This window comes from Myodes glareolus, chromosome 17 (genome assembly GCF_982192425.1).
Source record: "Myodes glareolus chromosome 17, mMyoGla1.1, whole genome shotgun sequence".
Classification (NCBI taxonomy): domain Eukaryota; kingdom Metazoa; phylum Chordata; class Mammalia; order Rodentia; family Cricetidae; genus Myodes; species Myodes glareolus.
Window position 1 is genome coordinate 51135397 of NC_142042.1, and position 72089 is coordinate 51207485.

Consider the following 72089-nt stretch of genomic DNA (forward strand, 5'->3'; position numbering starts at 1 on the left):
ATTAATTCTTTTTAAATTTTCACATTAAGTTCTTTTTTGTGTGCTGGTATATTGGGCTTCATGATAAAATGAGATATGTATTTATAGATCCTTTTATGAAGTAATGATTGCTAGTGTGATACTTTATTGTTAAGTGAATTCTATTTTAGTTACCGAAAATGTTTTGGAAAATCATTAACAACTTTTAGAGCAATGCTCTGTTTAGAGCACATAGGAAGAAGACTGAATGAATATTCAAATGTCTCAGATTCTGACCCAAAGTCTACTTTAAGTTTTTTTCATGAACTTAATAACTTACTGTTATCAATTTTTTCATGTCCTACTAGGAGATCTCAAGTTATTACATGAATAAAGAAAAAGGATCTGGGTGTAGGGCCCAGTCTACCCATGCACCTTGGAGTGCATCTCGAGGGCAGTTCTGGTCAGCCAACTAAAGCATCCTGTTTGTTCCTGTGCTCCCTCTGCCTTAGCCTGGTGATTAGCTGAAGGGCATTGTTTCATCTTTGGTATAGTAATTTCACTCCTGCCTGGGAGGAAATCCCTATGCAGTAGTCAGATTCCCTCCTGCCTGGGAGGTAATTCATTTGCAGCAGCCTAAGTATATTAGTTTTGCAAAAAGCTGAATAAAGCAGCATTCGGCTGATCTCCTTTTGAATGACCCCACTATCTTCTGTGTTTCTTTTAATCCCCAGGCCTTTGCCTAGACTCGCGATCGGTACAGAGGCGCGCGATCTGTACCGAGATGGTAACACAGATTCTGGTGTTACATCTGGGAATGGAGTAGAACTAATACTACTGCCTGATGGCTATTTACCAACCCCAAAAACACCCTTTCCAGAGGCTCTTAAGGAAGCCCCAACACAGCAAGCCACTCCAGACTCTTCTGCCTATGTCCTCCAGGATTTCCTGAATGAGATGCATCACCTCTTGTGGGAGTAGGAGATATTTTAGCCAGACTGCATGTTGGATATGTGAGAGAGTACTGAGGTAACAAGGAAAGTTCTTAGGAAATTTGTCTTTTCTGATGTATCTCTGATCAACAGAGACCTTTCTATGTAATGTTTACTCAACCTCTTTTGAATCAGAGGCTCTGATAAGGAATGGGTAATACATGTTGGACCCAGAGCTTTCAAACTTTGAATCTAACTAGGTGTTGTCTCTGAGATTCAGAACATGATAACAGCCAAATAATGTAATTCTCTGACTCCCTTCCTGGCATCATGGAACAGCAAAGGAAGTGATAGAAGCATTAAAGTCTAAAGTATTTTAATACTCAAAAATTGTTAGAACAAGTCCTTTCTAATTAGACTTCTGGCAGATACAAAGGATACAATGACCTTTACATCTTTCTTATTCCTGACATTAGGATAGTATTAGTCTTTAAGATACTGACATTCCCAGGGGATGTTACTCAATGAAATTCCAGTTCAGAAGTCAGGAAAAGTTTAGAGAGACAGAAATACATGTGAAATAACTTGAACTCATTCGTCTACCTGCATGACACACAGAGCTGTCATTCATGAACTATTCTTTTCAAGAAGTTTCTTTAGTCCACAGAACAGACTTAGAAGGCACTGAAGCATACTGATATGGACACGAAGGCAAAAACTAACAACAATGAAGAAATAATAAGATGGCAGTTAATACAGGCAGAGGTTTATCTTTAGTCAATATTCCTGTTAAATCCCTGCTTTTGACAGTGTATATGTAGATATGAGAAAGCTCATTAATGTGTTATAAACACATTTACTCAGTTTAAGTATCAGGACTACAATCATGGTATGACCTATGGACTTTATGGTTCTTGTAAAGATTACATTAAATAAAAGAGTATTCGATAAAAATTTCCAATGGCTTCACAGGGGAATTAAAATTATTAAGGGAGAAGAAGTAGTAATACACAGGTGGTGGGAATTTTTTTTAAAAGCCATAATACAGCCTTATACACTTTCATTATTAAAACTGTAACTATTTTAAATGTCTCTTAAGCATAAATAATTTAGTTTTTTCTGTTGCTATAAAGCAACACTCTAACCAAGGCAACCTATAAACAAATGATTGGGAATGGTTCAAGAACACAAGTCCCAAATATGTGGGTGTGAAGCATAGGAGCAGACAGGCAGTCATGGTGCTGGAATAGTAGCTGAGATCTTGCATCCTGATAAAAAAAAAGTATGAATAGAAAAAGAAGAAAGAGACAGTAATATATATTTGCAGGTGTGTGTGTGTGTGTGTGTGTGTGTGTTGTGAAATAATTTAATCAGGCTTTGAATAATAGGTAGTAGTCCTCCCCAGATCACTTAAGAAGCAGGATGTGATTTGCCCCGCTGAAAAAGTTATTGAGCCACGTGACTAACATAGGTAAGAGTAATGGGTTTATATAAGCTACAAGAGATAATAAGAATCCAGAGGTAATGGTCCAATTAGTTCACATCTAATGAGAGCCTCTGTGCGATTTTCTCTGGGACTGAATGGCAGGAACTGGGCAGGACTAAAACCCAGCAAGCAGGATCTCCTGTTACACAACACTAATGAAATGATGAGATGGCAAACAATACAGGCTGAGATTTATCTTCTTTCTATTTTCCTGTTAAATTCATGCCTCTGAAAGTGTATATGTAGATATAAGAAATGGTCATAAAAGTGTAATAAACTTATTTACTCAGCTCAGGTACCATGACTACATCCATGGCATGTTCTATGGCCTTTACGGTTCCTGGGAAAATTACAATAAATAAAACAGTTCTCTATAAAAATATTAAATGTTTTGGGAGTGGAATGAAAAGTATTAAAGGAAAAGAAGTAGTCACACAAAGTTCGTGGGAATTTCAAAAAGCTATATTAAAGCCTTATACTTCTTCATTTTTACAATTGTAATCATTTTAAAGGTCTTGTAAATATAAGCAACTCAATGTTTTGTTGCTTTTTGGTCACAGATTCAGCACTATCCCTTGGGCGTTTAGTAAAAGAAGTTACATACAGCATATCAATCTATATTTCAAATCTATCCCTAACATGTAGGGTAAATTAGTCAGTACAGTTGCACACCAGAAGTGAATGGGATAATAATAGGTGTCAATTATGTGGACTGGAGTAATGATCAGTCATATAAAACAAGGATCACATGTACTCTGCAGGCAACTAAATGAAACTGCATATTATCATGTTCAGAAAAATAAATCCAATCTTAAATACAAGGTTGGCACTGATGTTTCAAATATTAAAGAGGAAAATATAACAAGGGTAGGTTGATGCACTTATGTAACTATTACATCAGATGAAGGGGACAAGTGGGGGGAAAAACATGGTATACGGGGATATTTGTGCTAAGTGACACATACATATCTGAGCATAGCATAGTCTTCTTAAAAGAGCACATGCTACCCGATAGTGTATCATTGTGCATAATGAAACTCTGTCTCTCAAGCAAACAAACACAAAGCCATCTTAGTTATGACCCAAAATACAGTCTAAATCTGCTTACAACAGGATGACCTGGGCATCAAAAAATAAAAACAATGTAACAGGAGCATATCAGGAAGATCATAGAGTCAGTTATAGAAGAAAAAAAAGAACTCATGAGTACTAACAGCCATATTGTACTTTATTCAGGAAATGAAGTCATGGAGACAATAACACTAACAAGGAAACTCATGGTTTTGGAAACATCCTCTGAGTGCACAGGGTGGAAGCTGCTGCTCATCACTGAGCATCTGGGACACTGAGGTGGTGTGGAAAGAACAAACTGAGCCACCTCTTAACAGCAGAAGGAGAAGAATCTCAGGAGAATCCCAACCCTCTAAGGGGTCATCACAGACACATGGAGGTGAAGGGGGGACAAAATTCTTCTGCAGCCATGACAAAGTTTTAAGAAATATGGACGTGTTTCTGTGGAAGTGGGGGAAGATAGATTTCCTCCTCTTCTCATGGTCCTTGTGACTGCTGCAGCACTCACATGTTCTTCTGTGGTTACTTCTGCTGGCAAGGTAGAGGAGGTTACACAGGAAGACACGCCTACTGTCATGACTGAGGAGGGCATGGTTGTGGACACTTTGGAGGATACAAGGCTGTGTTCACATTCGACGACTACAAGGATATGGCCACGTTGGAAGAGGATAAGGAGGAGGACATATTGGAGTAGAAATCTGAGTGCACACTGGAGGAGGAGGACACGTCTGTGGGCACATTGGAGGAAAATAAATCTGAGGGCACATTGGAGGAGGACATGCTTGTGGGCACTTCAGTGGATGAGAAGGCTCAGGAGACTTTGTGGGTGGGAACACAGGAGGAGTCTGGCTCAGCTGCTGCCACTGCTGCTCTGGAGAAGACATTGTGCTAAAGTCTCAGGATCTGAAAGACATTACATGACAGTGTTAGGGGTGATCCACACTGAAAGGAAAGATGGAGACAAGGAACCTCACATCCACTTCTCTGTCCACACATGTATATACTCCCCAACCTATGTTTTAGGACAGACTGGCTTTTCCCTTTTCTGTCAGCAATTTGTGGCACTAGCCTTGGGAAGTAACTTTTGTTTCATGCATTATTCCAGGAAATAAACACATTATTTCAGTGAAAATTTTTCCTTGCACACAGAAATGCATTTGAGACAGACAGCTTCAAGTTCTGGATCCCTGAGGAATTTGATAACACATCCCTGTCTTCCTTGTCCCTTGTGACATCCCAGCAGGTCCTCTGAGGTGGCAGAATAAGGGACAGGTCATACAAGTCCAAGTGTCTGATCTCTGCTAATGTCTAGGGTTCTGAAAGGGACACCAAAAGATGCATGTGAAAAGGAAAAATACTCTGGTCAACATCCTACCAAATACAAGGAAAAGCTACATTTCACTGTGAACAACTGTATCCATTGCTATATTTCTGATTGCTAAGTTGTTGCTATTCATCCCATGAAGACATCTGGACCCATCACACTTAGTCACTCCAAACTGACAGGAGAACATAAGCAGATCATAAAGAGAGACCAACTCAGGAAACACTCACCAGGTTCTCCAGAGGAGTCAAGGGTTTGAGCACCAGGTGTCTATAGTCACACAGTCAAGGTCCTCTTTATATGACTGGTTGCCCTGCCCACTGTGCATAAAGCTGTTTTTGTAGGCAGGTCCAGGCATTTCTCAACCAAAATGAAAATCCACATATAAGTGTCTTGATAGGGACCTTACAAAATAGTTAATATCCTGTTCCTGGACACCACTGCTGTAGAGCGCACTACAGTGTGACTCAGTGGGCAATCCTACCTTTCAGTTTCAACAAGACTCCCTGGTTATCTAAGCTGTGTTTTTTTGATGGAATACAATATTTTCTTCACAGTACCCTGGTTTTTCATGTCGGCTTTGCTTAAGCTGACTGATATACTTTGTTGCACTGGCACATTTATATTCTTGTTTTCTAGGTATAATTTGCCTGTGTTCTGAAAGGAGGACAGTATTACAGGGGACTCCAGGTGTGCTCTCAGCTGCATCTTTGAGAAATCTGTCCCTGGTGACAAATCAGAATCCATGCCTAGGTTTAATTTTTTTCTGTTACCATAGAAAGGCAAATATATTGCTCATAGCGGAGGCTGCTAAGCTTGAGGCATAATCAGAATCTATTCATGACTGTAATCTCCAATGACATATTAGTAGTATATATGTAGTCTTTTCTCTAATGACAATAGAAGAACTAAAATCACACCCGTCCTAAGGAAGCAAGCTCTTGCTAGAATAGTTAGTATGAAAACTCACAATCTCTCACACTTCTCTCATAAAAAGCATTGTTGAGCCCACCGTGGCTGTGATACATACCAACTTGAGTTTCTCCTAGAATTCAAAAAACAAATAATATACTGAATCCTTAATATACAGCATGTGTCCACAGACAGACACTCATGTGTGCACTCACACATAGTATCAGTCTGTCATTTTTATAAGCCACATGACTACATATATCACGTCTTGATTTTCTTTTAATTATTTATTTTTTTGGTATTTATTATTATTATTATTAATTTATTAAAATTTCCACTTTCTCCCCTCCTCCCAATACCCTCCCACTCTTCCCATTCCCTCTCCTCCTCCCTCTTCAGCCCTAAGAGCAGTCAGATTTTCCTGCCCTGTGGGAAGTTCAAGTTCCTCCCCCCTCCCTCCAGGTCTAGGAAGGTGAGCATTTAAACAGACTAGGATCCCAAAAAGCCAGTACATGCAGAGGAAACAAGTCCCAGTGCCATTATTAATGGCTTCACAGACAGTCCCCATGCCAGCCACATTCAGAGAATCCGGAATGATCACATGCTCATTCAGTTCCATATCAGTTGGCCTTGGTGAGCTCTCATTAGATCAGTACCCTTGTATCAGTGGGTGAACATACCCCTCGCGATCCTGCCTTCCTTGATCATGTTCTCCCTCCTTCTGCTCCTCATTTGGAACTTGGGGGCTCAGTCCAGTGTTCCAATATGGGTCTCTGTCTCAATCTCCATCCATTGTCTGATGAAGGTTCCCTCTTATACAGACTTCCTAGCTCATGTTCTCCCTCCTACTGCTTCTCATTTGGACCAAAGGAGTTAAGTCCAGTGTTCCAATGTGGGTCTCTGACTCTATCTCCATCCATCGCCAGATGAAGGTTCTATGGTGATATACAAAATATTCATCAGTATCATTATGGGCCAAGGCTAGTTCAGGCACCCTCTCCTCTGCTGTCTAGGGAACAATCTGGGGATCTCTCCTTGGACCTGGGAACCCCTCCAGGATCAAGTCTCTTATAAACCCTAAAATGGATCCCTTAGTTGAGATATATACTTCCCTGCTCCCATATCCATCCTTCCTCCCTCCCCTCATTCCAATCCCCCAAGCTTTCCCCAATCCTCCCCTACTCCATTCTCTCTAACCCTCTCCCCTTCAATCTTCCCGCTCCCCCCCCCCCCCCCGTGCACCCAATGTTGCCTGGCACTCTTGTCTACTTCCAATATCCAGGAGGATAACTATACGATTTCCTTCAGGTTCACCTTCTTATTTAGCTTCTCTAGGTTCACGATTTATAGGCTCAAAGACCTTTAACTATGGCTAGAATCCACTTACGACTGAGTGCAAACCATATTCCTATTTTTGTGTCTGGGTTACGTCACTCAGTAAAGTGTCTTCCATTTCCATCCATTTGCATGCAAAATTCAAGATGTCATTGTTTTTTGCCGCTGAGAAAAACTCTAATGTATATATGTTCCACACCTTCTTTAACCATTCTTCTATTGAGGGCCACCTAGGTTTTTTCCAGGTTCTAGCTATTACAAATAGTGCTGCTATGAACATAGTTGACCAAATGCTTTTGTAGGATGATAGGGCATCTCTTGGGTATATTCCCAAGAGTGGAATTGCTGGGTCCTGAGGGAGGTTGACTCCCAGTTTCCTGAGAAACCGCCACACTGATTTGCACAGAAGCTGCACAAGTTTGCATTCCCACTAACAATGGATGAGTGTCCCCCTCACTCCACATCCTCTGCAGCGTAGGCTATCATTGGTGTTTTTGAGTTTAGCTATTCTGACAGGTGTAAGATGATATCTCAAAGTTGTTTTCATTTTCATTTCCCTGATTTCTAAGGAGGTTGAGCAAGACCTTAAATGTCTTTTGGCCATTTGAAGATCTTCTGTTGAGAAATCTCTGTTCAGTTCAGTACCCCATTTTTAAATTGGGTTAATTAGAGTTTTGGTGTCTAGTTTCTTGAGTTCTTTGTATATTTTGGAGATCAGACCTTTGTCTGATGAGGGGTTGGTGAAGATCTTCTCCCAGTCTGAAGGTAGCCTTTTTGTCTTACTGACAGTGTCCTTTGCTTTACAGAAGCTTCTCATTTTCAGGAGGTCCCATTTATTCATTGATTCTCTTATTGTCTGTGCTACTGGGGTTCTATTAGGAAGTGGTCTCCTGTGCCTATATCTTGCAGACTACTTCCCACTTTCTCTTTGTTAATGATGCTTTCCTTCTTCCATTGTATACCTTTAGTTCCCTTGTCGAAAATCAAGTGTTTATAGGTTTGTGGGTTAATATCCGGGTCTTCTATTTGATTCCATAGGTCGACTTCTCTGTTCTTATGCCAATACCAAGCTGTTTTCAACACTGTAGCTCTGTTATAGAGTTTGAAGTCAGGGATGGTAATGCCTCCAGAAGTTTCTTTGCTGTATAAGATTGTTTTGGCTATCCTGGGTTTTTTTTGTTTTTCCATATAAAGTTGATTATTGTTCTCTCAAGGTCTGTGAAGAATTTTCATGGGATTTTGATGGGGTTTGCATTGAATCTATAGATTGTTCAAGAAACTAGACTTTAAAATGCTAATTAATCCAATTAAATAATTTTGTACTGAACTGAACAGTGAATTCTCAACTGAAGAAGTTCAAATGGACAAAAGACGCTTAAGTTCATGCTCAACCTCATTATTGATCAGGGAAATGCAAATCAAAACAACTTTGAGATATCATCTTACACCTGTCAGAATGGCTAAATTCAAAAACACCAATGCTAGCCTTTGCTGGAGAGGATGTGGAGCAAGGGGAACACTCATCCATTGTTGGTGGGAATGCAAACTTGTGCAACCACTTTGGAAATCAGTGTGACAGTTTCTCAGGAAATTTGGGATCAACCTACCCCAGGATTTAGCAATGCCACTTTTGGGAATATACCCAAGGGATACCTTATCATACTACAAAAGCATTTGTTCAGCTATGTTCACAGTAGCATTATTTGTAAGAGGCAGAACCTGAAAACAACCTAGATGCCCCTCAATGGAAGAATGAATGAAGGCAGTGTGGAATACATATGCATTAGGGTACTACTCAGCGTTTAAAAAAATGACATCTTGAATTTTGCATGCAAATGGATCGAAATAGAAAACACTCTCCTGAGTGAGATAACCCAGGCCCAAAATGATGAATATGCTATGTACTCACTCATTATTGGACTCTAGTCATAAACAAAAGTCATTAAACCTATTGTTCACAAGCCTAGAGTAGCCAAAATAACAAGGTGATCTTAATAAAAACATATGTAGATCCTCCTGGAAATAGGAAGCAGTCAAGATCACTGTGCAAAAGTAAGGAGTATGAGGGTGAAAGGTGGTGTTGGGGGAAGAGGGGAGGGGGAGGGAGAAGGGAGAAGGGCAGGATTGGGGAGAGCTTGAAGGAGAGGGAGGTTGGAGATGAAGGAAGGGCAGATATAGGAGCAGGGTAGAAGAGGGTAGAAGATATCTACATTAAGGGAGCCATTTGGGGTTGGCAAGAGACTTGGCTCTAGAGGGTATCCCAGGTGTCAATGGGGATGTCCCCAGCTAGGTCCTTGGGCAGCAGAGGAGAGGGTGCCTGAAATGGCCTTGCCCCACTATTACACTGATGATTATCTCAAATATAATCATAGAACCTTCGTCTGGTGATGGATGGAGATAGAGACAGAGACCTTCATCAGAGCAATGGACTGAGCTCCAAGGTCCAGTTGAAGAGCAGAAGGAGGGAGAAGAAGAGCAAGGAAGTCAGGACTGCTAGTGGTTTGTCCACCCACTGAGACTATTTGCCTGTTCTAATGGGAGCTCACCAAATCCAGCTGGACTGGGACTGAATGAGCATGTGGTCAAACTGGACCCTTTGAATGTGGCTGACAATGGGGGCTGACTGAGAAGTCCTTGACAAAGACACTGAGACTTGTGTCTACTGCATGTACAGACTTTTTGGGACCCTAGTCTATTTAGATGCACAGCTTTTTTGGCCTGGGTGTAGGGGGGAGGGTTTTGAACTTCCTACAGGTCAGGATTCCCTGCGCTCTCTTAAGGAGGGAGGAGGGTCAGTGGGGGAGTGGGTGGGGAATGGGAGGAGGGGAGGAAATATACATTTTTGAATGGAAAAAGAAAAAAGATGTGATAAATTGCCAGTTACTCTTAAGGATGTCTGAGCTGTTGGTGGATGCACTCCAACATTTTGTGGGAACTGGAACATGCTTCTGACCTAGTTTTCATGAAGCAAGGGCCATCACTCACTATTCTTCTTAGATATATGTTCGTTTGACAAATTGTTTCTTTGTTTATAACAAGGATATAAACCTGTGGCCTTAGCCTCCATGACCTATGGAGTACTCTGCTTTCCTTGCAGACTTCCCTTTTTTAAGTGTCCACGTCAACCACATTAAAACATTTTGGTTTTTTTATATGTGTGTGTGTGTGCGTGTGTTTTGTTGTGTTTCTAATGAACCTCTGTGGAAATCATTCCTAAAGGGGATTGTGCCTGCACAATCCTTAAAAAGTTTGCTCAAAATGGAGTTCTTTAAATAAGGACTTCAGCATTGGTGAAAAGAGCCACTGGTATAGCTAACTAGAGTAATAATTAGCAGTCAATTAGTAAATCTTGTATTCCAGGGTCCATGAAAAACAGCAAAAGTTATTCTGACCAAGCAGAGATCAAAAACCATAACCAATTGTAAAATAAACTGCAGCATCCAATTATAAATTTAGCTCAATTTGAATGGTCATGGCATTTGCAACCTGCCCTGAAGGTACCCACAGCGCTCAGCAGAAGCAACTGATAGGATAAGGAAAAATCCAGTAGCATAGCAATGCACAGCAATGACATCATAGCAATGACTGGCAGATCAAGGGGAGGCAGCTTGGAGAGGATGAATCCAGGCACTGGATCACTTCTCAGAAATCTGCCAGCTCCGCAGCAGACAAGTCAGACAGCATTGTAGCACAGGTCCCATCCTCAGGCCTCTGGACAGATGAATCCACAGCCATGTACAGCATAGCACACAGTAGTACCCAAATGGATGTCAGCATTCCTAGTAAAGACACAGACAAACGACCTCAAAAATGTTTAAGGATTATTAGTAAAAAACTGATGATTGTCAATCAGGCTCCTTGCAATATTATATACTACAATTTCTCTTATTCCTTTTTTCTTGAGGACTCATTGTTAAGACAAGAGGTATCAATTATCTTTGGAGAGCTTCATTCAAAAATAACCCATGAGTATACAAAGACCTGATATAAACACAGAGTCATGTATAATCATTAATACCTCCTTTCTTTAAAAAGAAGAGATAGCAGTCTTGCATTCAGCATTAACATTCTCTTATGCCATCTGCCCAACAATAAATATCCCTCCATCAAACACCAGCTAACTGAACACCTATAAAATGTAGGAAACAAATCTTGATTACTTCCCTTTCATTTTTCTTAAATTTAAAAACAATTTTCTCAATTTACATACTGTCACATTTCCCAAACCCTCCCCTCCTCCCACTTCCCCTAATTTCCCCCCATCCCACACCTTTTCCACTCTTCAGAAAAGGCAAAGGTTTTCATGGGGACTCAACAAAGTATGTCATATCAAGTTGGGGCAGGACAAAGGCCCCCTATATCTAGGCTGAGTAAGATATCCCTCCAAAGAGAATGGTCTTCAAAATGCCAGTTCAAGCACTAGGAATAATAAGTTCTGGCCCCACTGCCAGTGGCCCCACACACTGCCCTAGTCACACAACTGTTCCCATGTTCCTAGGGCCTAGTTCAATCCAATGCAAGTTCCCCCACTGCAGATCCTGAGTCAGTGAGCTCCAAATAGTTCAGGTCATGCATTTCTATGGTGTTCCCATTATGGTCTTGACCTTTTCGCTCAATTTATTGCTCCTTACTCTCTTGGACTGGTCTCTAGAAGCTCAGCCCAATGATTAGCTGTGGATCTCTACATTTGCTTCCATCAGTTGCTAGATGACTCTTCTATGATGACAATTAATGTAATCATCAATCTATTACATGGGAAGACGAACTCAGGTACTCTCTTCACTATTGCTTAGAATCTTAGCTGGGATCATCTTTGTGGATTCCTGGAAATCTTCCTGGTGCCATGTTTCTTGCTAGTCCCATAATGACTCACTCAATCAAGATATCTATTTCCTTGCTTTCCTCTCTGTTATTCCTCCAAACCCAGATCCTGAAAGACCAACATGGTGTGTATTGCACTCATAAGTGAATATTAGATATAAAGCAAAGAATAACCAGCCTATAGTTCTTTCTTCCCAGAATTCTCCTGTTCTCATTGCCCTGCCTCTACTTCCTGTCTGGTTGTCCTGCTTATACTTCTTGCCTGGCTACTGGCCAATCAGCATTTAGTTAAAGCATAATTGACAGAATATAGAATTGTCCCACACCAAGTTTGAGGTAGGTTTGTGCCTCCAGGGGTTCATGATGCCACTGGAAATGGTAGTGGAGTGCCCTCTTTCTCCAATCTGCCCAAGTGGGGGCTGTGCATCTGGGGCCCTCTGATGCACCTGGGGCTTGCATTTCAGCAGGCTAGCCACAGGGGGCTTGCTTGACTGACCAGCCATTGAGGCTATGTTAGGTTTGGTAAGGGCGAAGGAAGTGCCCCTGGACCTAGGGTCTAGAGAGAGAGTACAGGGCTGTCCAACTGGGAGAGCAGCCGCTCACCTATTTTTCCTGTCAGGGCAGGTGAAGCCTGTGTTTCCAGGACCCACAGATGCAGCTGAGATTGTGGTGGAGTGGTCAGGCCACAGGAAACTTGCTTGCTGCTTGGTTGCAGGGACTGTGATCCAGTTATTTTTTTAACTAAAAATTTGAATCCCATCTGAGGTAATAGGTGTTGGAGAAGTCAATATACAGGTGACTCTGGTTGTTGCTCTATGGGGATTCGGTCAAGGGATCAGCCTCTATCTAGTTTAAGTGTGAGGTATATTGTCCTTGAGGTCCATGAACTCATTTTTTCCTGGACAAATGATTCTAAAAACTGAGAACCAAGAGATTAGCATCAGTGAGGATGATGGGAAAGACTGGGTAGCATCCTAACCAGTGTGTTTGGGGTTATTTTGGTAAGCTGACTAGTCTTTGGTTGATCAGGAGAGACGGTGAGTTGGGGGTAGGTTTTGGTTGGACGAGAAGTGTATTTTATGGGTATGAAAAGAGCTGATATGTACAGTAGCCCAGGAACCTATCTGTAAGGTTTGAAACTTTGTTCCAACAATTTTAGTTGTTGACTCTAAAATGATGAAATTAATGATGACTCTTATCTGGGGTTAAGAAAACAAGTAGTTGGTGAGGAATTACCGGATAAATGAAAAAGGAAGGAAAATAATAGAACTGATCAAAGAAGATCTATGTCTAGAACACAAGGTGAATTTCTCAACATTTATCCTATTTCTTTGAAATAATAGTTAAATTAGTGGAGTAGAAATAGATGTCTGCTATTATCCAATATTAGAATCTCTTGTCATAACTCAGGAAAATTCACTTTCTAATTGAATATAACCTTCATATTTGTAAAACACTTAAGTTGCTAATTCTATTAACTCATTACTCACATATTATATATTACTTACATATTTATATTATTTGTCCAAATGTAATACCATGAGTACATTATGTGTTACATTAAATATGGAGGAGCAAGAGAATGCTGAAGCAATTCTCTTAAATACAGTTGCTTAAGTCTGATATTTATTTCCAGCTGCAAATATAACTAGATTTCTTGTCCAACATTATTAGTTCTGGGAATAGAATCATTTCAAGGAACAGCAGTCTGTCAGAAACTCAGAAGATTGAAGATGCTATGCCAGCTAATTGTGCATAGTAAATCTGGAAACCAATACTGTTACAGTCGTCATTAGATTTTTCTCTTGTGTGAAATCAAAGCTCTGTCACATTCTGAGTATAATTATGCATCCTGGGGTAGTACAAATTAAATCATCAACTATTACATGATCTTGTAAATTGAAAGTTGTTTGTGAGATGTCTCACCTAAGGGCTGAACTCAGATCTGAAAAAAATGCCATGGACAATTGTGGGAAGAATTAATATTTTCCTGAAAGTCAAAAGGAACAGTCTGAAACCAAGAAGAGACACTTCTTAATATCTTATATTTGTACCATTTACACAGGAAAATTATTATTCAAGTAGTACCAGTTTCTTAACTCAATTAACTCAGACAATACAGGTCCCATAATTAATCTTCTTGGGATTGTGAATACAGGCCCCATAATTAATCTTCTTGGGATTGTGAACCACTGTTAAGAATTGAATATAATTCAATATTAAACATAATTCAAGAAAATTAATTGACTTCTTTTCTGGTCTTATGTTTCTATACTTCTAGACTATTACAATGAATTGTATCAAGATTCTGTCAATATTATCTGTCAGCGAAGTCTTAGGTTCTAAAGCATAGCAAGGAGTGATGTGGACAGAAATTGCATGTTTGTTTCCCAGCTGTCCAGACCTGAATAATCACCAGAAATTATATTAATTACAACAGTTTTTGGTCAATGACTTAGGTGTATTTCTGACTTGCTCTGACATTTTAAATTAACCTATTTCTATTAATCTGTGTATAACCATGAGACTGTGGCCTACTGGTAAGGTTCCAGCATCCTTTTTCTTTGGCAAATACATAGCTTCTTTCTGACTCTGCCTACTTTCTCTATATAACTCATTTTGGATCTCCCATCTGACTTTATTCTGCCCCACCATTGACCAAAGCCACTTCTTTATTAACCAATGGTACAGAGGAGAATCCCACATCATGTCCCCTTTTCTGTGTAAATCAAAAGGAAGGTTTTAACTTTAACATAGTAAAATTACATATAACAAAACAAGTATCAAGCAAAAATTACAGTTACAATATTTTTTGTGAGTCTAAAGCTTTAGATCTAATTTATCTTTTATCATAACTGAGGAAAACAATAATTATAAATATATAGTCTTCAACTCCATCAAAGTCCACAGAGGATATAATATTAAATAAGTAAATAGGAAGTTCATTGTAAGCAACTTCCAAAACTATAAAATTGACAGAGACATCTTGCTTCCTGGACAGTCATCAATGTTCTTCTGTAATATTGTGGCATTCATATTCAGCCTTTAGGCCTATAAAGTCCGACAAACTTTTCCATGACGCAGGAAATTTTAAAGACTGTTTCACCTATATTGGCAGTCTGTCAGTCACTTTCTGAATGGCAGAAAGACACAATCACTTTCTTCTGTGTCATTTAGAATGTCTGGTATTTTCTTCTGTGAAGCAAGAACCATGAAGGACTATCCTATCTTTTGGAAATTTCAGCAGTCACTTTTAGTGGGTCCTGCATGTTCAGTTTATACAGCATGCCACCAAACAGTCAGGAAAAGAGCAATTTCTTGCTCAAATGACTAGCCTTGTCACATTGAAGGCAAATTTCATAATGAGTTTCTTTAATGCCCATCATCCCCTCTGAAGTAATTGGTGCTTCCAGAAACAGACATGTCTCATTGTTATGAAAAGTCTAAGTTTTGAAGATATTTTAAATGCCTTATTCTGTAGGTCTTTGAAGTGTCGATGATTATCTATTTAACAAAATATACCTCTGTATATCTAGAAAACCTAACATGACTACAAGTTTGAAAACTATAAATGAGTATCTATTAATATGTAATTCTTAATTATATATTACAATTTAAATGAGCTGCACAAACATAATACCTTGAATAAGAGCATAAATATATATATATACATATTGTAACAAATTGACCTTAATTTATATTAATATATCAAGATACATACCAATGCAAAATATTCATCTCTATATCATATCCCCTTTAAATTAAAGCAAACATTTATAAACAATTATTTTGGGAATTTGAGTGTAGTTTTCTCTAAACTGGTTCCTGCTGTTTGTTGGATGAAGTACATTTAGGATTTACAGAAACCTTTCAGGGGTCTTGTTCTATCAGGTTCTTATCTTCTGTGGAAACAAAAGGAGAACCTCTTTTACAAAGCAACATATACTTAGACCCAAATTTTGAAGTGAAGATACCTTTATGTTGGTTTAACTTAGCAGTCCCCAGAAACAAATGTCTCTCTGAAGTCAAAAAATTCAAGGAAAACACAATATACATAATCCAGCCTCTCTGTAATATCCCATCTTTATGTGAATTATTTTCTTTACTCTTTCAATCTATGACTGTCTATACTCTTTTATATTACTTTTACTGTCTCTTTAAAGACTTTGTTTTATTTTTTTAACTATTTATTTCTTTTCATAACTGACTATACTCTTTTTATTCTCTCTCCCAAACCTTTGTTCATTTTTGAAAACACACTATGACCCATTCAGAGGTTTGTTTCTGTCTGAATCTGTCTTTATTGCATATCTATAATCTCTTTCTGACCAGAGTGCTTTTAAAATAAGAAGGAGCTTGGTCTCAGTGTCTCTGGGTACTTGCTTTGCCCCTCTCAGCCCTTCAAAATGGTAGAGGTGCATTTACATCCAACTTTGCTAGTCATGTTCACCGTTCTAGCTCCAGGGGCATAGCGTGTCTATGTTGTCATTAAGCAACATGTAGCACTTTGCTCACAAACACTAAGAACTCTGTAGAAAGACCTCCAGAAAGAACCAGAGACATCGATATTGCCAGTATGAACAAGAAGACCATTTGTTAAAGGAGCCGTGATTCTGTTTGTAGCCTGCAAACAACACCTATCTGAAAAAAAAATGTGACTACTTGGCTACAGTTTTGTGTGTCTAGAAGCTCTCTTTTATTTCTTCAGCCTTTTTTAGGTCTTATATGGATCCATGTGCCTAAGGGTGGGTGCCATTTTATAATGGTACAGAAGGTAATCCCACATCAGAACTAAGGAGCAATTTTCTTACTTCCTGGTCACACAGGCTCTAGACCTGTTGGAGCAGACACTGAACAAATGTTGAACTTGATTTTGCCCTTTGTATAGTAGTTGCCAGTGATGGTCCTGAGTATTTTCTTATAGTGTTTATGCATCAAAGGGAAAGGGAAAGCATTTGAAAACCAACTTATCCTAGGAACTCAGGACATTTTCTTGTGGAATTTACTTATAACATTTAGACAATCAGTATCTTTTTTGTGCAACTGTTACAGTACATTCTTTTTTGTTACAGTACATTCTTATCATCATTTTATTTACATGGAATTGGTTGCAAAGAATATACTTAATTTTTATTCAAGCAATTCTTTCTCCTCACACTCTCTTTCTTTGTATATCTGCCTCATGATTCATCTATGTTTTTAATATTTTCAAAGAAATAATTTCTGATCTCTTTTTTTCTGCCTGGCTTTTTTTTGCTTCCTTAAACTTTCACCTCAACTTTCTAATTTTTGAAATTCTTCTTCCTAGGAGTTTATAAATATGACATTAGATAGATGAAGTGATACTTCTCAGCATGACTATTCTACCAATATGAGGACTTTAGAAGTTGTTATTGTTCCTTCATTTTTTTAGGACAGCCATCTTGTTTTGGAGCAAAGAAGCAGCAGAGAGTATGATGATACTTTGTGAGTGATCACAACTATTCCTTTTCAGTTGTTCATTCAGCATTCATATGCTCTTTTCTTCATGTGAAGCATTTAGAAATAATTATAAGCCAGATATGTACTTATATAGAAATATTATCAGTCAATAATATTTGACATTATGGGAATATCTCTCTCTCTCTCTCTCTCTCTCTCTCTCTCTCTCTTTCTCTCTCTCTTTTTCTCTCTCTCTGTGTCTCTCTCTCTCACATCTCTCTTCCCTTCCTCCCTTCCTTTCTTCCTTCTTTGTTTTGGAGACAAGATAGTACTATAGTTCAAGCTACCCTGGAACTCACTATGTAGTCCATGCTTGGCTCAAACTCATAGAAATTTTCCTAAGCCTCCCATTGCAGGGATTATAGGTGTGAGTCATCACCTAGTTGATTACCTCATTCTTCAAAAAACTTCTGTCATAAATCACTTCATCTTTTTCTATTTTTGTATGTTCATCAGTTCCTTGTCTGATTTCTCATCTTTCTGGTATTTAAACATGGGAGGGCTCCTGAGCTCAGTCTAAACAATTATGTTTTCATCCTGGCTTAACTAAACATTCTTAAATATACATTTTATTCTGATGATTCCTAAATTTCTATTTCTGACTAATGCTTTCAGCCTGAGTTGTTCCTTCTACCTCTTGGCACTTCATATCTACTTTCCCTATACATGTAGCTTTCATTCTTTGGAATCCATAATCCCCCAAATCATGACCACCCTGAAAACACAAATGTGAAAGAAATATTGAGAAAGTGGCCCCTCAATAGGGAAAAGGAAGGTTTTTAAGCACTGATCATATAAATTACATGTGAATAATTTCAGGAACAACCAACCATTATTCAAGCAAAGCTAATAACTTCCAAAGGTTTTTATTGTTTACCTGCCAATAGAAACATACTTTCATGCCAGGTATAAAAGTTCTGTGAAATAAACCCTGATGGCAGTATCTTAACAGATGTTTACCAGCCTTGGGATGTGGGGGAAAGGTTATTGAAATGAGAGTGTTTTGTGTTACTGTGTACTCTACCTCCTGCTAGGAGGCATGGCATTAAAAGCGGAATCATGAGTAGGGACCTGTTGATTTACCAATTAGCCACACATATAGTCTAGTAAACATTTTCTTTGAAAATCTTTGTGATTACTAGGGACAAAAATATTATATAAAACTAATCAAGACTGTGCTGGGTCAATACTGACGGCAACCATGTTCAAGCTCATTCTCATCATTAGTGAGTATATAATCAGATTTAGAGACTTCTTCTTACTTGATTTCTTTATAATTATTTTTGTAATGATATTGATATGTATATGATGTTTGAGATGACTGCTTGCTATTGGATTACCAATTTCAGGACTTGCTTTGGGGAAGACTACTTTTCTTACTCTCAACATTTGCTACTTGGCCATAGTTCTTTGTGTAGGGTTGAGGACAAGTGAAATTACCCTCTTTTATGTTAATATTGATATTGGTGCTCCTTTCTGGTCACAGTGCAGATGAGATTTCACAGGTATAGTTTATCTCACATCTCTACGAGGGAAAATCTCATAGAAATATTCCTGTTCCTGTAGCTCTTCTGATTTTTCTACCATATCTTCTACTATTATACTTGAGACTTTGATACAGGAGTTATAATATTGATGCATCAGCTAGGGCTGGACACCACATAGTCAATTGTTCTCTGAATTTTGATCAGTTACCAGTTGTGCTTTTCTGTAATGGTCTCAATCTGCTACAAGGAGATGTTTGTTTAATGAGAGGTAAGAACAATATTTACCTATGGGTAGAAGGTTAAATATGTTTATGTATGTAGGAAATATGCTGATTTAGTAAGGTGGAAGTTGGACATTCTTTTCCAAGGTCCAAGGCTCCCCTAGCCCTAGGTTGTTAGCTGTGTTTCTTGTCATGATTTCCCTCTGTTGAGTGAACTAAGTTTCTTTCTAGGTATTATTTTTATTTACTTGGCTATGTCCATAGAATACATTTGTCTAAGATGAAGACCAGTGGTACTGTCACCAAACTATGTAAGAAGTTAGGTAGAATTATTCCTTAGCCACCATGTAGAGTCTTTTAAATCAGTAATAACATAAAGTGTAACCCTTAGAAATTAGTTCATTCATACAGCATGATTTTATAGATATTTTAGGTAATTACAAAACTTATTAGCTGCAATAAATCTGTAATTCCAAATTTTGTTGAACTTCAGAAATTTTTAAGATGGAAACATCAACCAAATCTATAAAATAGAGCAATAGTGATCTGTTTAGCTTGATGGTGGTTCAAGCCTATAATTTCAAGACTCAAGTTACTGAGACAGGGGAAACTCTATGACATAACTAGCCTTAGTTCCATAGTAAGACATTGCCATAGGAAATTGTACTGTGTTTAATCTGAGTAGAGGCATCTTGAATCTTAAGTCATTGTTACTCTGGCATCACTTCGTAGGGTTTTTCAAGAAGCATCAAGGCTTCATATGAAAAATTTAATTCTCTGCTTTAGGTGATGCTTTGTATGTCATGAGGCTAAGTACATTCAATCTTTGAAATGAGAGGCAGATTTGAACATGTGATCCCTGAATAGAGTGAATTTGTATTTTTTTCTTTTAAAAAAATAATTTTAATGTTTATTAAAACCCAGTTAATGGCTTCTAAAGAAGAAACATTGTTACATTTATACTTAAGTAGTGCATTGATCTAAAACATCATGGAGAGAGAAGAAGACATTGAATACCAATTTAGCACTAGGCTCAGTAAGAAGTTTCGTAAAATGTTCTCAGACTGGTCTTATAAAAATAATGATAATTTTCGGGTAGAAGACTCAAGATTGGTTAGGGAATTTTTAAAGAGTTATGGGCTCTTTAGTTAGCATTTTTATTGATGTGAAAATACACTATGACCATAGCAACTCTTAAAAATTAAAACATTTTATTGGGGTAACTTGCTTACAGTTTCAGAGGTTCAGTCCATTATCATCATGGCAGGGAGCATCACACCATGAAGGCAGGTGCTGGAACTAAGAGTTATATACCTTGTAGGCAAAAGGAAGTCAATGAGACACTGGGTGGTATCCTGAGCATAGAATACCTCAAAGCTGCCTACACAATGACACACTTCCTCCAACAAGGACATATCCACTCCAACAAAGCCACACCTCTGAATATCGCTACTCCCTATGAGATCATGGGGGACAATTACATTTAAACTAGCACTTGGATGAAATTCTGAAAGAATTCTTGCGGGGCCCCAAAGAAATCTTTAAATGTACTGAGTAAAGTATGCAGCTATGTCAGATTTAGCAAATAATAATGCAGAACAGAGGCAAGAGAGAAGCAGTCACATGTAGCTTTGGTGTTTGTTATTCTGAAGACCAAAAATATGCTTCTCTGTGTAAGCATTGAAATGGTTTCTTTTCTTGAAACTGTCATTTTGCTTTCTGGCTAATACCCACTAGCTGTTGTATAAAGATATCTGATATTTCATTTCTTACAGTATTTTCAGCATCTTCTATAGGCTTTATATTCAATAAAAGTATAACATGGAAGGTAGAAGAGAGGCTCATGGCTAGTTCTGAGTACTGAAAAAACAGGCTGGGTGGTGTATTTGCTAAAATGCTCACTACTTGGCAGAGATGAAAAGTAGTACTGAGGACGTGACAATCTATAATAATCAGGAAGGTCTACACACTTCTGAATTAGATCTCAGTGAATAGCAGGTAAATGTGTGTTTTCTGCTTCTAGGTCTCAACCTCCTACTGAATGCCCATCTGGGTAAGTCATTGGCTCTATGTTTTATTATTAACAGAGCCTCAGGTCTCCCTAAATTACTTATAATCCAATATTCTTAATATAGGTGATTATTAATTATATTATAATATTTATTTTTGAAAAAACATGACCAAGAGGTAATATACAGTAGGAAATGGGTTAACTTTGTGGAGAGTCCACTGTTTGTTCTGTTATCTCTGTTATCACATATGGCATGATCACTAGAGAGCTATAAACTGATATCTACCTAGCTCCACATGCAATTGGATCCCTATTATTACAAGTCTAAGGAATTCAAACTCCCCCAATGAATTTTTCCAAATTGAATATGACCTACTTTAAATCACTTGCTGTTCTTATGTTTGAACTATGTGTCAGTCTGTGAGAGTTCTCACAACAATCACTTCTAACCAGAAATCAGGCTTCTGAGGTATAGGAAAGAAAGGAAGCAGGGACAGACTATGAACACAGGTTATCAGATTCTATAAAAGCCTGTTATTCTTATTCCTCAGTTCTCACAGACTCTTCCTACCAGCTGATGTGTTACTTCAACAACTGGGCTCAGTATCAGTCAGATGTGGAAGGTATTAAGCCTGATGACATTGATCCTTGCCTATGTACTCACTTAATCTATTCCTTTGCTGGAATTTGGAAAAACAATATCACCATGACCAAAAAGAAAGCCTTAGATGACTACAAAAGCTTTAATAACTTAAAGAAAAGGTAAGGGAAAGAGATGATGTGTAACTTGGTGTCTATGAGGTCAAAAGCTGCCACATGTCAATGCTTCTTAATAGTACAGAGTTGATGGATTTGAGGTAGAGACTCGGTTACTCAGTTGATGCCTTCTATTTCCACAAAATGACATACTTTATCACTAAAACAATAATAGTTGGAAACATTTATGTATTACAAAATTTTCTTGTGTTTATTAATGTTTGTGTTGCCTTGAACGCATGTATAAAATGTATTACATTTATTTATTGCATCTGTAGATGAGAATGAACGTTCACAAGCATGTCACAGCACACATGTGGAAGTCAGAGGACAGTTTGCAGCATCAGCTCTCTCATTACATTTGCGGGCACTGGGAATAGAACTAAAGTTATCAGATTCGAGGGCAAGTACGTGTAACCACTGAGACATCTTGCCTGCCCTTGAACAGTCTGCTTTTAATAGTCAAATCTACTATTGAAAGCTTCTAAAATGCTGCTTATTATTTATTAACTATAAAAAACACGTTGAATAAATGTGATATCTTGAAATAGCATTTTCTATATCAATTAGATTTTGTACATCGTGTATGTATTGCTAACCTAATCCTCTTTTCTCTGACCAGGCTGTGATAAGTACCAGTCCTCTTTCATCTGAGTTTAAATATTCAAAAGTTCACTCACACACTTCTTGTTTTTCTGTATGTCACCTATTTTGTTTATCAGTGTCTCCCCTATGTTCATGCACACTGTTATATATAACAAATTTCTCATTTTTTCTATGATTGAACTTCAGTGCTTACATACAGTGTATCTTTTCTGCCTACTTATTCACCTGAGGACACAATAAGTGATTTTATATCTTACATTTTTGTGAAATTTATAGTATCAGTACTATCCCTTCAACACATTGATTTCACATATGTTGGAAAGAAATCAACTTGTCAATTTTCTGGATTTAAAGACAATTCTATTTGTAACATTTAAAGGATTATTTAGATTGTTTTCTCTATTGGCAACATTAAATTATACCTGTATCAATAACATCTAAATATTTTCTTTATAAATTTCTTTGACAACATTGTCATGTTTTATTATTTTTATTATAGTCATTCTAGTCAGTGAAAGTGATATTTCAGTATTATTTAATCAAATTATTTTTGGTTTGTATGAACTTAAGGTACTTTCCTCATATATTTACCAGTGCTTTGCTTTGTTTTTAAAAATTTACAATCATGATTTTAGCCCATTTTTCACTCAGGTTGTTTATTCTCAGAGGTTTTGGTTTATGATATATATTGCATAATAGCCCTTTACCAGATAAATGGTCTTCAAATATTTCCTCTTGTTCTCCAGCTTTGTCTTTTTAGTCTGCTGATTGTGTTTGCTTTGTTGTGAGAAGATGTGTTAAGATGCAACCCCAGTGAAATCTTTCTTTCTGTTTCCGTTGTTCTGGATATCTTTCTTAAAAAAAATGACTGTTCAGGCCAAATTTGTGCAGACTTACTCATGCTCCTTTCAGGGGGTATTATAGTTTCACAACTTACATTTGTGTCATTAATCTACATTAGTTTGGTTTTTACATTTGATATGAGGTAGTGGTGCAATTTCACAATTCTACCTTCAGATAAATATATACATAACATATATCACCTAGTCCATTTAGTATTTAAATATTAGCTATTTTTCCTTTCTTAGTGTTTATAATCACTCAGAACCACCATGATAACAATTAATTGTGTCAGAAAGGGAGAGGTCGAACATCCTATGAATTAGACATGAAATAGCCCAACAACCAGAAGATTGTAACTAGAGATTTCTTTCCTGTCTACCAGTCCCCAAATATCCACTCTGAGGCTTCATATTATTTAAGAACTGTTTGGCTAATGACACAGGCTTCTTACTAACTAGGTTTAACATCTTAAATTAACCCATTTCTAGTAGTTTATATTTACCATGAGGCTCATGGCTTGTTACTTACATCTTGCTTGTCCAGTGGCTGTTGGTGACTCGCAGGCTCTGACTTCTTTCTCCCTGTCTCACTATTTGGATTTCCCACCAGGCTGTATTCTGCCTGGCTATTGACCAAATCACCAGTGGTAATAAGACATATTCACAGCATACAGAAGGGGATTCCACATCAGAAGAGTTTTCTGCATTCTAATAGAATAATCTTTTGTGGAAAATGAAACAATTCCTGGTAACTTGTAATTTACAGATCTATTAAATATATTAACGTGTAAGACAAGGAAGACAGGCAACTTCTACCATAATTAATGATACTATCATGCATACAGCTGTAAGAATATAAGTTATTATTTATAGTGGCAAAAACCTCTTAGATTTCTCGCATCACAGATAACCTGATAATATGTGAATACCTATTCCAGCATAATCTTCCTCCTTAGGATTCTGAGGAGGAGGAATCAATGCACTTAAAAGTTTAGTGTTGTCTTCTTATGAACCTTGCACTTTGGAAGTTGATATTTTGAACTGCTATTCCCAAGAATGTGTATATTTCCAACCCACTGAATTTATATTAAGTGTCAGCAATGCTGAAAACATAATATCTCAACTAAGGTGTACCATTTTATTTCATTAGACAGGATTTGAGATAATTGTGTTATTAAGTTGTGAGCACTAAAAATATCAAATAGTACATTATTTGCAAGTATTTTGGAAGAGGAGCTCGGGAGGAGTTGGAGTGCAGAAAGCAAAGGATGGGAGAGATGTAGATATAGTGCTCGTGTATAAAATTCTTTTATATATATTATATGCACACAAACATACACATATGTGCATATATTAACAATTAGTGAAAAAGAGGACATAAATTTAAAGGAGAGTGTGGAACTGTATATGGGAGGATTTGGAAAGAGGAAAGACAAGGGGGAAATGTCATTATTTTATAATTACTTTTGTTTTCTTTTGTTTTTCGAGACAGGATTTCTCATTGTATCTCTGTTCTGGAATTTACTCTGTAGATCAGATTGGCCTCAAATTCACAAATATGTGCCTGCCTCTGCCTCCATGACTTCTGGGATTAAAGGCATGTGCCACCTCTGCCTGGCTATATTATTATCTCAAAAAATAAAAATATGAATATATAATAATCTGTACCTTATGTAAGATTTGTACAAGTGGCATTGATGTTCTTTAGGATAATGGCATTGCAAAAAAATTCATAATAAAAGTTTCAGTAGAGGAGAAAATTTTTCACAGGTTTATTTTATCATATCATGCAAACAATGAATCAGATGAAAAGGCTCAATACTACAAACAGTGCCATTTAACTAGAAGGACCGTTGGGATTTGAGTTTTCTTTTTCCTGTTGCTCTAAAGGAACAACCAGCTGAAAACCCTCCTGTCCCTTGGATGCTGGAACTTTGGAGCTGCTCCGTAAGTACTCTGCAGAGAGATTCTCATTCATTCACTACTAAAGACAAACAGCATGATCTCCGTTACCTTACACTATACTATGTTACATAAATTACTAAGGGTTACCACTAAGTAAATATGTTAACTAAAGAACTGTTTTAGCTGGGAGGTGGTGGCTCACACCTTTAATCTCAGGACTCAGAAGGCAGAGGCAGGCAGATCTCTGTGAGTTCGAGGCCAGCCTGGTCTACAAGGGCTATTTCCAGGACAAGCTCCAAAGCTACAGAGAAACCCTGTCTCAAAAAAAAGAAAGAAAGAAAGAAAGAAAGAAAGAAAGGAAGGAAGGAAGGAAGGAAGGAAGGAAGGAAGGAAGAAAGAAAGAAAGAAAGAAAGAAAGAAAGAAAGGAATGTTTATACTGGAATCTCAAAACTAACTAAAAGACTAGTGTGTACTTCGTGTTTAAATTAGGATAGATATTGGATAGATTAGGATAGATAAATGAAATGTCTTCCAAGAGCAGGCATTATAGCAGGATGTCCAGAGAAACCCACAGAATTGATTGACTCTGTAGAAAGGGCTCAGAGGCAGATATTAATCAATAAAACATTTGTATTCTAATGTGTTCAGATTCTTGAAGTATTACTATGATTTACTTTAATTATTCCTTAGTTTTGTTACCATGGTCTCTACTTCTGAGAGTCGGCAGTCTTTCATTACTTCAGTTATCAAATTCCTGCGCAAGTATGGCTTTGATGGATTGAACTTATTTTGGCAGTATCCTGGCTGTCATGGAAGCCCTCCTAGGGACAAGCATCTCTTTACTGTCCTGATACAGGTAAAGAAAGAAGGAATCTTTTTTTGTTGTTATTGGAAAATTCGAAGGTTTCTCTTTTCAAAGATTCCACCCCTGACAATGTCACTGAAGCCAAAAACCTGAGTAAATAAATCATATCCCCGACGGGACATCAGACTACAATCATTTCACTAAGTGAACACAGTTACAAAGTGACTCCTAATGACAAATTGCTACAGCCATCGAGTAGTGCATCACTTAACCCTCATAAAAGAAGCTTCTATTTGTAGTAGATGATAATTAACCAAGAAACCCAAAATTGAAGAAGGCATATTCATTTTATTGCCATACGTTGTGGATAATTTTGAGGAAATAGTCTTTCCAAGTTTTTTCCAACAAAATTAGACATTACTTGGATTTATAGTCTTTGTGTTGAAGAGATTCTTAAATATTATTACTACATTCAAAAAACACATTTTTGTCATTTTCACCACATATTTTTTTTTAAACACAAGAAATTTACATAGGATTTTGTCTTAATGTATTTCTGTACACTAAGAGGGCAATGGATCCCATTGACTGCAGTTATAGACAGCTGAGAGTCAACATGTAGTTGCTGCGAATTGAATTCATGACCTCTGGAACAGCAACCATTGCTCCTAACTGTTGAGGCATTCCTTCAGCTCCTGACCTCATACATCTTAAGACCTGCAATTCATTTTATCTCAATATTTTCTTTGTTCTTTGATGTAGATACCACAAGTACTAGAAACACACACTCAGCACCCCCCCACATATATGAAGTGGAGTTACTTTATAATGGAAGTGTACAATACAATATCTCCTCTATGATCATAAGCTACCAAATACAACCTTTCCAAATCAGAAATGAGAAACAACTTCTTGAGTTGTTGGCCAATGATTCCCATAAACTTCCCAAACATTGTAAGCTATTGCCAATGCTATTGGTTATCCTTCACAACTTTATGGCAAAACCCTATTGGTGAAGGTATCACATACCTGAGTCATACAATGTAGAGACATCTAGATGGTAGTCAGATGAGAAATTCATTCCTGCTAGCTAGTATTCATAGTCCTTGAGGGTGCTATGAAAACCATCAGAGGAGAAAATTAGTCATTAATATCACCCAGGTATGAATTATCAGTAGAGATATCTTGAAGACAGATTGTTGTTGTGGCTTGCTTATCTCCACTGATGCAATAGTGACATGAATGCTATAAGAGTAACCAAACACTTCTTGATTTAATTTAAGATCTGTTTCATAAGGAAGAACCCATACCTGACAATATTAAAAAGGCCAAGAACCTAAGTAAATAGTTCATGGCCCCTATAGGACAACAGGCAATAATTATTTCACCAAGTGAACAATTTTAGTAACCAAGTTACTAAAATTATGCTCCTAATGATACATTGGTATAGTCATAGAGCAGTGTATCGCTTAATTAAGCTTCATAAGGGAAGCTTCTGTGTGGAGTAGGCAGTAGTTAACAAAGAAATCCAAAATTGAAGGAGGCATATTTATTTTAAAAAGCCATAGATGGTGAATTGTTTTGAGAAAATAGAGTTTTCTAGACACATGAATGATAAATATATAAGCACTTTCAGGGCCTGTGCCAGCATGCCAAGACCTGCGAAGGCTCAACCCAGACAAAATTCCAACAGAGAAGGAGTGAAATGGGTGTAAAATCTCATCCTAAGCCAAAGAGCTATATGCAATTCACGGGTACTAGAAGAGAGAAAATTATTTTCCTTTAATGATGTGATACTGGGTATATCAACTACATTCCAGAGCAGGCTCCATGGTAAGAGTAGGTTGCCTATAACCTGGAGTCTATGCTTTCTTTTGTTTAAAGTGAAAGAGAATAAGAATATGGATTAACAGGAAGGTGCAGGAGGATCTTGGAGAAGTTGGGGGAGTGAAATGAATGTTTAAAATGTGTGAAATTTTCAAGGAGTAAATAAAATCATTAGAACATAATAATTAAGGAATATTTTGATAAATGGCATGACAAATTAACATAAGGCACAAAAATAACAGTATGGCTACATAAATGTTCAAAGAAAGATTAAAAAGGGCTTCCATGTTTATTATTTGTTTGTTGTTGCTGTGATAAAATACCATGACCAAAGCAACTAAAAGGCTTTTATTTCCCTTACAGATCCAGAAAGTTAGAGTCCATAAAGGTGTGGACAGCATGGTAGTAGGCAACAGGAGTGGTGGTTGGGGCAGTATTCTGAGAGCTCACATAGCTCTTCTTGAACCATAGCATGAAGCAGGGAGAGAAAACTTGAAGTAGACGTAGATTTTAATCTCAGATTCACCCCAATGACTTTAATATTCTAGCAAGTTTGTACCACCTTAACATCTCCAAACAAATTGCTGTCTAGGAACCTACTCAAATGCCCATGACTATGGGTAATATTTCTTATTCAAACCACTATACTAAATAAAATATTTTTCATCTCAGTGATGAAGAATTGTCTGGTGTTATTCAATTAATGATAGATAGGTACTGCATGTATGTAGATGGATGAATATGTGAACACATATAAGTGAAACTCAAGCTTGTGAGACTCAGGAGGTGAGAAGAATAAAATTATGTGGAACCTAGGTTATTAGGTTAAGGTCCTTGAAATTTATCCTCAAGACAATGAAAGAATTTTAGTACTTGGTATATACGTATGATGAAAATGTTCTGTTTGAACGAATGGTTTAATATTCACCATAGAACAAAATTAGAACTGAAGAAGTAAGTAAATTAAAGAAAGATCTTGAATTAAGTCAAGTAGAAGGTGGTGAAGGCCCCAAAAATGGCTCTAACACCGAAGGGAGAATATGAACAAAAATAAAAAGAGAATAAAAATAATCAAGAATAATAAATGATTTTGAAATCTAAAGTATAGAGGAGTCTCAGGTTTCTCACATTGAAGAATAGATTGGATGATGCTAAGTAAAATGACAAATGAATAAGGAATAGAAGAATGTAAACAGGACCTATAACTGAACATGTGTATAGTATATCTGGACTAGCTAAATGCATAGGATGAATACAACCTGGAGTTCATGACAAAGTATTTAACTAGACACATTGTACTGAAGTCATCAGCTAAGTTAGGTTATCACCAAGGAAAAAAAATAAATGGAATAGTAAAAGTCAAGGAAGCCGTGTATTTTGTGACTATTCTTTCAAGATAGATTCATGTTTTTAAAGACTTTTACTTATTAATTATGTATACAATGTTCTGCTTGTATGTATGTTTACATGCAAGAGAAGGGCACCAGATCTTGTTATAGATAACTGTGAGCCATGATGTGGTTGCTGGGGATGGAACTCAAGACCTATAGAAGAGCAGCCAGTGCTCTTAATCTCCAAGTGGTCTCTCCAGCCCAAGATTCGTGTTTTTATAACAGGTCAAACACCACATCATCAGTCAACTTCTGAATATGTTTAATGGTAATCAGTCATTATGGGAAAAGCCAGATTACTCTTTTCCCCCATTGGCTCTTCTCTTTTATTAGTTCCTTGTGAATTTCATATAATGTGCTTTGATCATATTTGCCATCCCACCAACTCCCCTAAGACCCACCTTCCATTCCTATTCAACAAACTTTCTGTCCTAACTTTTTAAAATCTCATTCATTCCAACTTGTTCTGCCTATGTATCTTGGGGATGTGACCCTTTTTGGAGCATGAGCAATCTACTATGACCTATACCTTTAGAGAAAACTGACTGTCCTCATCCCAGCACTTATCACTAGCCAACAGATCTTTAGCTAGGAATTTGACTTTGGGTCTAGCTCCCCTCTGTACCCTGGGATTTTGTCTGGTTTGGCATTCTTTAGACCTTATGCATAGTCTGTAATCTCTATGAATTAATATGTATATCTGCCCTTATTGTGCAGAAAGCAGTGTTTCCTTGTGGTCATCTACCATTTTGAGTTAATATAATCTTCCTGGCCCTACTTCTGGAAAGACCTATGAACTGTTGGGTAGAGGCTGTGATGACCCACTTAGGGTTGGACATTACATAGTTTCTTCTTTGCACTTTGGTCTAGCGTGGGTCTTTGTGTTAATCCATCTACTATAAATATAAGCTTCTCTGATGAGGTCTGGAAGATATTTTAATCTCTGGGTATAATTATAGATAATTTAGAATTGGTTTAATACTATGTCAATTTATCTGAATAAGGATATATTCTTCCCTAGAATATACTGTCTAGATACAAATTCTTTGTTTTTATAATGATGCTGAGTATGTGCTTTATCGTGTAGAATGTGCCCTAATCCAATTAGGAAGTATACCACTGGGCCTGTCAGTCATGTTTTGTCAATTCTGTCATTACTATAAGTCTCAGAGTTTACAGTTGTGTAGGATTGATAATTATCTTTCACTTCAGTAGTATTTATAGCATTTTCCAGCACCACAAAAGCTAGTCAGAAAGAATAAGGCTTATTGGAGAGTACCAGCTTGATTTCTCCATGTTCTTGATTTCTCTGTATGACTTATTTACATAATATGTTCAGAAATAGGGTCTTACCAATAATCTTGGGAAAGCAACTATTCTATTCAAGTTCAGTAGCCAACAATCCCCAAAAAGACAACTCTTTTCTGTCATATTTCTTTTAATTTGTTATCTGGTGGTATCTAGTAGGGGAATTGTTGCCCCTTAATGAATAACTACATTTTAACTATTTTTATTCATGTGCATGTGTGTGTATATTTTATGAAGTTCCCACAGTAGCAATTCACTTTTGTTGAACAGCTTTAATGATCAAAACCAGTGTCTGGACTCTTGGCTAAAAGATGACTCCAATCATATTAATAATTTCCAGACATAGGTTATATCCCTCATTGACACAATGGAAAATAAAATCACACATCTGAAAATATATAGGTTCAATATTTGGAGACACTGAAACACCTTGCTTCTTCAAACTAAATGTTCTACTCTCTTTAACTACTATCTATGAGGCAATTATCTGAGGAATTCTATTACAATACCTCTGGTACTCCAAACTAAAGTTGTAATAATAGTAAAATCTAATATCCTAAATAATATTCGACTAATAGAACATATCAACAGAGTATTATCTGGTACTGAAAGTGATCTCCAGCTATTTATCCTTCTCCATTACATTGAAATAGATATCAGTTTCATGAAATAGGTCACCTGTTGAATAGATTAAAACAGCTTTATTCACAAAGGAAAGTTGGGTCCAGACTATAAAAGAAAGTGTAGTTCCAGAGCATGATGATGCTGGGGCACATTGATTGATATTTAAGACTTTTATCTTAGTTTTTAAATGGCTACTAGCTTTCTGTGTGACTTTGTGAAAAATCTCTATTACCTGTGAATATTAGGCATCTGTAAAGTTTATTAACACCATTTACCCTCATGACTTTATTTATATGCTGACATACTAAATTAAGATAAAATATGTAAAAGCACTTTAACATGTATTTTCTAAGGAGTTAAATTAGTTTCAATGATATCATCCTATACCTTATTACTCTGTAGGAAATACGTACAGCTTTTGAGAGGGAGGTGAGTAAGAATAAAAAGCCCAGACTGTTGGTCACCGCCGCAGTTGATGGTGCCATTTCCACAATCAAATCTGGCCATGAGGTCCCACAACTGTCACAGTGAGTGATGCACATTATCCTGTACTATATTGTGTGAACAGAGTTTTATCTTCCTTAGCATGTCTTGCTGCCCAAAGTCTTTGCTCAGAGGTGCTTTGCAGTGATAGGTATGGAGAATAGTCATATGATATGATTTTAAGAATTTTCCTCTTACCTAGGTCTTTGGACTATATTCAAGTCATGACATATGACCTCCATGGAGCTTGGGAAGGCTACACTGGAGAAAACAGTCCATTATACAAATCTCCAACTGAAACTGGCATCAAGGCCTTCTACAACATAGTAAGATAACACACAGATAAGTGAAGAGACAAATCATATCGAGATTTAGGTTAAAAAAGAAACATCAACACAAATAATGCAAATGTTATCTTCCTAAGTCACAAATAATGTCTCATTGACTATAAATTCATATTTTTTAGAAGAAACTACCTAATCACTTTTAAGTTAACATGGAGAAATTTGAACTGATAGAAGGAAGATCTAACATAACTAATTATAGGTGTTTAGTGGCTTGGATCCTACAGCTAACTTTTGCCACTGCAGAAATACATCATGGACAACTGGAAGAACAAAGGGGCAGCACCTGAGAAGCTCATTGTTGGATTCCCAGCATATGGACACACCTTCATTCTGAGTGACTCTTCTAAAACTGGAATTGGTGCACCTAGCAACCGTGGTGGCCATCCAGGGCCCTACACAAAGAAAACTGGACTCTGGGCCTACTATGAGGTCAGTAGGTGGTTTAATGTGCCCTGAGAATTTCTTGTACATAACCTGAAAAATATTCTGACTCTTTCATTTTATCTCCTACTTGCACTAAGCAGAATGTTATTTCAAAGACTTAAATTTTGATACCATAGTCTCTAAGTGACCAAAAATGATAAGAAGTTAGTAACACACTGTCCTTCCAATTTACACACCATATTCTTAAGAACATTTGTATATTTCCATAAATAAATAAATATATAAACAATCAAAAGTCTCAGATTACTATGAATTCCAGAACTAAAAATTAACAAAATTAAAATTTTGATCATCTGTGAACATATAAAAAGTATCTTAAGATAGAGATATATCTCAGTTGTTCATCTCTTTCCTAGGACATATATAGTACTAGATTCAGTCTCCAGTATCAGAGAAATAAAAATGGACTTATATTACACAGTGATATATTATTCATATATTTGGCAGGTATGATGCCTCACACTCATTTTCTCTGTATTTGATAAAGAGAGGCAGAAGTAGCACCATTTTGAAGTGAGTCTAAGCTATACAGATTGAGATCCTCTCTCAAACAAAAAAAATGAGGATGAAGATCAATGGTAAAGCACTTACTACTGGCAAGACCTTGGATGTGATATCCAGTACACAAAAGAAAGCATATCTGAATCTTCTTAACTACAAATGTAATCAATTAGAGAATTGGGAAAAGTCTTGTGGAGATAAGACAAGGAAAGATAACAACTATGTATACACACTTTTTCTTACATGGAATTAATATTTAAAGGATCTGAAATTCTTAACTTTTTTAAGATTTGCACTTTCCTGAACAACGGTGCCACTCAGGTCTGGAATGTTGCTCAACAAGTGCCGTATGCCTACCATGGTAACGAGTGGGTTGGCTATGACAATATTAAGAGCTTTCATATCAAGGTAAGGCCAGTGGTGCTGATGTGGTGGGCCCTGACTCTGAGTCCCTGGAAACAATGTGACTCCTGCTGTTCTTTCTCCTTAACCAGGCTCAGTGGCTTAAGAATAACAGTTTTGGAGGTGCCATGATCTGGGCTATTGATATGGATGACTTCACTGGCTCTTTCTGTGGTCAGGGCAAATTCCCCCTGACCTCCACCTTGAAGAAAGCCCTCAAAGTGTACAGTGCAAGTAAGTGGCAGTGAAACCATGATGAGGGTAGCTAAGTGTTCCTTCATCAACTCAAAGGAAGCCTTGGCATGCCTATGCTCTCTCCCAGTGCTATTCTTATCATTTCCCCCAACTACTAATCACTATGCCAGTCATTTTATATTCTACAAGAAGTCAGGACTACTTAGGATTTGTTTGTTTCTAGGTTAGCTACCATCTTATAATGAATAGGAAGCCTTAACCAGTGCTTTAACAAATCTAAACTATCACTTATGGAAATTACTGATGTCTATATTAACGTCAGAATTTTTTTTTCTTAAAGTGCATTTCTTTATTACACATAGCCACATCCCCCAGGAAGGTTTTGTATACACTGGATAGTTCAGTGGGTAGTTCTTATATGACTTATATGGGAAATGTCTTAGTTAAGGTTGACTCAAAACAACTTAAGAAGGAAAGGATTTATTTGGCTTTAGACTTCTACATCATTGTTCATTACGGAAGTTAGGGCAGGGAATCATGAAGGGCTGGAATCTGGAAGCAGGAACTGATGCAGATGCCATGGAGGAACACTTCTAATTGACTTTCTCCCCATGGCTTTCTCTGCATATTTTCTTATAGAATACAAAACCACCAGCCCAGGAAAGGCACCACCCACAATGGACTGGGTCATCCCCCATAAATTACTAATTAAAATGCTTGCTTACAGCCACATCTTATGGAATCAATTTCTTAAATGAGGTTCTATCCTCTCAGATGACTTTAGCTTGTGTGAGGTTGACATAAAACTATACAGCAAAGGGAGATGATTTTTGAAATCGTAATCTAGAAAGGCTTGATATAATTACTGTTTGCAATTTGTGATCTCACCCTAGGGACTCTTTTGTTAATTGTAACCATAATCCCTCCCTCCCCATTCCAGTTCTCTTCTAGTCTCACAGCAGTCAGATTATGCTTTCATTTCTTCTTATATTATATGTTTTAGGTTGCAAAGTAACTTCTACTCCAACCAATGTGATTGGAAGAAGGAATAGCAGCTCTGAGATCTTGGAGCCTGTGTTGCTACTCAGTAGCAAATAACAGAAATACCATATGCTTCTTCCTGAATGAAATCATAGTCCAGAACTGCCAGACAGAATACCTCATCAAGACCAGTCAACACTTCTGAGTTAAACATGAACACTATCTGCTACCCTTTCCCAGAGCCCCTTTCTAAGATCATCTTAATTGTACCCAATATACTAAAATAAAATCAACAGTCAGAACATGAGTGTCTTTAGTTATTTGATAATTCAACAAAAACTCATATTTATTTATTCTTTTTAAAATAGTATTTTTATTTTTATTTGATAATTACATAGATCTATACAATTCATTTTTATCTTATCCATGCCACATTACTTGTCCCCCACTCTCTTCGGGTCCCATCAATCTTTCTCACTACTGATCCCATGTCTTCTTTTCTTATGGTTGCTATTATTTTAATTCTTTCTGACTGTAATTAGTTCTGATTCTATGCAATGTATTATTCACCATAAGATGAGCAACCTCTTGGCTGCCATAATCCTTATGAAAGTGATTCATTATCAGTCAGCAGTCATAAAATACTGATAGCTCTTCCATGAAATGTGGGGCCTACAGATACCTTTTCACATCGACATGAAATCTTGATTACTTTGATCTTCTGCAGGTTTGGTACAGGCAACCATAGCTGATGTTAATAGATGTGCACAATGCAATATCTAAAAGTCATTGTGCCATAGCTATGACCCTAGCCCTCCAGATTTTAATTCTTTATACCTACTCTTCCACAAAGTTCTCGGTCTTGTATAGAAGTATGTTGAGACAGATATCCCCTCTACATCTAAACACTCACAGCAATACTTTTCTTCAGCACTTTAGCCAGTTAATTCATCTCTGCTTTTCTCTGATGAAGACTGAAAGGAATACAATTATCCGTTATCAGCATAAACATTAAGAAGGCAGTTTGACAATATGACTAAAGAAACAACACCAGTAGGATCACCCTTGTGTCTATGCTTGACCCAATAATGGGCTTCTGATAAGATTGACAATAGCAGACAAAAAATTTATCCTGTGTATAGGCCTCAAATACAACCAAACAATCATTTGTTACACCAGAACATTTATGCTTATAATTGCTTCAGTGGGTACCCCTTGCCTGGTAGGTTGGTATTGTCGAATGTGTGGGCCATTACTGGGGAGAACCACTGGTATCTTTCTTTATAGCAGCATAATTGGCACATTCAAGTGCTGTGACAGCTAGCTATCAAGGAGAGTGTTTTTTGATCAGTTTTAAATTGATACCCACAAAGCAGGTATCTTTGGCGATAGAATCTTAGCATTCCACTCAGTTATGGTGAGTAACCAAGAGCAGTTATAATAGCCTATATTGTTTGTGGTGCTTTGGTACACCCCTGACCAGTAACTCATAGGAACAGATCACATGCATAGTACTGAGATTTTCATTAAATAGCTCATGCTTTCTTGGATTGATCATGCATATTGATCAAACTATCTTTAAATATAATATTTTAAATTTCTTTTATAAACTGGTGGTTTCTTCATATATCTTTAGTTTTGGGATACTCATTCTCAACCCTATACCTTCCGTTTATTGGTGTCAGACCAACCCAAGGCTTTCTCCAAGGTCCTGATGAAATGATGGAGAGAGCCTTAAACAGGGACAGACTTGATAAGGTTTGGTTTGCAGCTGGGGCCAGGGCCTCAAAGTAGTAAAGGTTTCCATAACTGGGACCCCCTATATGAGTGGCTGTATTTTTCTGGTTTATCACCTTAGGTAATGTGTCTTAGGTATCCTCTGTTGTTTTTGTCAACATTTTTTGATTCAGCTCTTTGCTGACCTTGGCCTATTCTTCCCCAGAAAGAAGTATATATGATGTACATTTATTCAAACTTGTTTGGAATAATCCATAAGGTTATGCAAAACTTTCTTGCTCTAGGTTTTGCTTTTGAATTCTTTATTTTTCTTCTCTGGTCTTACTGCTCCCTCAGCACCTCTGCCATTCAGGACCCTTATCCCTGAGACATTTGTGAAGTGATGCCCAAATTGGGGCTCAAATTGATGAGAAATTATAAAGAGTGATTATTACCATTATCTCTCTCTCTCTCTCTCTCTCTCTCTCTCTCTCTATATATATATATATATATATATATATATGCACACATATTGAGTCTCGTAGTCACCTGTTAGAAAAAAAAAACGGTAGAACAAGCATAAGTAAATCATTGGACAGTCGGGTTACAATGACCTCTTTTCTCTTTCCAAATGCCTTGCTCACCTCTGCTGTAAGTGAAAGTTTAAATACAAAATATCACCTGTGAGTTCAAAATGGGTTTCCTGTTGATGGATTTGTGCTGTAGAATTTGATCAGAAATTGCTTAGACCAAAAGTGAAAAGTTTCTTCAGACAATCTTCTCCAAAAGAGACAGGGGGACTAAAGATTAGAAAATAAATAAATAGTAGAAAAAAGGCCCTTAGGATGAGAAAGCAGCTTCATTTTGTGCGTGCGTGTGTGTGTGTGTGTGTGTGTGTGTGCACATGCGCGTTCGAGCGTGCATACACATTGGTTTTATTGTAACAATACAACTTGTACACTGCAACATTTAAAGTGAGCATCTTTTTCCTTCCAGTGAAACCAAAAAACTAGACATAAAAAAATTAAAAATAAAGATACAACAGGGAATGTGAACTCCAAATCAACCCCTACAGGTTCTGCTGATTCTCCCATAGACTGGCAGGGTTCAAGTCATCGTTAGGAGAGAATTTTATTTTAAATGTGTCATCTTAAACTGCGAGGATGTCTATTAAACATCACAATTAAACATGCCAAAGGAGAAGCCATGTTGTCACAGTGCCCACTTACTCTCTCAGACACCTCAAAACCAACCTTGCTGATCTTCTATATCCCCCATTTTTCTTTTTTCTTTTTATTAAACAAGAGAAAGTAGACAGATACATGTTAAAATGCTAAATTTCTGTATTCACATAGGCACAGTATAATCTCTGAGCCCAATATGCAGAGAAAGGAAAAAAGCTAGAATATTATGCACTACTACACCGGGGCCTAGCAGCCCCCAGGCTCCAGCAGAGTCAAAGGGGCTGGAGGGCTTTTCTTTTTTCGCACAGACCATGGTGGTGGTGGTTGTGGTGGTGGTGAATCCACAGTTTGAAACAAGAAAGGATAAAAATTAATGTAGAACAGAGAACAGAGCAATGGAGATTCTTTTCCCATTTTATATTGCTCAAGACATTTCCCCCAAAATAAGTTGAGAATCATGGTATTCAGAAGCCAGATCTCAAAAACAGGGCAACTGAGCACAAGCAGGATTGTGGCTGTGGGGAAGTGACTGAAACTTGCTCTCAGGGACTGGAGAAATTTAAAAAAGAAAAAGAAAATTAAAAAGAGGTTGGAATCCATCAGTCTTCTGTGCTAGTCATACTTGCCTTCATCCTCCTCTCCTTCTTCCTCTTCATCATCATCTTCATCCCCTTCATCAATATCTTCCAAGCCTTCTTTTTTATCATCGTCATCATCTTCTTCCTCTCCTTCTTCATCGTCCATATCAGGACCCAAACAGTACTGTGCAAGAAGTTTGACCCAATGTCATCTTTGATGACCTCTCCTAACTCATCCGCACCTGCATGAGAGTGGTCAGTAAACCAAGTAAAGAAGCTCTCTGGCTCTTTGTGCTGTCTCTTCCTGCTGGCTTATTCTGTGTTTGATGCGAGCATTTTGTCAAATCCTTTCCAGATTTCCATTTGATTTCAGTGAATTTTGAGGACAGGTCACCACTCCCATTTAAATAAAATTCTTTGGATTTTCATCAAAATAACAATCTACTCTGTAACCTGATTTAATAACTTCAAATTTGGTGACTTCAGCTCTGGTTAAATAATGCAGAGCCTCTTCATCTTCCTCCCTAAGTAGTGCAGACACATGTGGATGATTGACAAGGTGGTTACCCCAAAATTTGGGATTTTAGCAATCATTTCTGACCTCTTCTGAAAAAACAGTTGGCAGAGTTTGTTATATTTTTGTTCTACTTTCAGTATTTCCTCACTGGCTGGTTCATTATTTTTGCCTATTTCATTCTGTACTTCATCAATGTGTTCAATTGCTTCTTGCTCTTCTTTCTCTCCCTTCCGCAGGCTGGGAGAGGCCGACTTGTCCTCCAGTTTCCCAGGAGCCGATTTGGGTTTCTTGAACTGAGGCAGGAGCGCAGATTGCCATTTGGGGGCCATGGCATTAGGAATGTGACTAGAACCCAGAGTCCAGAAGCCAGATGCACACAGCAGGAAGAAACTTGCAGGACATCTTCAGTTTTTAATTTACTTTCACTTCATGATATCTCAGAGGAAGAAGAGGAAGTTTCAATTTCTTTTTTGAGACAGAGTTGCTCTGTGTAACAATACTAGCTGCCGTGGATCTAGCTTTGTAGACCATGTTCACCTCGAATTTACAGAGATTTGCCTGCCTCTGCCTCCCAGTTGCTGGGATTAAAGGTGTGCGCCATCAACACCCAGCTCGGCTGGAAGTTTCAATTTTTGATGGTAGAGTTATCAAAGTATCTCAAGTTGTTCCAGCTCCTTTGACTGAGCCAAGTGTTCCTCCTCTCTTATCATATTTAGGATTATTAGATCCCTTGTTAGAAACCTCCACTCCTTACGTCTGTAAGCTGAATGAGTTTGAGTCCCCTGACAATGTATTTTGGATGAAAGGCCTGATTTTTTTCTGTATTGTTTCTATAATAGCAAGGGATTTTGTAGGCAAATGGAGTAGTAGGAAAAAACACCATCAACAAAGCCCTGAACAGGTGACTTGATCAGTCAATGACTTGTGGCACAGCAGACCCAGCCAGCCCTCACACTGTTGCTGGCCTCTTAAAGGACCTGCACTGAGAGGCCAAGGGTTGGTGGTCACAGTAGGCTAGTTCAGGAAAAAGTGTCTTGCAGTAGTAAGAGATGGATTGGGGGTTGAGTGATACCTGACTTGCACAGATCAACAAAACAAAATGGTAAAAGGTTGAAACTATTTCCCAACTTCAAGCCTCTTCTCTATTTTAACTCCTTACTTTACTGTCTTTCTGCACACAAACTTAAACTTCTAAACTAGTGGTTCTCAACCTTCTTTAGGCTTTAATATCATTCCTCATGTGGTGACCTCCAACCACAAAATTCTTTTAATTTCTATTTCAAAAATGTGACTTTGCTACTGATATGAATTATAATGTAAATGTCTGATATGAAAGATATCTGATATGTGACCTCTGATATGACCTCTGTGAAAGTCATTTGACCCAAAAACATTTGTGACCCACTGGTTGAGAACTACTGTTCGAACCTTTATTGCTAAACTCTCGCTCAGATGCTTTTTAGGCATCATTGCAGAGTAGTCACTGATGCCAAAGTGTCCCATGTGGTTTCAGATAAGAAGTTGACCCTAGAATAAGGAATTTGGTCTTAACACATCAGACTTAATATGTCCTTCATATCCATGTGTTAGGTCAGACTGGATTTTTCACTTTGACAAAAAAAGAGAACAAAACATCCTAGAATAAGTTACAGAAAGCAAAAGTTAGCCCCCTAAATCTATGGCAAGTAATTGCTAGCACCCTGTCCCTATCCTGAGACTAAGTTGATAACCTTCCCTCTGGACAGTAGATTAAGGTTAGTTACTCTTTTTTTATTAATTTATAAAAGTTTCCACTTCCACCCCTCCTCCCAATACTCCCCCATTCCCCCCACTCCCTCTCCTCCTCCCTCTCCAGCCCTAAGAGCAGTCAGTGTTTCCTGCCCTGTGGGAAGTTCAAGTTCCTCCCCACTCCCTCCAGGTCCAGGAAGGTGAGCATCCAAACTGACTAGGATCCCAAAAATCTAGAACATGCAGAGGAAACAAGTCCCAGTGCCATGGTCAATGGCTTCTCAGACAGTCCACAATCCGGCCACATTCAGAGAATCCAGTTTGATCACGTGCTCATTCAGTAGTTACTCTTTTTTTAAACTCTTACTCCTCCCATCACATCTTTAGAAAGACGGATTGAATGGAGTCTTGATGATAGGAAATGAGAAATACTTGTCTTTATGAGACAGTTGGAATCCATTAATGGCAACTCCATGCACATGGAATTGGGTCAAGAAGGAGACTAGATTAAGAACTGAAAAGAAAAGGAAAAACCTTGAACAAACCTTCACTACAATAATTTCTTGGAGCACTGGTGATAGGGAATACAAGTAAGAGTCAGGAGAAGAAGATAGATTTCATGACCCACAAGTAAGAATCATGAGAAGAAGGGAAATACAAACCCTTTGTAGAGGGCAGAGGAAGACAACAGTCAATAGGATTATAGTATTCTAAGAGACCTGGTCAGTTTTGGAGTTATTCGCAGAAGTGTGGTTAAAACAAAAGATTCTGGTGTAGGAGAAACAATCATCTCAATTGCACTATGCACTAGACTCAATATCTGGTGGCCAGTAGAATTATGTTGTAGATTGATGAAGAATCACTCAGTATAGGACTTGGGAGTAAAGACTGGAACAGAGAAGAGGAATATAAATAGGAAAATTAATGAGAAAATGAGGTAATAAACTTGAATACAAAGAATATGTCACAACCACCCACAGTTTTCTTTAAGTAAACACCATGTTCTTTAATGAGTAAACGGGTGACTTATAAGAGTGAGTGAGTGGTACATTAGTCAATATGCTTGATTGACAAAGAGTGGAAAAAATAATTAGTTCCTTTATTCTCTTGCTGTCTACTGTACATAAATAATCTTTAAAATTGTTAGCTATTTCATTAATACAGCCTGTTAATATGATTCCTGTGTTTGGAAAAAATTTTTTCCTTCTACTGAAGGAAGATCCACATAGTATTATTTTCCTGACAATAATGAATTCTCAGAAAGTATTGATTTTTGTATGCACCATAAAAATGAATATAATGGAGTAATAAAACTCAAGGAAAATCTGAAAAGACATAGAAGAGGAGACAGAGGGTGTAAAAGTAGGCTACATGAAGTCAAATCTCTACTTGTTTACTCAGTAACAGGACATATTTATATTCCATGCCCTTGAGTCAAGTTATTCTCTAGTGTTTTAGCATCTTTAAAAGTATCACTTATTCCTTGCTCTCATCTCTGTCCTTCCTCCATCTTGACTATCCCGTTTCCTCAAGTTTTCCTCCCCCTCCCCTTTTATTCCTCTCTTCTCCTTCTGCCCTCCCTTCTCCTCTTACCTTCATGTTCCCAATTTTGTCAGGAGAGCTTGTCTATTTCCTCTTTCCAGGTGGATCTATATATGTTTTTCTTAGGGTATACTTTGTTACTTAGCTTCTCTAGGGTCATGGACTATAGGCTCCTTGTCCTTTACTTTATAGCTAGTATCCACTTATAATTGACTACATACCATGCTCACCTTTCTGAGTCTGGTTTACCTCACTCAAGGTATTCTTTTTCTAGTTCCATCCATTTACATGCAAATTTTAAGATGTCTTTGTTTTTTTTTTACCTAGCCATCCCAACTTACAATCATCTAGCCAACACAGAGATGAGTTACATGACATATTCTAGTTAACATGGAGACTTTTAACTCCTGTCACAAGTTCATTTTTCCATATTTTGGGGTTTGGGTGTTATAACAAGAGCCAAGTAATCTTATATAATCTCCCTTCAGTGTTTGTTTCCCAGTGAATAAAATGAAGGAAACAATAGTAAGTAGTCTCCTCATAATGAGTAGCAATTACGTACTAATTAAGCACCAGTCATTGCTACTAATAATAAAGTGCTTAGAAACAGCAAAGTCACAATTTACCAGTGTCTGCAATTTATTTTAGCCATAGGCAATGGCTTCTAAAGTTAATTGCTTCTCTTGTAAGGGTGCGGGTATGTCTAAGGAGATCTTTATCACAGAATACCCAGCATTTCTTACTGAAGTTTATGCCTGATGTTCTCATGCTTTCTTCTCTTGTTTCTTACCCCCAACCAGGAAAGTTCTTTAGAAATCTGTGGTTTCTTAAAAAATCTATAATCCCTACACAGGTATTTCTTTGTTATACCCTTCTAAGTTACAAGCACTGCCCACCAGTTGACACCCTATCCCCAAGCAAGGCCTAGAGTTTTTAACCCTGGAAAACATCAACTGTCTCCTGTGTACTCACATAATCAGTGTCTTTCCTGAGATTTGGGACAAGGTTTTGACGAACTCATGAAATGATCTGAATATCTACAAGGCATTAATTGGCCTTCAGACAAGAAAGGGATAGAAGAATTTAGGTTTAGAGACTTTTTTCTTTAAGAACATTTAGGCAAGATATTCTTTATCATTCTCCTAGAAGCCAGGCATGTCACAAAGAACTACACAGTTTTCTTGTGCCTGTTGTAGAGATAGCAGCAGCATTAGGGAGAACAAGTACATCACAGAAATAGCTCTCAAAATATTTCACTTCAATAGTCAAAGAAAATCTACAGATATTGACTATGGGTAGATTGAAAAGAAGCCTCTCTTCTACTCAGGGCTGATACTAATGAACTATTGTATATTCTCAATAACGACCTTTCCACCAGGGTATTGAATTTAAGGAACATTAAAGAACAATATCCTTCCCATGTGGACTAACTACTCACAATGTGGGGATAAGAATGAAAATTGAGATAAACCAAGGTGAAAGTCTTATGAAACACCTCACGGTTCCTCCCTTATGGAAACAATTAACTGTTGAAATGACTTTCCATTGTTCTCATATAACACTTTAGCACTCTCTTACTGTTCATTTAGAAATGGTCAGTTTAGAAACTGGACAGATGGCTCTGTGGCCCTGAGTTCAATTTCCACCACCCACATGGCAGTTCAGAACCATCTATAACTATAGCTCAGTGGGATATGATGCCGTCTTTTATGGTATGCAGACATACATGCAAACAAAACACCCATATAATGCAATAAATGAGTAAATAAATCTTAAAAAGAATATCTGAAGATTCTTTTGGAGATGGGTGGTTTTAAATTTTGGGAGTGACTTTAAAAGGTTCCTTTCAAAGATTATTCCCCAAGTTGACTTTCTATAAGATCTCACATTCCCCAAAAAACCAAATCAAACCAAACCAAAACAAACCCGCTTTTGTTGCAGGCAGGCACACATTTTAGCAGTCAGTATTTTATTTACATATTATTGCAAAAAGTAGATATTTGATCATAGAATCAAGAACACTTACACATACTTAGTTGGGTTTTTTTTTAGAATCACTGGATGTTATGAATGTTTATTCATTCTATTTTCCATTCAAAATTTATTACTGACAACATAGAAGTAAACCTTGGTTTGTGTTCAATGTGAGCATGACTAGAATTGCCTAAGTGACCTTTGTTATATTGCTAGTATTTTACCACTTAAAAGCAGCATAGTCCAAATCATCCCTACTTGCAGACTCAATTTTAGTATCTCTTTTACCATTGATGATAATAAGGAAAAATAAAGAAATCAATGGCAAAGATCACAGTTAGAAGCATCGCAACCTTGATTTAAACAGAGAAATCCTGTCCTTAAGGCCTGAATTCATACAACATAATGCTTTTCATCATGAAAACTTATTGTAGTTTGAATGAGATCTGACTCCATAGGCCATTGGTTGCAACTCTGGATCCCAAGCTGATACAGCTATTTACAAAGAAAGCATAAATTTGGAGGTAGGAGCTAATGTATAATATTAATCCATTAAATTGGGTTTTGAAGCTCTGTGTGACTCTGGTTTGATATAACTTTCTCTGTTTTTTTAGGCTAGAACAATATGAGGAGTATTTATCCCATGTGTCTACAACCATCAATAGACTTTATGGACTGGAGGTACTTCTAAATAAGAATAAGAAGGCATTCCTTCTTAAATATATCCTTTGTGTTTCCTGTGCCTGTGACATGGAAGCAGAAAGTGAATGATAAATCGGAGTGAAGCAATATACTTGCTATTTTTTTGGCATGACATTCTTATCCTGAAGCTGTTGCTTTGAAAGAAAACGAAGATTAACAGAAGAAATAGGCCAAGGAAAAAGTCAAGGAATAAACTGACTATGGTCCTTCTCCAACTCCAAATAACAAGTGCTGATTTCTGAGTCTTCTTTGGAATGTTTGCAAAGGGAATAGTGCTCAACATATAAGGAGCATGCTGTTCTTATCCTCCTTTCTCAGGAGACAAAGTGGATCCCAGCAAAAGCCAATATGTTCTTGTAGGTCACATGACCAGATTAAGTTACAAAGATTATCACAGATTGATCACCTAAAGTTGTGTTAATTCTACTAGATCATGATGTGATCCTGTAGTGGCAGAAGGTAGAATTTAGTGGTGAAGCATGTGGGGAGATCAAAGTTTTTATAGGTTAATTCCCTGCTCTGAAAGCTTAAATTATGTGATGTTGATAGCTAATAAATAAGATCTGTCTCCCCAAGTATATTGTTGAGTAATTGTTTTTCAACTATGCTAAATGGCATAAGCTCCTGCACAAATTTCCAAGCATATAGGTGATTTCTCTGTTCCTTATGAAACTCTTCAGAGTCATACCATATCGAGGTAGGCATTGATTCCAGAGCCAGGTGGCAATTTGTAAAGGAGACTATTTGCTATGGTGTAGCCATCCTGAGAACCATAGAAATTAAATGATATGCCCTGAACCTGAATAAAGTCAAGAGACAGAGTCAAGAAGGAAAGTCTTAAAAATCACTCTTCATTTAAATTAAAATTTTGTAAAACTTCTAATTGTCCATATCCATGTAAGATTATTTCTTTCCTATTCTCCTCTTCTTTCATTTTATATGTAACTAAGTGTATTGAAAAAAACTATGTGCCAAGTTATGTTCATTTCTCCATGGAAAATCATTATTTCCAAGTGATAATAGAACAACAGTGAAATGAAAGAGTCAGGAGTTAAATTGTTATAAAGTTCAAGTCAGCCAGGAAATTTTGGGAGAGGAGGGACTACAGAGTGACTTAGTACAATATAAATGATATGGTATAGCTTCCAGTCATTTCATTAGCTTGTAATCTAACTAATATTACAATATACAGAACACATCTGAACAGAAGTGTTGTGCATGAGTATAATACTGCTTCAAAAATACATAGATTTTTAAATTAAAATATAAATTTTAAGCATGGGACACTTGCTGACAACTTATTTGTCCTGCAGGCACCCAGAACAATCTAACATGTTCCCATTGGTCCAGGAGACTCACTGTTACTTGATGCAAAATCACATAACTGATCACATCTATCATCTTTAGACATAGAAGAATCAACCTAAAAGTTACAAGCTCTCTTTCTTGGCAAGCCTAAATGGTGATAAAAACTTGGGGTAAGCTGCTGGAGGAGAAATACATCAGTGGTCTTACCCAGTGCTAGATACTGCATGTTATAATACCAGCATTCTTGCCAAATTGTTCATCAAAGGCATGATGGTTTGGAGACAATAAACTGCTTCATGATTAGATATGAGGCATGTAGTGGAATAGATTTCATAAATGATACTGTAAATCTGGCTAACAGTTCATTCCTTAAGAAATCATAGGACCAAGAGGGGATGAATTCTAGTTGTCTTTTTAGATTGTCATGCTATTTAAACTGATTTAAAAATATGTTTTGTGTCTATAGATATTATACTCATCCAACTTCTTTTAAATAATCCGATCTTTTTAAAGTTAAGTGATTAATCTGTAAACTCACTATTGGTTAAAATACATAATCCAAATAAACCAGAATTCTCAACTGTAGAAGAAGCATCTCTACTAACACCATTTATAATCAAGGCTCAAAGAATTCTGCAGTATAGGAAGTGAAAAAGATTTATTGCTATTAAAGGAAGGAAGAAAGGAAGAAAGATGGAAAGGAAGGAAGAAAGGAAGAAAAGAAGGAAGGAAGGAGAAAGGGAGGAAGGAAGGAAGGAAGGAAGGAAGGAAGGAAGGAAGGAAGAGAGGGAGGGAGGGAGGAAGGGAGGAAGCAAAGAAGGAAGGGAGGAAGGAAGGAAGAAAGAAAGGAAAGAAGATGGAGAAATGCTTCTCTTATGACTCTGATGTAATGCTAGCTCCTGAATCAAATGTAGTTGTTTAATATATTACCTAACAGCAGCTGTGGTGGCCTGCATGAGCTGCACACAATATCGATTCAGCTAGAGTTAAAGCATGGGTGGAACAGTTTTCCTCCCAAGCCCCACACATTGTGAAGAAACTTTTGCTACTTAATAGTTGGTGAGGGAACTAGTTTCAGGCTCTCCTGGGAATATCCATTGACTGTGATCCAATCAATGATCTCCAGCCATGCACATATGAGCATTGGTATTGGGGTATTAATATAAACAAGAACTGAAAACAGGAAATGTGGGATTCATAGATATAAAAGACATTAAGTTGATTTTGAGGAAGATATTGGTGAATGCAAAAGATCAAGATTTGTTGTACAAATGTACAAAAATATTTAAAGAATAAAGTGTTTATAAAATAAATAAAATCAGTTCTGAAGACCATTTTTCATGCATAAGTAAAAAAAAAAAAAACACAGCCACAACAATGCCCATAAACAATTTCCTCAGGAAAGCTTTGAAAAATGTGCCTTCTACCTTAACTCCCACAGAAATCCTGAAGACAGAGTCTCACTTACTTGGAACATTCAAGGAACTTGTAACCAGCCTGGATGGTGAAGACTACAGATATGGTGACAGTAACTAATGGCCTAGGCAAGTCATTCTCAAGGGATTATTGCTCAAAAGCTTCACGTGCTTCCTACAAAAAATATACAATGTAGGTATATCTTACATCTATTTCAGATCTTTTATAATAAACATAATACATTTTTAAACGTTTCCAATGTACATTTACACATTTTTGTCTTGCTTTCTCATGTCAACACCTCAATAAATCAACAGAAGAAATGACATTGCTTGTATGTTTATTACTATTCATAGAATTTAAAAAATGTCAAAATGAAGCTTCAAGTACTGGGCCTGAGTTGTATTCCATTGACTTCTTGGATAAGGGAGTTCAATGGAAATACCCAAACAACTCAGATTATTCCTAAAACAATTGGTTACTAACAAAAGCACAGACCCACAGCCAGACATTAAAGAAAGAAGTAGCCCTTGGAATAAACAGTTTAAATGTTGCATCGACATCCAATACCTCCTCTCAAGTCTGAGGAAACTCTACAGAAGAGGCAGTTGAAAGAGTATGAGAACCATAGAAAATGGAGGACACCAGGAGAAGAAGGTGTTTTTCTCTAGGTCTTCTGTGTATATATTATAGCTTTTATCTTAATATATTTAAGGAACTCCTGAGTGTATGAATGAGTGAGTCTCTGATTCTTGCGCTTGTTCTTGGGTTCTTTTCCTTCTGTCGGGTTGCATTTTCCAGCCTTGATGCTATGCTTGCTTGTTTTATTTTGTATCTTGTTCTGTCATATTTATTTTTATCTCCTAAAAGCATGCTCTTTTCCTTTTTTAAAATTTATTCTTATGTCATATATTACATCCTGATGGCAGTTTCTCCTCCCTCTTCCCCTCCTACCCTCACCCCCTTCCACCATCCATGCCTCTTCGGTTTCTCATCGAAAATGGCAATAAGTCTACTCTTTTCTAATGAGATACAGAAAGGGAGTGAATTCTTGAGGATGGAGTGGGAGAAGGAAAAGAGACAGGCGGAATTGTAATAAAGATATATTGTATGAGATAAAAAAAACTTTTTAGTGAATGAAAAGAATGTGCTTTAGGTTATTAGAGACAGAAACTTTTAGATTAGAATAGGTGATGTGGAGTGAGAAAAAATATAGAAGAATATATGCATCTATAAATCAGAGATAACTAGATTCATAATCAATATTAAAATTTGAATTTCAGAAGGGATAGAGTTAATGACATTCACTTGTAGGCACTACACACTGATAAAATCAAATATATAATAAATTTTATCTTTCTGGGTTTGGTCACTGGAGTGTATTCTGAGAGTTTTTTCTGAACTCTCTCCTCCACAGACACAGAGACAGAATTGTGGAAGAAGGAAAAGAAGCTCTCATTTGCTGTGTGAACTTCTTCAGTCAATGGCTTTTGAGATGCTGGACCACTTTGGGCATGTTATTGGGGTAGTATAAAAACAGATGTAGAAACATGAATTCTCTCTCTTGGTGGCTAGATTTGGTTCCTGTTCCTTGTTCATGCAAAGGACTGATGGTCTGTGAGTCTACCCCTAAATAAAGAACCCCTTTCTATACTCAATTCTGAGACAGTGTGGGACTAGTTTATTGTGATATACTGCATCTGGCACCCAGTGTGGGTAGAAGAGAATGAGCCACCAACCATGTGAGGTGAAGCCGATACCCCTGCCCACTCGTCTTGCCAGTGCTATGACTTGGCAACTTCCCAGGGTCCGCCAGCCCTAGAATGTTTTTCCCTACAGCAATCCTTATCTTATTCAGCCCACCAGCCACTGCAACCTCTCCAGTTGGCACCCAGGCCCCACACACCACCTGCCCCACACATGCTTTGTGTTCATGGCTCAAGATCTCTGGGTTCCCTGATAGTCTGGCCACCAAAAATCCTTCTCTGTGTACAGAATAAAATTAACTGCATATTTTAACATATAAAGACACTGACAATGTGGAACCTAGCTCTGCCACTGCAGAAACAACCAGAACTCTCATGTCTTTCTTTCATGCATACCCACAACTGTGACACCTACTGGCCAATAAAGATTATTACAGCTGCAACAGTTTACTGAAGACCCAAAACTAGGTACGTTCATTTGATTGATAAATAAATCAATAAATTTTAAAGTTAAATTATGACAGACAATATCACCACCTAGGAATTTTAAAACCTTTTTGCTTACACTATTGGTGGTGTTCTGCAAGGCTCATGTGATTTTTTTCTGATACATCCATTGTCCTGGCATTGAGACTTAGTTTTGTCCTTCATAATATATCCTTAAAAAGATGGTTCGACACCTTTTTTAACCATTCTTCTATTGAGGGGCACCTAGGTTGTTTCCATGATCTGGCTATTACAAATAGTGCAGCTATGAACATAGTTGAACAAATGCTTTTGTAGTATGTTAGGGAATCTTTAGGGTATATTCCCAAGAGTGGTATTGCTGGGTCCTGAGGGAGGTTGACTCCCAGTTTCCTGAGAAACCTCCACACTGATTTCCACAGTGGCTGCACGAGTTTGCATTCCCACCAACAATGGATGAGTGTTCCCCTCACCCCACATCCTCTCCAGCATAGGCTATCGTTGGTGTTTTTGACTTTAGCTATTCTGACAGGTGTAAGATGGTATCTCAAAGTGGTTTTGATTTGCATTTCCCTGATCGCTAGGGAGGTTGAGCATGACCTTAAGTGTCTTCTGGCCATTCGAAGTTCATCTGTTGTGAATTCTCTGTTAAGTTCAGTACCCCATTTTTTAATTGGGTTAATTAGAGTTTTAGTGCCTAGTTTCTTGAGTTCTTTGTATATTTTGGAGATCAGACCTTTGTCTGATGAGGGGTTGGTGAAGATCTTCTCCCAGTCAGAAGGCAGCCTTTTTGTCCTACTCACAGTGTCCTTTGCTTTACAGAAGCTTCCCAGTTTCAGTAGATCCCATTTATTCATTGTTTCTCTTATTGTCTGTGCTGCTGGGGCCCGGGGTCTTTCTGAAAAGCCATTGACTATGACACTGGGACCTGTTCCCTCTGCATATGCTGGATTTTGGGGATCCAGTCTGTTTGGACGCTCGCCTTCCTGGACCTGGAGGGAGGGGGAGGGAGCTGGAGCTTCCCACAGGGTAGGAAACCCTGACTGCCCTGGGGGATGGAGGGGAAGGAGGGGGGGAGTGGGGGGAGTGGGAGGGTGTTGGGAGGGGGGGCGGAAATGGAAACTTTGATAATTTAATAAAATTTACAAAAAAAAAAAAAGATGGTTCGATACCAGAGTCAAGCATGAGGCACTTTTATAAATGATAAAGTCTTTCCAGACTAATAATGAACAGCTAGCTGACAGAATTTATACTACTGAAAATCATGTTAGTTGAAAAAATTAATACCATTGAAAAGGATAACAGCAATTTCACAGACAAAATTGAAACCATGTCAATGGTTTATAAATCCTTACAAAAGGGTGCTGAGAAATTATCTGAAAGAATTCATACTTTGAATTTGTCAATTTGTCAATTTGACAATTTGTCAATTGAAATTGACAACCAAGATCTTTTAAAAAGGTATGATAAGTTAGCAAATAGCACCAGGAAGACTCTGCATGCCATCTAAGTAATATCCAAGGACGAGAATTGTCATTAATGGGAAATTTTATATCTTGGACTCGTATGTGCAGAATGAGGATCATAAGTTATTTGAGTCAATGAAATCATTAGAAATATTCCCAGCTAAAGAGATTCAGGCTGTAAAAAAGACAGTGGTAAAGAGATTTGAAATGATTGAGAAAATTAGTGAAACTGATGAGCAGGGAAAATAGGTACAAGGACAGGATTTAGCATCGAAAAACTTGTCAGAGATGACTGACCAAGAGTTTGAAATACTTACCCTGTAATCATCACTGACAAACCATCAAGTGCTAAATACTCCCCAAAAATTCAAAGAATGTAGATGGAAACTTATAGGTATAAATGATCTAAAAGAAATTAAGCAAGCAGTAGTATATTCTGGCTTACAGTCACCATTTGTTAGTGATATGGTAAAGACATGACCTTTAAGCAATATGGCTACTCCACACAATGGGCTTCAATTAGTTTCAGCAGTCCTTAAAGAAGGACCACAGTTACTGTGGAAATGTTACAGGGGAGAAGAGGGGAAAATTTAGAGTATCAAGAAAGAGCAAGAGGATTTGAGGCTTCCCAAGAACAAATTCTTGGCAAGGGCACTTATGTTGACCCATGGCATCAAGCACTTTATGATGAACACATCTTGTCCTTATGCCATACAGCAGCAACCTTAAATGCTTGGGACAGAATTCAAGAATTAGGATAAAGAATTTAATCACATACTAGGGTTAAACATGGCCAGAGAGAACCCTTTAGTGACTTTTTACAAAGATTAATGAAGGTTGCGCAAATAAGAGTACAGACCCAGAAGCTAGATGCATACTTATTGAGTGTCTGGCTTTTGAAACGATCAGCATAGAATGCAAAAAGATACTAGGGCCTTTAAGGGTTAGATCAGCAACAATGGATGGATAGATCCTACATAAAATGAATGTTGAAGCATGTGACTATAATACTGAGACTTGGGTTGGAGAAACAATTTCCAAAGTTATTAGGACACATCAAAATGTCAAATATTTTACTAGTGGTAGAATAGGACAATCAAGAAGTGATTATAGATGAGACATTCCTAGAAATGCTATCTCCTCTGAAAATGACAAAAATAGAAGGTCTCAATCTTCAGGATTATGTAGACAATTTATTAGATCATGGATTATGTAGAAGACCTACATTGAACCAATGAATTTAGATCAACAATGACAAACAAGTCAACCTGTTACCATCAGGAAATTCCTTAGGGGGGCATCTCACAGGTCCCCAGGTGACATATGGTCTTTATTCCCAGTCAAGTCCAACCAAGAAAATTAAAAATTCAGTATATAAAGCCGTGCTGTTCAGGATGATGGAATAAGCATGGAGGACAAATTAAAAGTTCCAATAGGAAATGTATATTTTGGCAGACTTCCATAAATGATCAACGACCAAAGCTAAAAATGTGTATAAATAACATTGTAATTGAAGGATTACTTAACATGGGTGTGGATATAACTATCCTTACTCCAAAATCTTGACATCTAATTGACCTCTTCAGGAGGCAGACATTCAATTCCTAGGAATTGAGACCTTATCTCAACTGAAACAAGATAGGTTTAATGGATAGGGCCAGAAGGACAGAGAGAAAGGCTGAGGCCATATGTCACTAATATTGCAGTGAATTTATGGTGTCATGAACTTCTGTGGCAATGGAATACCCAGATTAACATTCCTGTTGTCTCAGAAACTCATGCTTCTGGCAGAATTTAAAAGCAGGTCACCAGCCATTCAGGCTGTACAAGAACACAAGACAACTATTCAACCTTCAAAAGTACCAATGACCCTACCTTTAAAATGGTTAACTGAGGAACCATATGGGTTAAACAATGGCCTTTAACAGAAGAGAAACTGTAGGCTTTAGAAGAGTTAGTACAGGAGCAATTAAATGCTCACCATATTGAAGAATCCATCATCTTTTGGAATTCTCCTGTATTTGTTGTTAAAAGAAATCTGGAAAATGGAGAATGTTGACAGATTTAGGAGTTATCAATAAAATAATAAAATAATTCAACCTGTGGGCCCTCTACAATCTACAATTCCTTTGCCTTTCTATTACGTAAAGTTATTGATTTAAAAAATTGTTTCTTCAGTTAAGTACACCTTTATAAGAAAATAACAAAGAAAAATTTGCCTTTACAGTTCCTACTTATAATAATTCTCAGCCTGCTGGGAGATATCAATGGATCATCCTCCCACAGGAAATGATCAATAGCTTACCTTGCTGATCTTTTGTAAGTCAGCCATTTGAAATAATACATAAACAGTTCCTAAATCTATAATTTGCTATTACATGGATGATATTTTGTTATCTGATTCAAATGCAGATACTTTAGAGAAAAATCTTGAAGAAGTAAAGAAAAATTTTCCTAAATGGGGATTATAAATTGTTCCTTAAAAACTACAAAAAGAAGATTCTATTAATTACCTAGATTATAAAATAGGTTTACAAAAAATAGAACACAAAGCACAAACTAGAAGAGACCTATTGTGGACTCTTAATTACTTTCAAAGATTGCTAGAGATATTTCCTATCCATAACCTGAAATTGGGATAGCCCCTGATCTAATAACTTATTGAAAAAAAAAACATAGATAGTGACAAAGACTTAAATAGTCCCAGGGAATTAACTGCTAAAGCTGATAAAGAATTAACTTTATTTGAAGAGAAAATAAAGAAGGCACAAGTGGATCTGGTGGATCAAACTCTAAGTTGCATTCTAGTCATATTGCCTTTCAGAATTTTCCCTACAGGAATTTTAATGCAGAGGCAGGATATTATCTTCAAATGGATCTTTTACCACATAAACCAAGTGCAAAATGAAAAACTTATTTATGAAAGGTCTCTGAATTAATTATAAAAGGAAAAATTGAAGGCCAGGTTAAGAGAATGTATGCTATTCTTTTTTTTGGTTATTTAGAATTTTATTTTTTTTTCAGTTAGAGTTGTTTATTCAAGTATCCGACAACACTCTTTCCACTTCCTCCCCTCCTCCCAATACCCTCCCGCTCCCCCCACTCCCTCTCCTCCTCCCTCACCATTCCCAAGAGCAGTCAGGGTTTCCTCCCCTGTGGGAAATCCAAGTTCCCCCCTCCCTCCAAGAAAGAGAATTACAGGTCAATCTCACTCATGAACATCGACGCGAAAATTCCCAATAAAATACTGGCAAACCGAATCCAAGAACACATTAGAAAAATTATCCATTATGATCAAGTAGGCTTCATCCCAGAGATGCAGGGCTGGTTCAACATACACAAATCTATCAATGTAATCCATCATATAAATAAACTGAAAGAAAAAAAACCATATGATCATTTTATTAGATGCTGAAAAAACATTTGACAAAATTCAACACCCATTTATGATAAAGGTGTTGGAGAGACTGGGGATACAAGGATCATAGCTAAATATAATAAAAGCAATATACAGCAAGCCTACAGCTAACATCAAATTGAATGGAGAGAAACTCAAAGCCTTTCCACTAAAATCAGGAACACGACAAGGCTGTCCACTCTCTCCATACCTCTTCAATATAGTGCTTGAAGTTCTAGCAATAGTAATATGACAACATAAGGAGATCAAGTGCATTCGAATTGGAAAGGATGAAGTTAAACTTTCATTACTTGCTGACGATATGATAGTGTACATAAGCGACCCCAAAAACTCTACCAAAGAACTCCTACAGCTGATAAACACCTTTAGTAATGTGGCAGGATACAAGATCAACTTCAAAAAATCAGTTGCCCTCCTATACACAAAGAATAAAGAAGCAGAGAGGGAAATCAGAGAAACATCACCTTTCACAATAGCCACAAATAGCATAAAATATCTTGGGGTTACTCTAACCAAGGAAGTGAAAGACCTATTTGACAAGAACTTTAAGTCTTTGAAGAAAGAAATTGAGGAGGATGCTATTCTTTTTTAAAGAAATTCATTTTTAAATAAATTCTTTTCTCATTTTACATAGCTCTCCTTGTTTCCACTCCCTCCTCACCTCCTATCCCACTCTCACCTTCCCCGTTCACTTCTCAGAAAGTGTAAGGCTTTCCATGGGCAACCAACAAAATCTGACACATCACTTCAAGGCAAGACCAAGTACCTCACTTCTTTATCTAGACTGAACAAGGTATCTCTCCAAAGTGAATGTGCTCTAAGATGCCAGTTCAAACACTAGTGATAAATCCTGGTCCTGCTGCCAGTGACTCCACAGACCTCCCAAGTCTCACAACTGACCCCCCCATTCAGTGGGTCTGGTTTAGTCCCATGCAGGTTCCCCCACTATCAGTCCAGAGTCAGTGAGCTCTCATTAGCTCAGGTCAGATGTTTCTGTGGGTTCTGTGAGGCAAAGGACACAGTCAGTAAGACAAGATGTCAGCCTACAGAATGATAAAAGATCTTCACTAACCCCTCATTGGACAGTGGACTGACCTCCAAAATATAAAAGAACTCAAAAAACAAGACATCAAATTACTAAACGGTCCAATCAAAAATGGGAACAAATTTAAACAGAAGATTCTGAGCAGAATTGCAAATGGGCAAAAGACCTTAAAGGAATTGCTTAACATTCTTAGCTATCAGGGAAATGCAAATCAAAATGTCTCTGAGATACCATCTTATGCCAGTCAGAATGGCTATGATTAAAAAAAAACACCAATGATAGCCTATGCTGGAGAGGATGCAGAGTTAGAGGAACACTCCACCATTGCTGGTAGGAGTGCACACATGTACAGTCTATTTGGAAATTAGTGTGGAAATTTCTCAGGAAATTGGAATCAGTCTACCTCAAGACCCAGCAATATCATTCTTGGGCACATACCAAAACGATGAATATTCATACAACAAGGACATTTGATCAACTGTGTTCATAGCAGCATTATTCATAATATCCAGAACTTGGAAACAGCATAGGTGCTTCTCAATTGAAGAATGAATGAAGAAACTATGATACAGTGGAGTACTACTCAGTGGTAAAAAAAAAATACATTTTGAAATTTGCATGCAAATTGGTAGAACTGGAAAAAACATCCTGAGTGAGGTAACCCAGACTCAGAGACAAACATGATATACACTCATCCATAGGTCTATATTAGGCATAAAGCAAAGGATATCCACCATGATCCAAGAGAAGCTAGGTAAAAAGAAGAACCCTAAGAGAGATATATGTGGACCCCCTGATAAGGGGAAACAGACAAGTTCTCCTGAGAAAATTGGGAGTGGGGAGTGAGAAGGCAAGGTGGAAAGGGAGGAGGAGAGTAGGGGAAGAAGGGGGAAGACTTGAGAGAATAGGAGGCCCAAGGAGGGAAGGAAATGAAAGAAGTATATTGACTGAGGGAGCCATTAAGGGCCTAACAAGAAACATGACACTAGGGAAACTCCCAGGAATACAAGGATGACCCCAGCAAAGACCCCAAGCAACAGTGAAGAGGATGCCTCAACTGGCCTTTCCCTGTAATCAGACTGATAACTAACTTAATTGTCATCATACATCCTTCATCCAGCAATTGATAGATACAGAGATCCACAGCAAAGCACTGGGCTAAGCTTCCAGAGACAAGTCTAAGAGAGGGAAAAGCAATTCTATGAGCAAAGGGGTCAAGACTATTTTATTATTCATTGTTTCTTCTTTATTCTACTCATTTTGTGTTGTTTTCTATACTTATGCTTCCCTTTTCCTGCTTTCATGATGACTACCTTTTACACTATATCCTGATGTCTTTCTTTTATGTATTTCCTGGGGTTTTCCTTTTTTTGTGTCTTTATTTTGTTCTTTACAGCTTGTATATTCCAGTAGAAACTTTCAAGCAATATAAAAACTACAGTATGGTTACATTTTATTTTTCAAATGAGTGATTGCAATAAATATAAGTGTTGTTAAATTCTAACTTTAAACCATGGTGATCTGATTAGATACAGGGTGTTACTTCAATTTTTTTTTCTTTGGAGAAAAAAAGGTATATTATGTTTGAGTGGAATGTTCTATAGATGTCTCCTAAGTTCCTTTGAGTCATAACATCTATTAGTTCAGTTCTCACATTTCTCTGTCGTGTTTCTGTCTGGTTGACCTGTTCATTGGCAAGAGTGTACTGTTGAAGTCTCCTACTATTAGTGTGTGGGGTTTGATATGTGATGTCAAGCTTCAATAATGTTTATTTTACATATGTGTGTGCCCTTGTATTAGGGGCATAGATGTTCAGGATTGAGAGTTCATCTTGATGAATTGTTTCTGTTATGAGTATAAAGTGTCCTTCTCTATCTCTTCTGATTGATTTTAGTTTGAAATCATTTTTGTTAGATATTAGGATAGCTACATCCACTTATTTTTTAGGTCCATTTAATTTGAAAACCTTTTCCCAACTCTTTAGTCTGAGGTAATGTTTGTCTTTCAGGATGAGCTATGTTTCTTGTATAGAGCAGAAGACTGGATCCTGTTATCAGACCCATTCTCTTAGCCTGTGTCTTTTTATAGATTAATTAAATCCATTGATATAAACAGATATTAATGATGAGAAACTGTTAATTCCTCTTATTTTTTGGTGTTAATGCTTATATGTTTCCCTTATTTGGGTTTTGATTGTAGTAAGAATTTATTGGGTTTAATACTTTCTTTGACTGATGAATAGTGTGGGACAATTCTGCATTCTGTAAATTATGTTTTAAATAAATGTTGATTGGCCAGTAGCCAGGCAGGAAGTATAGGCTGGACAACCAGAGAGGAAGTAGAGATGGGGCAATGAGAACAGGAGCATTCTGGGAAGAAGGAAGCTCTTCCTACAGTCCTGCCCAGAAAACAGAAGAAGCAGGATATAACCTGTCCTGCTGAAAAAGGTATTGAGCCATGTGGCTAACATAGATACAAATAATGGGTTGATATAAGTTATAAGAGTTAGCAAGAAGCATGAGCTAATGGGCTAAACAGTTTATAACTTATGGAGAACTCTGTGTCATTTTTCTTTGGAATTTAGCAGTTGGGGAAATGGGCAGGACAGAAACCCCAACAAGCAAGCCCTCGTGTTACAGATGAATATATTTTCTCTATAGTATCATCCATCTCTTGTATTCTGTTGGTTATTCTTGCCTCTGTAGTTCCTGTTCATTTACCCAGATTTTCCATGTCCAGAATTACATCTGTTTGTATTTTCTTTATTGCCTCTATTTCAGTCTTCAAGTCTTGAACTGTTTGCTCCACCTGTTTGATTGGTTTTTTTTCCTTAGTTTTCTTGGGTTTCTTTGAGAGATTTATTGAGTTCTTTCAATTTTTGTCTTTTCTTCCATTTCTTTAGGGGAATTTTCATTTCCTCTTTAAAGGTCTTCATCATTCTCATAAAGTTATGTTATAAATCATTTTCTTCTGCTTCTTCTGGGTTAAGATAATCAAGTTTTTCTGTTATAAGACCACTAGGTTTCTGGTGTTACTATGTTGCTTTTTAGGTTGTTGAATGAATTCTTGAATTGATGCCTACCCATCTCTTCCTCCAATTGGTGCCAAAAGTGTCTTTGCCCCTCGATCCAATCCTTTTGCCGGATGAAGGTTATATGGTGATATTCAATACAGTCATCAGTCTGACTATGGGATCAGGCTACTTCAGGAACCCTCTCCTCCACTGCCCAGGGTCCTAGCTGATGACATTCCTGTGGACACCTGGGAACCCCTCTAAAGCTAAGTCTCTTGTCGTCCGTAAAATAGCTCTCTTAATTAAGATATTTTCTTCCCTGCTTCCATATCTGTCCTTCCTCCATCTCAAACATCCAATTCCCCCAAGCTCTCCCCAACCCTTCCCTTCTCCCTTCTCTCTCCCCCTCCCCATCCCCCCTGCCTAAGCTACTCTCACGTTCCCAACTTTTGCCTGGAGATCTTATCTGCTTCCAATTTCCAAGAGGATCTATATATCTTTTCTTTGGGTTCTCCTTATTACCTAGCTTTTCTAGGATCGCTAACTATAGGCTCAATGTCCTTTGTTTATGGCTAGAATCCACTAATGAGTAAATATATACCATATTCATCTTCTTGGGTCTGGGTTGTGTCACTCATGATAGTGTTTTATATTTCCATCCATTTGCATGCAAAATTCGAGATGTCCTTGTTTCCATCCTTCCACTGAGGGGCATATAGGTTGTTTTCAGGTTCTGGCTATTACAAATAATGCTTCTATGAACACAGATGAAGAAATGCTTTCGTAGTATGATCGGACATCTCTTGGGTATATTCCTAAGAGTGTTATTGCTGGATCCTGAGGTAGGTTGATTCCCAGTTTTCTGAGAAACCACCACACTGATTTCCAAAGTGGTTGCACAAGTTTGCATTCCCACCAGAAATGGATGAGTGTTCTCCTTACTCCACATCCTCTCCAACATAGGTTATCGTTGGCGTTTTTGATATTAGCCATTCTGACAGGTGCAAGATGGTATCTCAAAGTTATTTTGATTTGTATTTTCCTGATAGCTAAGGAATTTGAACATGCCCTTAAATTTCTTTTGGCCATTTGAATTCTTCTGTTGAGAATGCTCTGTTCAGTTCAGTACCCCATTTTTAATTGGATTATTTAGAGTTTTCATGTCTAGCTTCTTGAGTTCTTTATATATTTTGGATATCAGACATTTGCCTGATGTGGAGTTGGTGAATACTTTTCCTATTCAGTAGGTTGCTGTTTTGTCTTAATGACTGCGCTCTTTGCTTTACAGAAGCTTCTCAGTTTCAGGAGGTCCCATTTATTCATTGTTGCACTTATTGCTTTTGCTACTGGGGTTCTACTTTGGAAGTGGTCTCCTGTGCCCATGTATTGCAGGCTGCTTCCCACTTTCTCTTCTATCAGGTTCTATGTGGTAGGAATTATATTTAGGTCTTTAATCCATTTGGACTTGAGTTTTGAGCATGGTGATAGATATGGATCTATTTTCATTCTTCTAAAGGTTGATATCCTGTTATGCCATCAACATTTGTTAAAGATGCTTTCTTTCTTCATTGTATAATTTTAGCTTCTTTGTCAAAAATCAGGTGTTCATAGGTTTGTGGATTAGTATCTGGGTCCTCAATTTGATTCCATTGGTCAACATCTCTGTTTTTATGCCAATACAAAGCTGTTTTCATTGCTGTGGCTCTATAATAGAGTTTGATGTCAGGGATGACAATGCCTCCGGAAGTTCCTTTGTTGTATAGGATTGTTTTGGGTGTCCTGGGATTTTTAATGAGCTGAACAAACACAATACCTTAATCAAGAACAAAAAAAATAGAAAAAAAATTGACCTTAAATTTGTATCAATAAATCTAGATCCATACCAATGCAAAGGAGTCATCTCTATAACATTTCATCATTTAAAAGGAAACAAACATTTATAAAGAGTATTTTGGAATTTGGGCATAGCTCTCTCCAAACTCCTTCCTGCTTTTGTTGGGTCAAGTATTTTTGGGTGTTCAAGGTGACCTTTCGGGGATCTTGGTTCATCAAGCCACATTCGTCTTGATGGAAACCACAGTTTCTCATTCTCTGTGGACTGTGGAAATGAGAACAGAGCTTTTTTTTCCAAAGCATCATATCCTTAGACCCAAATTTTGAAGTCAAGTAAATATATATATATTTACTGCTTAACAGCCTGTACAATGAAATGTATTTCTGTACTTAGCTCATTCACTTTCAAAAAATTAAAAGAAAACAAAATAATTGTATGCAAGATCTGGTTATGACTACTGTATTCTGGAGAGTAACCTGGAAACGTGCCAATAGGATGGGATGGTGGAGGTGGCTATGCTGCCCACTGACCAACAACTAAAAGAGAATGAGTTCATTTTTGACACTGGCCTTTTCATGGAATACTATCCTGGGTCTCCAATAGATAGAAAGGTGGCAAATTGTAGTCCTGTACAAAAATTTAATATGAAAATTTGGCTACATAAAAAGTATTTCTATTCTTTAAAACAATATATAGACCAGTGTTGGTGGTATATGGCTTTATTCCCTGAATTTTAAAGGAAGAGGCGGGTGAATCTCTGTGCATTCAAGACTAGCCTGGTCTACAGAGTGAGTTTAAGGATAGCCAGGGCTATAGAGTGAAACCCTGTCTGGAAAAAACCAACAATAAATAACAACAGTAATAACTATGTTTAACATTGCTATTATTATATAACTACCTTATGAAACAGCATTTCCATGTCAATGCCATATCAATATGGCAATTAAGTAGGGGGACCTTATCTTATTCCAGCTGTTGCATATCAGCAATTTGGATTATACAACTGAGCTGCAATTACATTGAGGACAACATTTTATAACCAGTCATTTTCCTCAATTTTAATGGCATTTTTGCATCATGAAGAATTCTATGTAGGACAGTCTATGTGACATGATGGCCAGGAGGTTGACTATGAAGTTCTTATTCTGTTTGGGAACACTAAAAACAATAAACATCAACTCTTCCTTTATTTATGCTTGCTTGGGGTCATTGAATACTTTGCAGAAAGTCACATTATGTAAGTGCTATACTTTGATCTTGTTTAAAACTACAGGGATGATGTCAATCATGTGAGAACTTAGGCAATAATCAATGTCATCACACCTGAAGACACAGAGATTGGCAGTATCTTAGTGCTATGGGATAATGTTCTTGTACACTGTAAAAATTTGTCATCCTTATTAGGTTAATAAAACATTGACTGACCAGTAGCCAGATAGAAATTATATGTAGGGCAATCAGACTAGGAAAATTCTCAGAAGAGGAAAGACAAAGATGTAGTCACAAGCCAGATGCAGAGAAAGCAAGATGAAGACGCCTAACTGAGAAAAAGTACCAAGGCGCATGACTCAACTTAGATAAGAATTACAGGTTAATTTAAGTTTTTAGACCTAGTTAATAATAAACCTGATCTAATAGGCCCAGATTATTATAAGTAATATAAGTCTTGGTGTGTTTCTTTCCTTCTGAATAGCTGCAGGACCATCTACATCTTAGAGTTTTTATTGTTGTGATGAAATGCCATTACCATGGCAACTCTTATAAAGGAAAACAATTAACTGAGTCTGGATTACAGTTTTTAAGGTTTTTTTTTTTTTAGTAAATTTTATTAAATTATAAAAGTTTCCATTTCCACCCCCCCGCCCAACACCCTCCCACTCCCCCTACTCCCCCTACTCCTCCCTCTTCGTCCCCCAGGGCAGTCAGGGTTTCCTGCCCTGTGGGAAGTTCCAGTTCCTTCCCCCTCCCTCCAGGTCCAGGAAGGTGAGTGTCCAAACAGACTGGATCCCCAAAATCCATTATATGTAGAGGAAACAGGTCCCAGTGTCATAGTCAATGGCTTTTCAGAAAGACTTCGGGTCAGCCACAGTCAGAGAATCCGGCCAAATTCGGAGAGTCTAGTTAGATCACGTCCTCTTTCAGTCCCAGTCCAACTGGCCTTGGTAAACTCTCATCAGATCCGTTCCCTTGTATCAGTGGGTGATAGCATCCCTCGCAGTACTGATTTCGTTTTTCATGTTCTTCCTCCTTCTGCTCCTCATTTGGACCTCGGGGGGCTCAGTCCCGTGCTGCAATGTAGGTCTCCGTCGTCAGATGCAGGATCTATGGTGATAAGCAAAATATACATCAGTATGGACATGGGCCACGGCCGATTCAGGCACCCACTCCTCTGTCCAGAGAGCAATCTGGGGGATCTCTCCTTGGACCTGGGATCCCATATATAATCAAGTCTCCTGTAAACCCTAAAATGGGTCCCTTAGTTGAAATATAATCTTCCCTGATCCCTTGTTCATCCTTCCTCCCTCCCCCCCCCATCCCAGGCCACCAAGCTTTCCCCTTTCTTCCCCTACTCCCTTCTCTCTAACCTTCTCCCCTTCCATCGACCCTCCCTCCCCCCCATGCACCCGAGGTTACCTGGGACTCTTGTCTATTTCCTACCTCCTGGTGGATAGCTAAATAATCTTCATCAGGTTCATCTTCTTATTTAGCTTCTCTAGGATCACGAATAATAGGCTCAAAGACCTTTAATTATGGTTAGAATCCACTTATGAGTGAATACATACCGTGTTCCTCTTTTTGGGTCTGGCTTACCTCACTCAGTAAAGCGTTTTCTATTTCCATCCATTTGCATGCAAAATTCAAGATGTCATTGTTTTTTACCGCTGAGTAAAACTCTAATGTGTATATGTTCCACACCTTTTTTAACCATTCTTCTATTGAGGGGCACCTAGGCTGTTTCCAGGTTCTGGCTATTACAAATAGTGCTGCTATGAACATAGATGAACAAATGCTTTTGTAGTATGTTAGGGAATCTTTAGGGTATATTCCCAAGAGTGGAATTGCTGGGTCCTGAGGGAGGTTGACTCCCAGTTTCCTGAGAAACCGCCACACTGATTTCCACAGTGGCTGCACGAGTTTGCATTCCAACCAACAATGGATGAGTGTTCCCCTCACCCCACATCCTCTCCAGCATAGGCTATCGTTGGTGTTTTTGACTTTAGCTATTCTGACAGGTGTAAGATGGTATCTCAAAGTGGTTTTGATTTGCATTTCCCTGATCGCTAAGGAGGTTGAGCATGACCTTAAGTGTCTTCTGGCCATTCGAAGTTCATCTGTTGTGAATTCTCTGTTAAGTTCAGTACCCCATTTTTTAATTGGGTTAATTAGAGTTTTAGTGCCTAGTTTCTTGAGTTCTTTATATATTTTGGAGATCAGACCTTTGTCTGATGAGGGGTTGGTGAAGATCTTCTCCCAGTCAGAAGGCAGCCTTTTTGTCCTACTGACAGTGTCCTTTGCTTTACAGAAGCTTCCCAGTTTCAGTAGATCCCATTTATTCATTGTTTCTCTTATTGTCTGTGCTGCTGGGGTCCTGCTTAGGAAGAGGCCTCCTGTGCCTAAATCTTGTAGGCTACTTCCCACTTTCTCTTCTATCAGGTTCAAAGTGGACGGATTAATGTTGATGTCTTTAATCCATTTGGACTTGATTTTTGTGCATGGTGATAGATATGGATCTACTTTCATTTTTTTACAGGTTGACATCCAGTTATGCCAGCACCATTTGTTAAAGATGCTTTCCTTCTTCCATTGTATACCTTTAGCTCCCTTGTCGAAAATTAGGTGTTCATAAGTTTGTGGGTTAATATCTGGGTCTTCTATTCGATTCCATAGGTCGACTTCTCTGTTCTTATGCCAATACCAAGCTGTTTTCAATACTGTAGCTCTATAATAGAGTTTGAAGTCAGGGATGGTAATGCCTCCAGAAGTTCTTTTATTATATAAGATTGTTTTGGCTATCCTGGGTTTTTTGTTTTGCCATATAAACTTGATTATTGTTCTCTCAAGGTCTGTGAAGAAGTTTGATGGGATTTTGATGGGGATTGCATTGAATCTATAGATTGCTTTTGGTAGAATTGCCATTTTTACTATGTTGATTCTCCCAATCCAAGAGCAGGGGAGGTCTTTCCATTTTCTGGTATCCTCCTCAATTTCTTTCTTCAAAGACTTAAAGTTTTTGTCAAATAGGTCTTTCACTTCCTTGGTTAGAGTAACCCCAAGATATTTTATGCTATTTGTGGCTATCATGAAAGGTGATGCTTCTCTGATTTCCCTCTCTGCTTCTTTATCCTTTGTGTATAGGAGGGTCACTGATTTTTTGGAGTTGATCTTGTATCCTGCCACGTTACTAAAGGTGTTTATCAGCTGTAGGAGTTCTTTGGTAGAGTTTTTGGGGTCACTTATGTAAACTATCATATCGTCAGCAAATAACGAAAGTTTAACTTCATCCTTTCCAATTCGAATCCCCTTGATCTCCTTATGTTGTCTTATTGCTATTGCTAGAACTTCAAGCACTATATTGAAGAGGTATGGAGAGAGTGGACAGCCTTGTCACGTTCCTGATTTTAGTGGAAAGGCTTTGAGTTTCTCTCCATTCAGTTTGATGTTAGCTGTCGGCTTGCTGTATATTGCTTTTATTATATTTAGGTATGATCCTTGTATCCCCAGTCTCTCCAACACCTTTATCATAAATGGGTGTTGAATTTTGTCAAATGCTTTTTCAGCATCTAGTGAGATGATCATATGGTTTTTTTTCTTTCAGTTTATTTATATGATGGATTACATTGATAGATTTGCGTATGTTGAACCAGCCCTGCATCTCTGGAATGAAGCCGACTTGATCATAATGGATAATTTTTCTAATGTGCTCTTGGATTCGGTTTGCCAGTATTTTATTGAGAATTTTCGCGTCGATGTTCATGAGTGAGATTGGCCTGTAATTCTCTTTCTTGGTTGTGTCTTTGTGTGGTTTTGGTATTAGGGTAACTGTAGCTTCATAAAAGGAGTTAGGCAATGACTCTTCTGTTTCTATATTGTGGAATACGTTAAGGAGTATAGGTATTAGCTCTTCCTGGAAGTTCTGGTAGAATTCTGCATTGAAACCATCTGGTCCTGGGCTTTTTTTGGTAGGGAGATTTTTGATAACAGCTTCTAATTCTTCGCGACTAACAGGTCTATTTAGATTGTTCACCTGTTCTTGGTTCAACTTTGGTATATGGTACTTATCTAAAAAAATGTCCATTTCTTTTACATTTTCCAACTTTGTGGCATATAAACTTTCATAGTAAGATCTAATGATTCTCTGAATTTCCTCTGTGTCTGTGGTTATGTCCCCCTTTTCATTTCTGATCTTATTAATTTGCATGTTCTCTCTCTGCCGTTTGATTAACTTGGCTAGGGGTTTGTCAATCTTGTTGATTTTCTCCAAGAACCAGCTTTTTGATTCATTGATTCTTTGGATTGTTTTCTCTGTTTCTATTTTGTTGATTTCAGCCCTCAGTTTGATTATTTCCAGTCTTCTAGACCTCCTGGGTGAATCAGCTTCTTTTTTTTCTAGATCTTTCAATTGTGCTGTTAATTCTCCAATGTGTGCTTTCTCCGCTTTCTTTAATTGGGCACTTAGTGCTATGAACTTTCCTCTTAGCACTGCTTTCATAGTGTCCCATAGGTTTGAGTATGTTGTGTCTTTGTTTTCATTAAATTCAAGGAAGAGTTTAATTTCTTTCTTTATTTCTTCCTTGACCCAGGGGTGATTTAGTAGTTGACTGTTCACTTTCCATGAGTTTGTTGGCTTCCTGGGGGGAGCATTGTTGTTGAATTCTAATTTTTAGTCCATGGTGATCTGACAAGACACAGGTAGTTACTAATATTTTTTTGTATCTGTGGAAGTTTACTTTGTTACCGAGTATGTGGTCAATTTTCGAGAAGGTTCCATGAGCTGCAGAGAAAAAGGTATATTCTTTCCTATTTGGGTGGAGTGTTCTATAGATGTCTGTTAAGTCCATTTGATTCAATACCTCCAATAGGTCTCTCAATTCTCTGTTTGGTTTCTGTCTGATTGACCTGTCCATTGGTGAGAGAGGAGTGTTGAAGTCTCCTACTATTAGTGTGTGTGGTTTGATGACCGCCTTGAGTTCTAGAAGAGTTTCTTTTACATATGTGGGTGCCTTTATATTAGGAGCATAGATATTCAGGATTGAGACTTCCTCCTGATGAATTGTTCCAGTTATGAGTATGAAATGTCCATCTCCATTTCTTCTGATTGATTTTAGTTTGAAGTCGATTTTGTTAGATATTAGAATGGCCACGCCCGCTTGTTTCTTAGGTCCATTTGCTTGGAAAACCTTTTCCCAACCCTTTACTCTGAGTAGGTGTCTGTCTTTGTGGTTGAGGTGTGTTTCTTGTAAACAGCAGAATGTTGGATCCTGTTTTCGTATCCAATCTCTAAGTCTGTGCCTCTTTATAGGTGAATTGAGTCCATTGATATTAAGTGATATTAATGACCAGTGGTTGTTGACTCCGGTCATTTTTTTTTTGTTTGGTAGTAGAGTATATGTGTTTTTCTTCTTTAATTTGTGCTTGTGAATGGTCGCTAGATGTTCGAGTTATTGTAGGCCGTGTTGGGAATGTTGGATTCCTTCGATAGTGATTTTCCTTCTAATATTCTCTGTAAGGCTGGATTAGTAGCTACGTATTGTTTAAATTTGTTTTTATCCTGGAATATTTTGTTTTCTCCATTGATAGTGAACAGTAGCTTGGCAGGGTATATTAGTCTGGGTTTGCATCCATGGTCTCTTAGTTTCTGCAGTACCTCTATCCAGGATCTTCTGGCTTTCATGGTTTCCATAGAGAAATCCGGTGTAAGCCTGATAGGTTTACCTTTATAAGTTACTTGACCTTTTTCCTTTGCAGCTCTTAAAATTTTTTCTTTAATATTTATGTTTTGTGTTTTGATTATTATATGACGCGGGGATGTTTTTTTCTGATCCAATCTATTCGGTGTTCTGTATGCTTCTTGAACCTTCATAGGAATATCGTTCTTTGGGTTGGGAAAGTTTTCTTCTATAATTTTGTTGAATATATTTTCTGGGCCATTGATCTGCAGTTCTTCTCCTTCTTCAATCCCTATTATTCTTAGATTTGGTTTTTTTATTGTGTCCCAGATTTCCTGAATGTTTTGTGAAGAGAATTTGTTGGATTTGCCGTTTTCTCTGACCAGAGCATTTATTTTCTCTATGGTATCTTCAGAATCTGAGATTCGTTCTTCTATCTCTTGTATTCTATTGGTTATGCTTGATTCTGTAGTCTCCGCTCGTTTACCTAGGTTTTCCATATCCAGCCGGTTCTCGTTTTGTGTTTTCTTCATTGCCTCCATTTCAGTTTTCAATTCTTGGACTGTTTCCTTTACTTGTTTGATTGTTTTTTTCTTGGTTTCTCAGGGTATCACTCACGGATTTACTTATTTCTTCAAACTTTTTGTTATATTTCTCATCCATTTCTATACTCATTTCTTCAAACTTTTTGTTATACTTCTAGACCAGTTCCTTAAGGGAGTTATTCATATCCTGTTTAAGGGACTCTATTGCTTTCATAATGGCACTTTTTTCCACTTCATCTGGGTTAGAGTGTTCAAATCCTTCTGTTGTAGGGTCGTTGGGATCTGATATTTTCATGTAGTTTTTCAGATTGTTGGAGGAGGTCTTGCCTTGGCGTCTGCCCATCTCTTCGATCCAATGCTCTCTATTGGAGCTTCTGGTATCGGGTCAGGTTCCCTTGTTGGGCAGGGAGTTCACTGATAGAATGCCTACCTTTCCCCAGGCAGGGTATTGAAGCACAGGCACTCCCTCTTTCCGGGATGCCCCTACAGAGCAGGCCCAGTGTGCAAGGCAGCTGAACTGGGGAAATTTTATGGCCTCAGTGGGAGGGGAGAAATATAGAAATTTGTACCTGGATGGAAGCTGGGATGGCAGGCGGGAGAGCCTAGCAGTGTGGACACAGCACTGCAGGCTGACCTGAGAGTCTATGGGGTCGGGGAAAGTCCTAGCTCCTCCTCGCTGGGCCCCTGCCGCGGGCCCGAATCAACTCACCACTCCGAAGGCCCACTGGATGGAAGCTGGGATGGCTGGCGGGAAGCTAGCAGGGTGGAGCAGGTAGAGCAGGCTGACCTGGGGGTCTATGGGGTCGGGGAAAGACCTAGCTCCCCCTCGCCGGGCCCCTGCCGTGGCCCGAATCAACTCACCACTCGGAAGGCCCTCTGGATGGAAGCTGGGATGGCTGGCGGGAAGCTAGCAGGGTGGAGCCAGCAGGGCAGGCTGACCTGGGAGTCTATGGGGTCGGGGAAAGTCCTAGCTCCCCCTCACCGGGGCCCCTGCCGTGGCCCGAATCAACTCACCACTCGGAAGGCCCTCTGGATGGAAGCAGGGATGGCTGGCGGGAAGCTAGCAGGGTGGAGCCAGCAGGGCAGGCTGACCTGGGAGTCTATGGGGTCGGGGAAAGTCCTAGCTTCCCCTCGCCGGGGCCCCTGCCGTGGCCCGAATCAACTCACCACTCGGGAAGGCCCTCTGGATGGAAGCTGGGATGGCTGGCAGGAAGCTAGCAGGGTGGAGCCAGCAGGGCAGGCTGACCTGGGTGTCTATGGGGTCGGGGAAGTCCTAGCTCCCCCTTGCCGGGGCCCCTGCCGTGGCCGGAATCAACTCACCACTCGGAAGGCCCTCTGGATGGAAGCTGGGATGGCTGGCGGGAAGCTAGCAGGGTGGAGCCAGCAGGGCAGGCTGACCTGGGAGTCTATGGGGTCGGGGAAAGTCCTAGCTTCCCCTCGCCGGGGCCCCTGCCGTGGCCCGAATCAACTCACCACTCGGAAGGCCCTCTGGATGGAAGCAGGGATGGCTGGCGGGAAGCTAGCAGGGTGGAGCCAGCAGGGCAGGCTGACCTGGGAGTCTATGGGGTCAGGGAAAGTCCTAGCTCCCCCTCGCCGGGGCCCCTGCCGTGGCCCGAATCAACTCACCACTCGGAAGGCCCTCTGGATGGAAGCCAGTTTTTAAGGTTTTATCCAGTATCATCATGGTGAGAGAGCAGCTTTCATGAAGACATGGTGCTGGAGAAAGAGCTAAAAGTTTTCCATCTTGATCTGTAGGCAGCAGGAGACTGAACCACACTGGGTTTAGTTTTGGCAAATAAGACTTCTAAGTCTGCCCCCACAGTGATATACTTCCTACAACAAGACTATACCCTAACAAGGCCATACTTCTTAATAGTGTCACTCCCTATGGGTCAAACATTCAAATACATAATGCTATGGGGGCCCTACCTACTCAAATCACCACATTTCACTCTCTGCCCCCCATAGACTGGTAGATATGACATAATGCCAAATGCATTTAATCCAACTTCAGAAGTTTCCATAGTCTATCACAGTCTCAACAATGTTTAAAAGTCCAAAGTTCAAAGTCTCTTCTGAGATCCATCAAATTTCTTAACTGCAATTCCCTATAAATAAAAATTAAAAAGAGATAAAATACTTCAAACATATAATGGACAGGACATATACTACCATTTCAAAACATAGGGAAGGGAGCTTAGTGAGGAAATACTGGACCAAAGCAAGATGTAGAAACCCACTTGACATACTCAAAATTCTTCAGCTCCATGTCAATTTCAAAATGCTCTTCAGATATCCATTCCTTTCAGCATTGTTGCATTGCAAGACATGACTCTCTCTTGAGCTGTTTCCACCTCCTGCTAGCAGCTTTTCTTGACAGGGATCCCATGACTCTGGCATCTATAACATCTTGGAATCTCCAGAGAATTCAGGTTTCACCTTCTCATTTTCACACAGTGGCCTCTCTGGGTCTCCTAGGGACACGACTGACACATGCTTTGCCTCAGTGTCTTTCTTTACCCCTGAAAAGAGATTCCTTATGGACTCTAAAGTCAATAAGATGGAATCTACTCTGTCAAGTTTGTCTGCTTTCTGAGCCTGGAACATGGTCCCATCATTCAATTATGTTCTAATTAGATTTCTGTTTTCAATAGTTTCATTCACTGCCTAAACGTGGTTGCCATGGAATTTGCTCTCCATACCCAGCTAGCCTTGAGCCTGAGTTTGTTTCCTAAAAGATGAAAAACCCTCAGTGATGCTTCAGCAGGCATGTGTTGTTATTTTGAGAAAGGGTCCCCTAAAGATCAGGTAACCGCAAAATACAATATGGATCCTGATATTACTGGCAACTCATGCATTCCTACCTCCACCTTCCAAATGCTAACATTTCAACACATGTCCCCATGCATGGAGAACTTATATTCTTAGACCACCACATGGTTATTTTCAACACTGAACTGTTTAGTTTATGGATCCAATTGTATATACTTGGTATATATAACAATAAAATACAATTGCTTTGAAATGGAAAGGCACAGTGTGACAGTAAAGTAAACCAGCAACAATATCCTAACATGTCATTAGAAAACATAGCCACACTCTACTGTCAACAGCATTGAATTCAAACAGCTGACTACAGGGCAGAAGTGGATCTAGATCTGCAGGGAGGCATCTACACAGCACACTTTGTTAACCAGAGACCATATTTTAGAAATATTTTTTTATGTTTCCTTCTTTAAAAGACCTTCAACCAATTCCAAATGCATCGAAGCTGACAAATTCCCAGGCCCTTTTTGGAAATGCATTCTCATTTACTCCTATTTACGAGATCACTGAATGTTGTGGAAGAGAGGTAGGCTTCAAAACAGTGTAAGAAGAATCAACAGAAAAGGAATTTTTGTATTGGGATTCTGTTCAAAAGCAGTAATTTCAGAAGCATTGGTTTTGCATTTGAAAAATTTAAGGAACAAAAAATCCAAAAAGAGAAGATAAGTTAAAGGTACATAAAGCACATGGTTGAATGCTAATAAAGAGAGAAATAGTGTCTACGTATCTCAGAAGGAGCTACCCTCCCAGTCTGCATTTAAGCATTCTACTTATTTCCTTGGGCCATATCCCTCCTTTTACTCTGATTGCTCTTACAGATTACTCTTGCCTATGCTAAGAAAGTCCAGACACTCAGAAAAGTCAATATTGACAAGGAAATAAAATTCTCATGACTATACTTTATTAGAAGAAAACATTGGGCTGAAGCCAAGAAACCACACTGATAAACTTCATCGCAGAATGGCTAATAGAGTAAAAGTTAAAACTGATAGAAGTAATGTAAATAATGAATACTGTCCAGGAAGATAGAGAATCAACAAATTGATGATTTCTCTCATGCAACAATGTTGATTATATTCACAGTCATTCATTCTTTGAAGAGACTTAAACACTCATTTTAAGAACCAATTTTCTTCTAGACTATTGTCTTTATGCTAAAAACATTTCATTTGGTCGTTTTTCCTGTCCCTATGCCTTGTTCCTGTTTACATAACTTCTTGAAATGGCTTTGCTTCTTTCCTCATATCCCAGGTGAATTCCCTCCCGTGATATATCAATGGGTTATAATGGTCTCAGCACTAAACACCACAGCTAGCATCAGACCCTGAGAACTGCATGTGATGCCATGCAGATGATTCTTCCCTCAGGGCCACCAGCTCCTTCTCACACTCATCTCTCTCAGAATGTCTGCAAAGTTCTATTTATTCAAGACTGACCAAATTGTTCTGAACTCTTTCTTCCTCTGTTTTCTACAACCTCCGAATTACACTGTTCTTTCCTTGATCTCAAAACCATTTTACTTCTGTTTCATTCTACAACAGCATATCTAGGATGATGATCAGTGTGGTAATTCTGTCTAGGCACATCCTCTGCTTCCTGAATCAGGCTAAGTGTGGTGCCAAATTCTTAGTAGTTTCTATGAAAGTTTATGAATCTCTAGTGCCTCACTGTGACAGCTCTTTATTTCCCTTTTCTTCCTTTATAGTCACATGTAATCCCTATTTCATGTAAGTGAGTAGAAGGGTTATTCACACCCCATTTC

General features: G+C 38.1%; 1 protein-coding gene and 1 pseudogene across 1 annotated transcript; one reads left to right on the forward strand and one right to left on the reverse strand.

The window, feature by feature from the left end:
• Nucleotides 1–18476: 18476 nt before the first annotated feature.
• LOC125406419 (acidic mammalian chitinase-like) lies at nucleotides 18477–34574 on the forward strand. The gene is made up of 11 exons (XM_087897427.1): nucleotides 18477–18546; nucleotides 21052–21081; nucleotides 21600–21801; nucleotides 25134–25190; nucleotides 25840–26005; nucleotides 31507–31631; nucleotides 31790–31913; nucleotides 32178–32363; nucleotides 33168–33287; nucleotides 33374–33515; nucleotides 34480–34574. Exons 1-11 carry the CDS (start codon nucleotides 18522–18524, stop codon nucleotides 34572–34574), a joined length of 1272 nt encoding a protein of 423 aa, XP_087753553.1. The 5' UTR covers nucleotides 18477–18521.
• A 3395-nt stretch (nucleotides 34575–37969) lies between these two features.
• On the reverse strand, nucleotides 37970–38781 carry LOC125406390 (protein SET-like; annotated as a pseudogene).
• Nucleotides 38782–72089: the final 33308 nt, after the last annotated feature.

Bases quoted from the DNA above. Each gene is read 5' to 3' on its own strand.
- LOC125406419 (XM_087897427.1), top strand. From the start codon at position 18,522: ATGTTCAAGCTCATTCTCATCATTA. The intron at 21,802-25,133 runs GTAAGGGAAAGA...GTTGCTCTAAAG, and splicing joins TTTAATAACTTAAAGAAAAG to GAACAACCAGCTGAAAACCC. The intron at 33,516-34,479 runs GTAAGTGGCAGT...TATATGTTTTAG, and splicing joins CCTCAAAGTGTACAGTGCAA to GTTGCAAAGTAACTTCTACT.